Source organism: Orussus abietinus, unplaced genomic scaffold (genome assembly GCF_000612105.2).
Source record: "Orussus abietinus isolate OABI.00-Male unplaced genomic scaffold, Oabi_2.0 scaffold481, whole genome shotgun sequence".
Classification (NCBI taxonomy): domain Eukaryota; kingdom Metazoa; phylum Arthropoda; class Insecta; order Hymenoptera; family Orussidae; genus Orussus; species Orussus abietinus.
In genome coordinates this window covers 1-62,070 of record NW_019394635.1, presented here as the reverse complement: position 1 = coordinate 62,070, position 62,070 = coordinate 1, and the positions used below count along the sequence as shown (strand labels likewise).

At 38.3% G+C, this 62,070-nt stretch overlaps 2 protein-coding genes and 1 pseudogene across 2 annotated transcripts; all 3 read left to right on the top strand.

The window, feature by feature from the left end:
• The first annotated feature begins 26,406 nt into the window (after positions 1 to 26,406).
• On the top strand, positions 26,407 to 32,338 carry LOC111674039 (annotated as a pseudogene).
• Positions 32,339 to 34,997: 2,659 nt separating this feature from the next.
• Positions 34,998 to 38,235, top strand: LOC105702743. Its single transcript, XM_023432905.1, has 3 exons — positions 34,998 to 35,182; positions 35,270 to 35,386; positions 37,301 to 38,235. Exons 1-3 carry the CDS (start codon positions 35,033 to 35,035, stop codon positions 37,382 to 37,384), a joined length of 351 nt encoding a protein of 116 aa, XP_023288673.1. The 5' UTR covers positions 34,998 to 35,032; the 3' UTR covers positions 37,385 to 38,235.
• A 4,457-nt stretch (positions 38,236 to 42,692) lies between these two features.
• Positions 42,693 to 59,231, top strand: LOC105702742 (ubiquitin conjugation factor E4 B). The gene is made up of 9 exons (XM_012430556.2): positions 42,693 to 43,579; positions 44,841 to 45,140; positions 47,340 to 47,759; positions 48,399 to 49,277; positions 50,197 to 50,693; positions 51,056 to 51,203; positions 52,561 to 53,247; positions 54,089 to 54,410; positions 56,687 to 59,231. Exons 1-9 carry the CDS (start codon positions 43,556 to 43,558, stop codon positions 56,749 to 56,751), a joined length of 3,342 nt encoding a protein of 1,113 aa, XP_012285979.1. The 5' UTR covers positions 42,693 to 43,555; the 3' UTR covers positions 56,752 to 59,231.
• Positions 59,232 to 62,070: the final 2,839 nt, after the last annotated feature.

The window sequence follows — 62,070 nt, the reverse complement described above, 5'->3', positions numbered from 1 at the left end:
TACAAACTTGATGTGACTATTTAAATCAGGATACAATGTTTGCCAGCGTATTAACGAGTTTACATTTTATCGGGGATTGTTTAATCTGACTAGTAGAAATTATGTTATGCTATGATACTGTGCGTAAAGAATAGTATCGTCCAACTGTTTCATGAAGTGATTGATTAATCTTTCAGTTATTTTCAAATTTGTTTATATGTATTTTAAAAATAGTTTATAAAAAAGTTAAATTTCGCGAGTTTCAGGACCTACCTTAGGGTCTCCATATTCACGTTTTAAGGTATGAAACGATTTGAGAGACCCAGTTCGTAGAAAAGTTTTATGAACGATTGAGCTTTCGGATGTCGCTTTCACATCCCCTTAAAGTGATACGAAAGGCACTGAGAAATTTAATCAACGTCGTTTAAATAAACTTCGTCTATACCTTTCTTCTTCTTGGCTCTTTTTGGTGGCAATGCCATTTTGGATACTCAGGTGGTAACATTAGCTGGCGCGCCACGTTATTATTTATGTTACGTTCAAGTCTGTTACACTCTACGTTGTTAATTATACGATATGATGCGTTCCGTATGTCATTTCGGTAGAATAATTATAAAGAGATCGATGTAAAACTGTCCAAGTCCCGTGGATTCATGATTTTTGTTGAAAATCTCAATGACATATTTAGTTTCAATAATTTATAAACATATGGTATCGGACTGTTTCAAAATTCGTCCAGTTCATTTTAGGACAATGAAATGTGGTGCAGCCACTCTTAGAATTAGACCCTGCAGAAGAAAACGAACGGTACCGCGGAGGTTTCGGGCTGTCTCGAATTTCGTCACGGGAGGAATAAATTGGGGAAGACGTCGAGGGGAAACGAGAGGTCGAATCGCTCGTTCGGGAGTTCCGGTGGTTGGCCGATGTCCATAAATGTCCGAGCAGAAGTCCGGAGCCATACGTGGCGTCCCACTTCGATAGGCTAAGCCGCGATCCGCTATCCGCTTATCCGCTCTTCGCTTCTACATATGTACACGCGTCCATGGCGTAAGGCCCGATTTACATTGACTCTACGGGCAACGGGTCTTCGAATGTTTGTCGCTGCTCTTCCTTTCCGAAGATCGTGCGACCCATGTAAGGTGCACGTCTTAAGGTGACGTGAAAGTGGCGTCGACGAGGTTTTATTTATAAAACATTTCTCCCAATTCAATTTACCAAATAGTTTGAAACTTTACAACGTGAATAGGTAGACTATATAGAAGGTCCTGAAACTCATGAAATTTCAGTTATTTTCAAATTTGTTTACAGTTATTTCAAAAATAGTTTATAAAAAATGAAATTTCNGTCGACAATACCTGCAATATGTCAATGGTAAATGTGCAACGAGGAAATTCAGTTTGTGATCGTTGTTTTGGAAGTTATGAAATTATTTTCTAATTAAATTTATTGGGTTAGTGACTAAATGATTGCCGCTTACTTTAACCCGACCTTAAATGGTCTTTCAGGTTGTAACATATTAGCGTAAACCCGTAATGAACAAACTTAAGTTGTCGACAATACCTGCAATATGTCAATGGTAAATGTGCAACGAGGAAATTCAGTTTGTGATCGTTGTTTTGGAAGTTATGAAATTATTTTCTAATTAAATTTATTGGGTTTGTTACTAAATGATTGCCGATTTTGTCGATAGATGGTATCAAAACATCCGCAAACATTTTGTTGATAACCCAATAGTAGCGATACTATGAAATTAAAAAAAAAAACTGGTTCAGTGTCGTTATTTTGGACATTAAGGAGTTATTTTGTAATTAAATTTAGTAGTGACGCTATGAAATTTTTGTTAAAAATGTTTCAGTGTCGTTATTTTGGACTTTAAGGGGTTATTTTGTAATTGAGTCTAGTAGCGATGCTATGAAATTTTCTTACAAATGTTTCAGTGTCGTTATTTTGGACCTTAAGGAATTATTTTGTAATTAAGTTTAGTAGCGAAGCTATGAAATTTTCTTACAAATGTTTCAGTGTCGTTATTTTGGACCTTAAGGAATTATTTTGTAATTAAGTTTAGTAGCGAAGCTATGAAATTTTCTTACAAATGTTTCAGTGTCGTTATTTTGGACCTTAAGGAGTTATTTTGTAATTAAATTTAGTAGCGAAGCTATGAAATTTTCTTACAAATATTTCAGTGTCGTTATTTTGTAATTAAGTTTAGTAGCGACGCTATGAAATTTTCTTACAAATGTTTCGGTGTCGTTACTTTTTACCTTGAGGTTTATTTTCATTTTTGAATGAAATTTCCTTTTTCATCAACAAATTATCTTGTAATTAAATTTATCTGCGAAAGTATGGCACTTTTAAAACAACGTTTCAGTAACATAACCTTACACAATCTTTTTTGTTAGAATATATTACTGTCAATGTATAATAAACAAACTTAAGTCGTCATCAATAATGTCTCTAACGAGTTAATTGTAGATATAAACTGAGAAAATTCAACTCTAAGTCGACGATGATACTTATTTCGAGCTTTGAGGCGGCATTTTGTAATAATATTTATTAGCAATAACACGGCATTTGGGAAACAACATTTCATAATCTGATCAATTTGTAAGTTGATGACCAAGAACGCAACTTGTATGAGATCTCTTTAATTGGAACATTTTTGTTATTCTATGAAATTATGTTATGCTATGATACTGTGCGTAAAGAATAGTATCGTCCAACTGTTTCATGAAGTGATTGATTAATCATTTATTCATACGTGGGCGTAGACGATCGATAACACGGCCTTAAATGGTCTTTCGAGTTCCGGCATATCGGTGATAAAAATGTAACGAACAGACACGAATTTTCATTGATAATAAACTGGTCGTTGTTCTAGATTATAAGGAAGAATAATTTTGTTTAACGACGCATCGGGATTTCTGTCCCGTAAACTTCTTCTCTGTGTAAAAGGATCTCTTTCATTACACTCAATTGTTTCCTCTAATTGCATAAGTCACTTCAAGTACCCAAATATAAATATATAAACAGTTATTTAGATACTATTTATAGTATATTCCATTTATTCGAAAATACGTGAGTGATAACGTGTCAAAATGTAATATTTAATACCTGACGTTTCTAGATATCGTAATACATATAGTCCTTGCATAAAAAACCCATCACTAATATATTAGATAATATTTAGTAATAAATGAAAGGCGTTGGCAAACCCTGGTGCAAGGTATCTCTTTCTTTGCCCTATCTTATCTCCCTGGGATTCCGGGTCAATTTTTACCGTGCACTTTTCCCACTTTCGGTAAATATTTCCATGCAAATTTGCCCGAAACGGCCCTGAGCTCGAGTGACCACATCGATGGAAAAGCTCGCTTGTTCGAACCGCCAATGCCACATCGGAATTAAATAGCTTCGCCGAGTTTATAATTGAAGCACTTGGATACATTGCCCTGGGTTCACCTCGACCTCTTTTTAAATTAACAATTCCCACGAAGAAACTTGTTAGAGCGACGCTTAACCCAATGACTGCTACAGGCGTATATATGCGTCCAACATTTGGTCCATTATCGCCTGTACGTGATCATGAATTTCGACCATATGTCGAATTAATACTATACGAAAAATAAATAGCCTCATCAGGTCGATTATTGAAGTACTTGTACACGACATCGTACAGATTGTTATACGTTCACCTCGACGTCTTTTTAAATTAACAATTCCCACGAAGAAATTTATTAAAGCGAAGCTTAATCCAGTGACTGCGAAAGGCGTATATATGCGTCCAACATTTGGTCCATTATCGCCTATACGTGATCATGAATTTCGACCATATGTGAAATGAATACTATACGAAAAATAAATATCCTAGTCAAGTCGATTATTGAAGTACTAGTACACGACATCGTACATATTGTTGTACGTTCACCTCGACCTCTTTTTAAATTAACAATTCCCACGAAGAAATTTGTTAGAGCAAAATTTAACCCATTGACTGCGAAAGATTTATATATGAGTCCAACATTTGGTCCATTATCGCCTGTACGTGACCATGAATTTCGACCATATGTCGGAATAGTTTAGAAGTCAAGGATTAGTATGCAGTGTTTTTATATAACGCTGTTATGTGAACCATTAATACTACACGGAAAATAAGTAGCCTCATCAAGTTCATTATTAAAGTACTTGCCTCTGTGGCCTCGAGTATATCGTCATACGTTCACCTAGACCTCTTTATGAATTTCCCATGAAGACAGTTGTTAGATTATGTTAGAACGTAGTTTAAAACAAAATTGCCATGTGCTGTCTAAAAAACACTATAATAAATTCACTAAACATGTATTGGAGGTTTTATTAAGATAAGGTATGCTATAACATTCTCGTAATTATATATAATATTCAGGTTATGTAATTTTACGAACTTCCTTAAACAATTTCCAATAATGTGTCATCATATTCAAAACTCGCGTTCATATATTTATAAACAATCTATTTCGGATAATTCCTAAGAGCAATAAAACAAAGGTCAAGTGAATTTGGAAAATTTGTTGCTGCTTTGAACGATTATGAAATTTACGGTAGGGATAAGAATTTTCAATGTGGCTATTTTAACTTAACTAAATATTTAGGGTGGAAGGACATTACATTAAGATTTATTTATAAAGCTAATAGAAAAATAGTTAGGAAGGATAATTCGCTACTTGAGAAATTTGCGAAAATCATTTTCAATGTTGGTTATACAGAGATTGTTAATGCAATCTGTTGACTCGAAGGGAATAATGCATGCAAGGATCATAAAATATGATCTAAAAAAGGATAATGCCGTTTGCTGCAAGAAATTCCATGCCTTGATAATGCACTTTCGCCATATCGATCGTATCGCTGCTCCCGTTTGACTTTATTTGTTAGTTTTTGTTGTCCGGGCTACCAAAGCAGATCTTTTTCTTCTGCAAATATAAGGAGAGCAGAGTACGTTAGGAAATTCGTCACGTTTGCGGTGCACTTCCTGCAATTGCTATGCAAGTGTACCGTGACTTGTACCACAACCGAGTGTAACTTTCCTTAACCCTTCCGGTGTGGAACGAAACAAATGACGGCGAACAATGTTTGAAAGAGACTTTTAAATGTTAATAACTACAATTTATTAGATGCAAACAAATAAGAAAATATCAGTCATACGCATTGCCATTAAAAAGGCGTTTAATCTGCAAAGATTTGTATTACAAAGTGTAATTTCATACATTTTTGGTATACAAAATGGTACTGAGATTACAAACTTGATGTGACTATTTAAATCAGGATACAATGTTTGCCAGCGTATTAACGAGTTTACATTTTATCGGGGATTGTTTAATCTGACTAGTAAAATTCATAGGACGTTTATTAAATTCAATTATAAGGGTGGTATAAATTTAATATACCATATCTGAATAAAACTTCCAACACGTGCTTGTGAATTAATTACATTCTTTTGGTTAACAGGATGTGAACTTATTACATTCTTTCGGTTAACAGTAAAATTCATAGGACGTTTATTAAATTCAATTATAAGGGTGGTATAAATTTAATATACCATATCTGAATAAAACTTCCAACACGTGCTTGTGAATTAATTACATTCTTTTGGTTAACAGGATAGGAAAGAGAAAATCGATCGATTTAAATGAAAAAATTGGGAAACCGTTGAGTAACTTTTGTTTTGGATTATTCCTTAATCTTTATTAATGGGGACACTAACTAATGTGGGTATAAAAAATGTAAATTTCAATAGTGGGTGCGTCAGGTTAATGGAGGTCCCGAAAACGGTTCGCCTGTTTCCGGCAAAACCGGAACTCCGGATCACTGAGACATCGAATCTTCCTTTTTTCTTTTATTTATTAATTTGCATATCTGTAACCGATGCTTTGCATATCCGCTACATCATTAGCTGGCATATTGGGTCTTACTAAAAATTCGTACTTGTATTAAATATTCATCACATTTGCAGCGTTCAAAATATTAAATTTCCATTAATAGGAAACTCCCAAGAATCTAAAAAACTGAACATTTAGTTAAACATTAAAAAGTGACAAATAACGCGCTTTTATTGTACCTGTTCAACAAAATTACCCAAAAAATTACCCCATGTCTCGATATTGTGGTAGATCGAAACTACAAATGTCTCCGAGAAATTAAATATTTTTTAGACCGATACAGAGGATTTTTTAAATTAAATTATTTATATCACAATAATGTAAAGTCACGTAACAAAATGAAAAGTAAAACGCTTATTAAAGGCAGCTTATTTTATTTTTACACTTAACTACTATTTACATTCATCTTTGTACATTAATTTCGAGGCAGTGGGCGTAAACGTTTTCATTAACATCAGTCTCTTATTAGTTCATGTCATTTTATTATTACCCTTACTTACTATTAATGTTCATCTTTACGTGATAGTATTGAGGCTATGAGATCTATTATTTTATTTTATTTTATTTTCACCCTTAATCATTGCTTATATTAACCTTTTTGCGTTAGTATCGATACGGTTTAACTTAAACGCTTTCATTAGTTTAGTGCGCGGCATTATTTCATATTATTTCTGAACTGAATTATTCTTTATATTCACTTTTTGTGTGTTCAGTATTCTATTTGCCCAAACGTCTCCGTTAGCGTTACCTTAATCAATAATTAACATTAAACGTTATGGTGCCGGACAACGACATATCGCCAGTTTGCAAGTACTAACGACTTCGGTCAGCACTAAAAGGGTTAAAAGTGAAGTAAGAACACCAAGAATAAAAATTATCGCGCCGAATAGAACGACCACCGGTACTAATTGCTTAGGGGCATTTCGTATGTACATATCCTCAAGAAGTGCATCCTTAGTGCAATAATTAACATTAACCGTTTTAGTGTCGAACAAGGATATATCACCGGCACTAAAAGGGTTAAAAGTGAAGTAAGAATACCAAGAATAAAAATTATCGCGCCGAATAGAACGACCACCGCTACTAATTGCTTCGGGGCATTTCCTATTTACATATCCTCAAGAAATGCATCCATTAGTGCAATAATTAACATTACACTTTTAGTGTCGAGCAACGATATATCGCCGTTTTGCAAGTGCTAGCGACTTCGGTCGGCACTAAAAGGATTAAAAATGAAGTAAAAATACCAAGAATAAAAATTATCGCGCAGAATAGAGCGACCACCGGCACTAATTGCTTAGGGGCATTCCGTATTTACATATCCACAAGAAATGCATCCATTAGTACAATAATTAACATTAACCCTTTTAGTGTCGAACAACGATATATCGCCGGCACTAAAAGGGTTAAAAGTGAAGTAAGAACACCAAGAATAAAAATGATCGCGCCGAATAGAGCGACCACCGGCACTAATTGCTTAGGAGCATTTCATATTTACATATCCGCAAGAAGTGCATCCATTAGTACAATAATTAGCATTAACCCTTTTAGTGTCGAACAAAGATATATCGCCGTTTTGCAAGTGCTAGCGACTTCGGTCGGCACTGAAAGGGTTAAAAGTGAAGTAACACCAAGAATAAAAATGATCGCGCCGAATAGAGCGATCACCGGCACTAATTGCTTAGGGGCATTCCGTATTTACATATCCGCAAGAAATGCATCATTAGCCGAGTCTATTAACAGATATGAAGTCTTGCTTCTTTCCTGGGCTTGGTCTCCTCCGCTCATTTCGCTCCCTGTCTCTTCCTCCGCGTTCCATATGGGCTTGGTTTCCTCCGCTCATTTCGCTCCCGGTTTCTTCCTCCGCGTTCCATCGTGGCGGGAAAACGAGGACTCGTCGATTGAATAGAAGAAGGGGCGAAGTGCCGCTTTTCACAGGGCTATTTCGGTCATGGCGACTGTCGGCGCGATCCCCGGGCTTCGACGTAATCGTTGCGATTAGACGTGGGAAAAGCGGTCGGTGTGAGCGGAGCTTTAAGCACCTTCATGAGCCACGTAATACAAGCGGCATACCGACCGAGCTTATTCCCGGTCTAAATATACACGGTGCCCATTAAATCCTCGATTCATAAAGCAAAGTAACGACTTTGCTTTATTATGGTCCGCTTTGTTGACAAACCCGAGGTCGATTGCGAAATTTTACCTTGGAACTGTACATTGAGTAAGATGAAAAAATGTCCTCGAACCAAAGAAATATTTCATTGAATAGTGTCGACGAAATATTATGATAAGGCGATATGAAAGGGTCATTACATATATATATTATAAAACTTTTCTCCTATCAGGGTGCATCGAATCATTTGAAACTCCAGCACGTGATCGTGGGGACCCTAAGGGAGAGCGCGATACTTGTGAAATTTCTTTTTTAACAATAAAGATGTGACTTTGGTTCTAATGTAGGAGAAATAAAAGATTTTGTTTAATAAATGATCATTTCAATATTCGATAATTGCTCTATGATGAACTGCTTTGTTGACAAAACCGAGGTCGATTGCGAAATTTTACCTCGGAACTATACACTGACAAGGAAGGTATCCCAGATCGATCTCTCTGATTTGATTTCTTTTATAATATGTTACAGTAGACTAAAAACTAAGCGACACGTATTTTTTTTTTATCTGCCATTAAACACTTTAAGCGGATGAAACCACCATCCAAAGTAAGGCATGTCAAGGGGCGATTTGGCAGTTTCACCCACAAGAACGTAATATTTTTTTAACCAATCCCCCTGGAAAAGCTTTCTCATAACGAGAAATCAAAAATATAATATTCTCAATTAAAAAAAAATTAAGGGGTGAGCCACCCCTCACAGGCCTTGCTTTGGATGGTGGTTTCACCCCCTTAAAGTGTTTAATTGCAAAAAAAAAATACGTGTCGCTTAGTTTTTAGTCTACTATAACATATAAATAAAATCAATATACTAATATAATACCTTATAATAATAATACCTTCTATAATATAATACCTTAATAATAATAATACCTTCCTTGTGAGAGAGAGAAAAAAAATATGTCATCGAACCAAAGAAATATCTCCTTGAATAGTGTCAACGAAATATTTTCTTAATTCGAAGAATAATTACTTGAAACGTGTAAATATACGCGGTGCCCGTGAAATCCTCAATACTTGTACCCGTACTGTACTTACACCCGTACCTCAATTTACGTGGTGTTTCCGTACCACGTGGATTCTATTTATGCGAATGAAAACGCGCCGTTGCGTAAACTCGGTACGAAAGTGAAAAATATTGGAAATAACCGGGAAATTTGTGTTATAATTTACCGCGTTGGAGGAAAAAGCACCGCTACAATGCCGTGTTATAATTTACCAAGTAAAAAAGAGACTCGCGGAAAGAGAAAAAAAATCCGCGTAAATTGAGGGTGGGGGGTACTTTGCCTTTATAATTGACCGCTTTCTTGACAAATCCATTTCCCCCTTTTGATTCGCCACCGACCTCGATATTGACAAACATTTTTAACGGTATCACTTAAATCACCACGTCAAATTGTATTATTTCAACATTGCGTGCCAAAGATTTATGATATTCCTAGCATGTTTAAACAGTGAAAGCGCAATAAAATCGACGTCTTTACATTATCGTCCTTAATTCGCCTCCGACCTCGATGTTGACAAGCATTTTTAACGGTATCACTTAAATCACCACATCAAATTGTATTATTTCAACATAACATTGTGTACCAAAGATTTATGATATTCCTAGCTTGTTTAAACAGTGAAAGCGTAATAAAATCAACGTCTTTACATTATCCTCCTTAATTCGCCTCCGACCTCGATATTGACAAGCATTTTTAACGGTATCACTTAAATCACCATTTAAAATTATATTATTTCAACATTGCGTTCCAAAGATTTATGATATTCCTAGCATGTTTAAACAGTGAAAGCGCAATAAAATCGACGTCTTTACATTATCCTCCTTAATTCGCCTCCGACCTCGATATTGACAAGCATATTTAACGGTATCACTTAATTCACCACGTCAAATTGTATTATTTCAACATTGCGTTCCAAAGATTTACGATATTCCTAGCATGTTTAAACAGTGAAAGCGCAATAAAATCGACGTCTTTACATTATCCTCCTTAATTCGCCTCCGACCTGGAAAGCTGGACAATGGAGGGCCCCGGCAATATCCTGGTGCCGGTTAAAAGACATTCCTTCGGTTGACAAAAATGCCTGCGGATCGGACTCGCTTGCCTCGCCTTCGAAGAACGCGTCGTGTCAGGGCCGATCGATCGCTCGGCCGCGATCGATCGGGCTCGCTTCCAAGACGGGAAATCGCTCGGACCGAATCGACGGCGGTCTTCCGGGCGTCCATTAAATATGACCAATTCTTGTCGCCCACGATGGATTAAGCTTGCCAACTTGTGCAATTCCCGTCTCGTGTTGGCCGTCGAGTGGGCAGCTGCTTCCTCGACGCAACAAGTAGCTTTGAAGTAGATATGTATTAAATAAAGCCGATCGTATGAGAAACATTATACAGGGTTAAAACATTCAATGATTGTGAAAAATAATATTTATGTAGTTAAATCAATTTATTTGTATAGGGATTTAATACAGAAATTATTTTTTGGGTGTATTCAGCTTATTTATCGTCTTAATCAATGTCTGTATATCAAGTTAAATTCGTAATGGTCTTCTGATGAACAAGAGGCTCATCGATGCAACAAGTAGCTTTGAAGTAGATATGTATTAAATAAAGCCGATCGTATGAAAAACATTCTATATGGTTAAAAAATTCAATGATTGAGAAAAATAAAATTTAAGTAGCTAAATCAATTTATTTGTATAGGGATTTAGTACAGAAATTATTTTATGGATGTATTCAGCCTATTTATCGTTCTTGCTCAATGTCTGTATATCAAGTTAAATTCGTAATAGTCTTCTGATGAACAAGAGGCTCCTCGATGCAACAAGTAGCTTTGAAGTAGATATGCGATAAATAAAGCCGATTATATGAAAAGATTCTATATGGTTAAAAAATTCAATGATTCAGAAACATAAAATTTAAGTAGTTAAATCAATTTATTTGTATAGGGATTTAGTACAGAAATTATTTTTTGGATGTATGAACAAGAGGCTTCTCGATGCAACAAGTAGCTTTGAAGTAGATATGCGATAAATAAAGCCGATCATATGAAAAACATTCTATATGGTTAAAAAATTCAATGATCGAGAAAAATAAAATGTATGTAGTTAAATCAATTTATTTGTATAGGGATTTAGTAAAGAAATTGTTTTATGAATGTATTCAGCTTATTTATCGTCTTACTCAATGTCTGTATATCAAAACCCAGCAAAACTCATTGTTTAAAAAAAAAAATATGAGACATCCGATACGTATCGATGAAACCCAACGTTTCAATTGAATATTTAAGAAAAGGCGAAGTTAAAAATACACGATTTGTCGACGTCGTGCCACATAACTTGGCTTAGTGTGTCATCCTGAGTCATTCGTTGTTTCTTGCAGAGCTACAATTACGAGGTCTTGAAGAAGCACCTTGTACGATACGAAGACTCGTCTATTCACGACGCTTACGTCTTTTTACTCTGTCGTGAATATATGCAGGTGGTCATTAACATAACGACTTTTTTTTTTATTAGCGTCTAATCTAAGTCGTTCACTTGATTCGCTTTAAATTTGAGTTCGCTCCGAATTCAAGAGATATCAAAACATCGAACTTATTAATACAAAAACAATTGTACTATACGAAAATTTACCTATTCACGACGCTTACGTCTTTTTACTCTGGCGGGAATATACGCAGGTCGTCATTAACATAACGACTTTTTTTTCATTAGCGTCTAATCTAAGTCGTTCACTTGATTCGCTTTAAATTTGAGTTCGCTCCGAATTCAAGAGATACCAAAACATTGAAGTTATCAATAGAAAGACAATTGTATGATACGAGCACTCGTATATTCGCAACCCTTACGTCTTTTTACCCTGTCGGGAATATACGTAGATCGTTGTTAACATAAGAATTTTTTTATTAACATCCAATCTAGGTCGTGCACTTGATTCGCTCTAATCCTTTGAACACGGAGCTATTTCAACTTATGGGCGAAATTCGTCTGACCGTGCAGGCAATATTGGACCAAACGTCGGGCACCTTTAGGCGCTCTTAGTAGTCAATGGATTAAATTTGAATCCGCTCCGAATTCTAGATATATCAAAATGTCGAACTTATTAATAAAAAAGAAATTAATCTTCAGTATATCGAGTCAAAGATAAAAGATTAACTGTTTTTCCTGTTTAATGTAATTATTATTCCTTTTTTTATTAGTTTCAATGTTTATCGTCGAAACTGGGTATGCGTAATTAATTCAGGTTAATGTCTTTTTTTAAGTTCTGTAGTTTGTTTTCTTCTGACATTTTGTATGTAACGCGAAGACAATTACGTTTTAAACCATTATTTTGTTCAAGAAATAAATTAGGTTCGCGAGGACAGTATTATTATTTTATTATCTCCAGTATCGATCGTTGAAACTAGATGTAAATAATTTATTAAACTCGATGAATAACTTTAGCTACATGGTTTCCTTTTTGTCTTTTGACACTTTGTACCTGTATACGAAGACACATTTACGTCTTAATCGATTTTCTTCCATGTAAGAGGCAATTTAGAAATGCAAGAGAATTACTATATTTCTTTATTTTCCAATATTAATATTTTTAAATAGATGATTAGTTGAATCCAAATACTTTTTTTTTCCATTCGTTGTGTTAGTTTTCTGATAACATCTTTACATGTAACAACGATATGTTTACATTTCAAATGATTTTTTTTTCATTCGTAGGAAAATTCAGGAATGCATGAAAAATGTCTTTCTTCCTTTGTTTCTAATTATTTTGTTCTTTTCCAATATTTAACTTTAAAACTAAGGGTGGATCATTGGTTGGATTCAATGTTTCTTTTTCTTCTTCTTTCGTTCCTTCCTCGACACACCTTGTATATAAATCAAAGACGTATTTACGGTTTAAGCGTCATGAAGAAATTGCGACATTACGCAAAGTCAAGAGAATTCACGCACGAAGTGCGTCGCCCAGATTTCATCTACGAGGCAGAAAATTATGATTTATTGCAGTCATAACCTATATCAGATATCCAAATTATCGCAATTACTCAGCGAAAGATTTGACTCGAAAATTAAGAACTTTTGTCCCCTCCGAAAATCGTAATTCTCGACATTTAGCTGAAGGCCAACTTAATTTATAATAATAGTTGACATTATGATTTTAATCGAAGGATTTAAAAACAATCGTTCGTATTTTTTAGATTTATCCGCCCAGTTGGAAGATACAAAATATGAACTGAGGTGCAATTTCCATATGTCATTATTGATAACGAAATTAAATTCATGATTTAATGATCATCGTACTTTCCCCAAGAATTATTACATTTAGTGAAATGGCAAGTATATAAATGCGCCTAAGTAAAATCCTTTTTCAATCACTCGTATTTTTATCTTTAACATTAATTTACACAGTGGCCGAAGTTGGATAGCAAAACTATATACACGATTTAAACGATCATTGCAACGATTATGAGGAATTTGACAAATTGTAACGAGTTTATTGTAACCACTTTGTAACAATGATTGCGCAAATTGGTGATATCATTAGCCTTGTACAGTGTACAATTGCATAATTAAATGCATTTAAAATTGTTTATGGTTCTAGTCTATCTAATTTTAATGTAAGCGCCAATCTATGTGGGGAATAGAAATATAATGACACAAAATATAAACTTTGGTACGATCTTAACATGCTTCTTAGAAAGACATTAGCCTGTGATATCAGTGCCAAGCAATTGAATAAAATCCAGACAATTGCATAATTAAATGCATTTAAAATTGTTTATGGTTCTAGCCTATATAATTTTAATGTAAGCGCCAATCTATGTGGGGAATAGAAATAATGACACAAAATATAAACTTTGGTACGATCTTAACATGCTTCTTAGAAAGACATTAGCCTGTGATATCAGTGCCACGCAATTGAATAAAATCCCGACATTCTCAAGAGGTTCGTGCCAGAACTCATTCGAGTTGCCGAAGTCACGCTAACGTACATGTAAAAACTGTTAGTTTATATCTTTCTAAAAAAGAACCGCCTCGATAGTATCCACGATTACGCCCTGGTAGCATAGAATAATTTATAAATATTTCTTTGTGCCACATAACTTGGCTTAGTGTGTCATCCTGAGTCATTCGTTGTTTCTTGCAGAGCTACAATTACAAGGTCTTGAAGAAGCACCTTGTACGATACGAAGACTCGTCTATTCACGACGCTTACGTCTTTTTACTCTGTCGTGAATATATGCAGGTGGTCATTNATAATATTCTTAAGTAAATATTTTGCAAATATTTCAAATGTCTGGTAAATATTTACAAAATGTACGATATTCGTTAAATACGTAGGAAATATAATAGAAATATATCATACTACTAGGGGTATTTATCTTCAACTTTTTATTCCTCCTCTTATTTTAATTCTTCACCTTTTCGTTCTTTTCCTTCTTCCTTTTCGTCCTCGGCCTTTTATTCTTGTTTTTGTTTCTCCTTTTTTTCAATTCTTGGGTCAATTTCGTTCTACGATTTAACACTAACTTCGCCAATAAATCTTTGAATTTGGCCTGGGTCCAACAAGAGTTAGTATCTTCTTCCTCGTCATTTCTCGTCTCGTTGGCCACTCTCGTTCTCGAGCCAATTCCAACGTACGCAAGATCTAAATAAATGGGACAAGCTCGTGTTTTAATTTAATATTCGTTGGCAAAGTGGCTCCTTGACGCAGCCTTTTCCCATGCAGAGATTTTCTCATCTCAGTCTCTTATAAATTATACTCGTGTCTCTGAAAAATAAATACATATGTGTATGCAAACACTATCTAATAATTTTCGGTCGTGACGTATTTACTGTCTCATGCATAAATAATTATCTCCTATTTATGAGCACGTACCTAAATAGTGATTTGTTTATATGCGTACGGTTACATTAAAAATATCTTACATATTTATATAAAAATTCCCGTGTATATGCATAATGTATTTTTTCTTATCTGTCGGAAAAATTTTTAAAGGATGTCAAATGTACCATAATTATATAGTATAGAAATGTACATTATCGGAATACGTGGCATGACCTGGCAGTCGTATATACGGAATTTCCTGACAAAATTTTAAAAATGCAAGAGCGAATCTCACAAAAAGAGGAAAACCTTGAAGAGTGCCCTGCATTTTGCATTTTGCATTTTTAAATTAAACGAACTCGGTGGATCTCGCATTTTTACATTTATTCGCATAAGCTTTGTATCTTACGAAAACATCAGTAAATAACAATTTAAATTAACTTAATTTAAATTAGAAGCCACATGTTTAACCTATATTTACGGGCATAAATTTTGCATTTTTTACCGAATTTTGCCACGCGGACCACATTTTAAAGACAGATGTATGCCGAAATTTTTAATTTCTCAATATGCAATATCTGTCAATAAATATATTTTATAATGATTAATTCGCGTATCAATTTATAAACGGTGGTTACACATCACGGATACCTATTACGATGCATTACAGGAATGCATCTGCACCTTGCAGTCGCATATAAGAAAGTTGCAGATAAAATATATGACGCATCCCGCGAAAGAAGAAAACCTGAGGAGGAAAGCCTTGAAGAGTACCCTGCATTTTGCATTGTTAAACTAAATAAACAAATAAATCTGGAATATTCACATTGAATTCACGTAAATTTTTCCATCTTAAATAAACGCCAACAAAATCGCAATTTCAAATAAACCTTATTCGAAATAAAGTCCACGTTATTAACCTATATTCGCGCACATAAATTTTACATTTTTTTACTAAATTTTTCAACGCAGACGTTTTTAAACAAAGTACCCGCCTAAATTGTAAATTTCTCAATACACAATATCTGTCAATAAATACATTTTATATTTATTAAGGAGTTATACTACCCAGGCGCACTAAAAAACGAAGCTTTTTCAGGAATTCTTTTCTCTATTACTAAGCAATGAATCAAAATAAACTTTTGAGACTTTATTCTATGTGTATTAAGGTTTACAAAAATATTTTTTATTTACATTAAGGGTACAAAATGGCGTCGTGGTACTATGTAACTTGAAAAAATATTTTTCCGATGAAGGAAAAACGGTGTACACGGTTAGCAGTCTACAGGCGCCAGCTAAAGGAAAAGAAAAATTTTTTTTCTTAATCTACATTAGTTTTTCTTTGGAAGTACCCGAGATTTTTAATTTTTTGTTGAAAACCCACAAATTGGCATCAATTTAGATTTTTTCCTTTTCCTCTCAGTAAAAAATCAACCTCAAATTGTTTATTGCAATTGTAATTATTTATCAATCGTAAAAATCGCGTGTACTTCGATAGATAATCTATCTCAGAAGCTGCAGTTAAAATGTCAAGTCCGTCGGATAAAAAATGAGTAAGCTGCGCTGTACACAAATTCGAAAGACATAGTTACGAGAAAAACGCGTTCCAAGTGCTGCGCGCAGCTGAAAATAAGCTATAAAAATTGTAAAATTACTCAAAAATAGTTTTTGAATATCATTTTTTAATAGTTTATGAATCATTTAAGCGAATAAAAAAAAGTTTCCTGGGCAGTGTAACCCCTTAATACGCGTTTCAATTTATGAACGGTGGTTACGCACTACGGATATACCTACAACAATGCACTATAGGAATGCATCTACCTTGCACTCGCATATGAGGAATTTGCGGAGGAAATATATGGGCGGATCCCGCGAAAGAGGAAAACCTGAGGAGGAAAGGCTGATCGGAGCATTACGGAAAGACTTTGGTCGGCTCCAGGAGCGATCGTCGTAGCTGATGTCACCGCCCATAGCGGTCCAGCAAGCCACCTCCGCAGGCAAACGTTGACGCAGTTCTGCGATAAAAAGTCGAAGAACACACGGGGGAAGGCATTTCCGCTGGCCGCGCGCACATAACCTCTCCTAGAATTTTCTTCACTCCGTACATACCGCAGGAAGTCCCGAATAAGTTGCGGTTGTTATCAAACTGGGACTAATGGGCCGGGTTGCAGGATGCGAAAAGATCTGTATCACCGTGGGACAGTTTCTCTAGAGTTTATAGAAATACCTTAAAATAGAGGTACAAGAGAATTGGATACTCTGAGACTTAAGGGGATGTGAAAGTGGCATCCAAAAGCTCAATCGTTCATCAAACTTTACAGCGTGAACATAAAGGCTATAAGGAAGGTCTTGACACTCATGAAGATTCAATTTTTATAAGATATTTTGAAAATACCTATAAACAAATATTTAAACAATTGACATTTTTTGGATGCCAAGACCTTCCTTATAGCCTCCATATTCATATTGTCCAGTTTGAAGCGATTCGATACACTGAGGTCAGAGAAAAATTTCATAATCGAGATCTTTCTGACGACACTTTGATATCACCTTAAGGGGATGTGAAAGTGGCATCCGAAAGCTCAATCGTTCATAAAACATTTCTACGAGCTGGAGGTCTCAAATCGTTTCATATTTTAAACGTGAATATGGAGACCCTAAGGTAGGTCCTGAAACTCGGGAAATTTCATTTTTTATAAACTACTTTTAAAATACCTATAAATAAATTTTAAAGGAATTGAAATTTCGTGAGTTTCAGGACCTTCCTTATAGTCTCCCTATTCACGTTGTAACGTTTCAAACTATTCGGTAAACCGAGTTGGGAGAAAAGTTTTATAAACAAAACCTCTTCGACGCCAGTTTCACATCACCTTAAGGGGATGTGAAAGTGCCATCAGAGGGTTCGATCGTTCACGAATCGAGTATACCAAATCTTTTCAAACTTCGCAAGGATGAATATAAAGGCTAGAAACAAGGTCCTGAAACTCGCGAAATTTCATTTTTTGTATAAAAAAATTTTTTTGAAAATATCTATACATCTAAAACTAAAACATCCTGCCAAAAACAGTTCTATTGGCAGTTTTGTAAACCCGGGACAATTTACCCCACTTTACCCTATGTATTTGGCACAAAACTCAGCCGCGTTTTAAAGTGACGTCGAGCCGATGGAGAGGGAACTAAAAAACGAGGCGACGAGTAAACCAATGAATACCGTACGCGAGTTTCATTGGGAATGTCGGACACGGGTTCGTCTTGAAACGCCGCGAACAGGTTTCGAGACGTCTTCTGGGTCATCGTGGTTCTTACAGGTGCGGTAATGAGGCCCCGTTCGTCGAACCCAAAGTGTCCCGAATAAGTAATAAGCGGCTCTTTCCTCGTACAGAAACCATCCCGTAGCTGCTCGTATGTGGACGCGATCGGCAGATATTTTTTAAATGAAAGTTATATTCGAAAAGTTATGAAGTTGTCAACGTGGCTTTTACAGGTGCAATAATAAGAACTCGTTCGACGAACCCAAAGTGTCCCGAATAAGGAATAAGCGGCTCTTTCCTCGTACAGAGACCATCCCGTAGCTGCTCGTACGTGGACGCGACCGACAGATATTTTTCAAATGAAAGTTATATTCAAAAAGTTATGAAGTTGTCAACGTGGTTTTTACAGTTGCAATAATAAGACTTCGTTCGACGAACCCAGTGTCCCGAATAAGTAATAAGCGGCTCTTTCCTCGTACAGAAACCATGCCGTAGCTGCTCGTATGTGGACGTGATCGACAGATAATTTTTAAATAAAAGGTATATTCAAAAATTTATGAAATTATCAACGTGGTTTTTACAGGAGCAATAATAAGAACTCGTTCGACGAACCCAAAATGTCTCCAATAAGTAATATGTGGACGTATGTGGACGCGATCGACAGATATTTTTTTGAATAAAAGTTATATTCAAAACGGCATAAAGTTGTCATCGTCGTTCTTACAGGAAGATTAATGAGACCCCGTTTGACGTAACCAAAGTGTCCTGAATGAAATAAGTAACTTTCCTCGTACCAAAACCATCCCATAACTACTCGTATGTGGACACGACAGGCAGATATTTTTTAAATAAAAGTTATATTCAAAACGTCATGAAGTTATCAACGTGGTTTTTACAGGAGCAATAATAAGACTTCGTTCGACGAACCCAAAGTGTCCCAAATAAGTAATAAGCGGCTCTTTCCTCGTACAAAAACCATCCCGTAGCTACTCGTACGTGGACGCGACCGAAAGATATTTTTTAAATAAAAGTTATATTTGAAACGTCATGAAGTTATCATCGGCGTTCTTATAGGAGGAATAATGAGGCCCCGTTTGACGAACCCAAAGTGTCCCAAATAAGTAGTAAGCGGCTCTTTCCTGATACTAAAACCATCCTGTAGCTACTCGTACATGGACGCGATTGACAAACATATTTTAAAAATAAAAGTGATATTCGAAACATGAGATTGTTATCGTACTTCGTACAGGTCCAATAATGAGGCCCCATTTGACGAAACCAAAGTGTTCCGAATGAATAATAAATAAATAAAACTGAGTGAGTAATAAAAAAATTAAACTTTTTTCTCGTATAAAGACCATCTCGTAGCTACTCATGCAGGTCACTAAATGTAGCATCCCGGTCTAAAAAAAAATCATTTTCTCGTAAAGGGTAAGAGGTCAAAATTTCTTTCTCTTTGCTCTTGAGAGCTCATAAGTAGTTCATAAATATGGACCGGAAGTCCATAATTCTGGCCATGGTGGGGGTGTTACTTTCAATAACTTTACTCATACGTGGACTGAGAAAAAAGAAATTCATTGTACCAAGGAAACATTTCTTTGAATGGTACCAAAGACTATATTTTGTATAATTCAAAGAATGATTATTTGACTAAAATTAGAATAAATTGGATGCAACATTTCTTCAAAATGATGAGAATTTATTCAGTCAAATAACTATTCTTTGATTTATCAAAATATTTCATTGGTACCGTTTAAACATATATTTCTTTGGTTCATTGAATATTTTTTTCTCAGGGTGGACGCGTTCGACAAATATATTTTTTTTAAATACAATTCATATTCGAAATATCATAAAGTTGTCATTGTGATTCTTACAGGCGCAGTAATGAAATCCCGTTGTCACGGAAAAGTTCATCTCACTGTCGCCGAGGTTTCAGAAATGAAAATGAATTCAACTCTTGGAACATAAAAACATTACGAAACTCGGCGAAAGATCTAAACCAAGTTAATGGAATTCAGATTTCTCTTCCGGACGTTAAATGTCTATCAGAGAAGATTACCTTTTTAATATCTTCCGTTCTGTAAATGCAATTACTTCGATCGTGATGAGGCATTATCGGTATCCTAATTTAATTCACAAATTGTCTATTTCTTTACAGTTACGGTTGCTTACAATTACTGCCCCTGTTAATGATGTTTACAAATCTTGCAGTTACATTAGACGTTATCAGTCTGATAGAATGATTTAAATTAGTACGCAATGTATATACAATTTATAAACAAGTTTTCAATTTCATGACATTTATCGGAAATCATTCAAACCTGCTTGTAAAATTGTAAGTCATAATTAAAGACATCTACAAGTATATTTTATTTTTAGCAAACCGCAGCTGAATAAAACATATTCAATACATATTTCATTAATCCGTGAGTTATGTACAGCGATGTATGTTTAACACGTGCATGTACTATACATTTTAATTCTCGAAGTATAAAAATTCATTCCTTCCTGTAAATACGGTTTATATCAGCATTCAAATTACACATTGACATTTAAAATCATCACATACATTGATTACATCTTTCCCATTACACCTGCTTATTGTCCGTTATATTAAACATGTAACCTGCGAGTTATAATTTCCAATTTGTAAAAATCGAATAAAATCCAAATCCTTTGTTTTTCCGACGAGTTTTAAGTCTCTCTCCGATATTGTTCAACTGACTCGAATCTCGGATTCTTTAACCCTTTGGCTACTAAGAGCGTCTAAAGGCGCCCGACGTTTGGTCTAATATTGCCTGCACGGTCAGACGAATTTCGCCCATATGTCGAAATGACTCCATTCAAAGGGTTAAAGAGGACCCCGAGGAGACGCGACACCTCGATTGCGGGATATTTTTGGTGAACTTTTCGCTAATAATTGAAAGACATTTACTTGATAAAACCTGGAAAGAGATCACCTTAACCCTTTTGCTACTAAAAGCGCCTAAAAGGCGCCCGACGTTTGGTCCAATATTGCCTGCACGGTCAGACGAATTTCGCCCATATGTCGAAATGGCTCCGTGTTCAGAGGGTTAAACAACATTAATGTCGGCTTATGTTTTTCATATCTTGAGATGCAATCCATGTCCCGGTATCTGCAAAGACGCAAGTCGCATTCGTAATCTTGTTTTCTTGAGAATCTCTGCCCGACTTTGACCCATAAGAGGGGAAATAATGAATGAACATACGATTTACTACCAGACCTTAACAAATAATTACGATGTACCAGAAAGACAGTCGACATTTAAAAATCTAAAATGAAGTGGAATCTTTAATAATTTCCTTTTTACAAAAATCTCTTCACCTTCGATAAGCTATTTTGAACCTTCTGCAAGGAACTCGGTTAATAAATATATCGTTATAAGGGTTGTGAATAATTTTTTCCTGAATTTAATATCTTGAGGCCCTCTGCACGACTTTGAACGACAAGAAGAAAGGAAAAAAAATTAATATGATAGGAAAGGGCCATTATGGGTCATCAAGGGTCATCATATACTATATACATAAAACGAAAAAATATTTATATAATTTTTCTCCAAACTGGGTGTACCGAATCATTTGAAACTTCAGCACGTGATTATGAAGATCCTAAGGAAGAACGTGGGGCTCGAGTTTTATAATTTCATAAATTCCTTAGGACCTTCATAACCATATGCTGAAGTTTCCACTGATTCGGTGCATCCAGTTTCGAGAAAAGTTATATAAATATTTCGACGTTATATATAATAATAAACGATGTTACATATAATAATAATAATAAACTATTAAACTTTGAATGACGACAATGTTTAAATTTCGAAAACGAGGAGTAATTTATAAGAATATTTTTTTATATTTATGAAATTCTCCTCGCCTTCAAATCTTTGCTATATATCTTGGAGAAATGTTTTATAAATATTTCGACGATTTATACATGTATATAGAATGATCCTTTCATATCATCTTAATGATCAGATAATTTTCTATCGCACGGCCTTAACAAACTATTAAACTATGAATAACGACAATGTTTAAATTTCGAAAACGAGGAGAAGTAATTTTTAAGAATATTTTTTCTGTATTTATGGAACTCTCCTCGCCTTCAAATCTTTGCTGTATATCTTGGAGAAATGTTTTATAAATATTTCGACGTTTTATATATGTGTACACAATGATCCTTTCATATCATCTTAATGAGCAGGTAATTTTCTATCACACAACATTAATAAACGATTAAAGTATGAATAACGACAATGTTTAAATTTCGAAAACGAGGACGAGTAATTTATAAGAATATTTTTTTATATTTATGAAACTCCCCTCGCCTTCAAAACTTAGCTGTATATCTTGGACGGGGAAATCCGATTGAAAAATTTCTATTTTTATAATGATCATGAATATTTATCCGGATTTCGAGCGTGGTTAAGCACTGAGATGGCCTTATGCGTGCTTTTCCTGTAATACCACGTAAGAAAGGCGCGTAAAAGAGTACCGCGAGTTGTAAGCCGTCTTCGCACTTGCCGAGCGCACGCTTATATTTAACGCCGTGACATTCGCGTGATGTTATAGCCACGAAAGGCACGCAGACCTCGAAAGGTCAGCATCGATCTCCCTCCATGAACAGTCTTTTATGATTTATGCTGCGAGCTACGGAACACTGACAGATTTCTACCTGTTAAATACTTTGCGGATAAGTTATCATGCACCCGGCATTGAATTTCTTTACCGAACGCGTATACATTTTGAACAACACTTTGGGCTCAACATAGTTTGAAAGTTCTTTATTGTATGCCTCCCTTAAATCGTATTTCATGATTTACGCTGCAAACTGAAGGACACTGACAGATTTTTTATCTGTTAAGTCCTTGCGGATATGTTATCAATGAAGCGTTGAATTTGTTTATTAAAGGCTTATTAATTTTCGACAGCCATTTTGGTATCAATGGATTTTTAAATTCTCCGTTAGGTCTCCCTCTCTAAATCGTATTTCATGATTTATGCTGCAAACTGATGAACGCTGACAGATTTTTTTATCTGTTAAGTCTTTGCGGATATGTTATCAATGAAACATTGGATTTATTTATTAAGGGCTTATTCAATTTCTACGGCCATTTTGGTATCAATGGATTTTAAAAATTCTCCGTTAGGTCTCCCTCTTTAAATCGTATTTCATGATTTATCCTGCAAACTGATGAACGCTGACAGATTTTTTTATCTGTTAAGTCTTTGCGGATATGTTATCAATGAAGCGTTGGATTTATTTATTAAGGGCTTATTAATTTTCGACAGCCATTTTAGTATCAATGGATTTAAAAAATTCTCCGTTAGTTCTCCCTCTTTACATCTTATTTCATGATTTATGCTGCAAACTGATGAACGCTGACAAATTTTTTATCTGTTAAATCCTTGCGGATATGTTATCAATGAAGCCAGCGTTGGATTTGTTTATTAAAGGCTTATTAATTTTCGACAGCCATTTTGGTATCAATGGATTTTAAAAATTCTCTGTTAGTTCTCCCTCTTTAAATCGTATTTCATGATTTACACTCCAAGCAATAGATTTCTAGCTGTTAAACATTTCTCGGATCTGGTTCTGAAACCGTTTATGGAGAGCTTACGTCACATTTTTATAGCATTTTTAGTACCTCCGATGTATAAAAAGCCAAACGTAAATATCTGCGCACTCATACCACTCATATATTTTGAGACAGTACCTCTTGACTGTACAAGTTAGCGATAACACATTTTACCTTTTTTTTTTTTTATTATTTAACTAGATATTTCCTTACCAGATTTCATACTAATTTATTCAATCTTCATAACTGATACAAGAATAATTTCTATCGCCAAAGCATTTCTCACGAAATTTCTCCAAGTGTCCCAAAACATACGAACAGTACTGTAAATGATTATTAGAAATCCCATTAAAAAAGTATTGATGTCAATGTTCCAGTTGCATCGAAATAACTTGGAAATGTCAATACATTAACCTACATTCAACATCATTCACTCACAACACACATCTCATTAGCAATAAATTCTGGTATATAATACAACGATGATCGTTTATTTAATTATTGTTTTTATAATGTGGCAATGCAACCTTTATATGTTGATACCGCCACCGTTTCTTGCAAAAAAAATATAAGATCAAACAATTTCTTTCTCTCGCGCGAAAAAAAAATAGTAATAAATTAGTAATAAATTGTGCAATAAATTCTACTGAATTGTGCTAAAGTGAAAGCTTTATGTACACTTCTTTATAGCAATTTCGATACCTCTGGCATGAACATTCGCGTGGGAATGTCCTTTACGTGAATTCCTAAATTAATCTTAGGTTTTAAGGTGAAGTGAAACACGTCGAGGAACTTGACCGACGTCGATAAAGAAGATTTTTGTAAATACCTACGTCGCCGACGTTCGTTTTTATATCGACAGCTGTGTCGAATAATATTGGGTATTGTACCAAATGGCATACTCCACCTGTCGTTTTCGTACAATAATTATAAATAAATCGAAGTAAAACTCCAGAAATCCTCTGGATTCATGTTTTCTGAGGCCCTAATTGACTGCAGAGAGACACCCTGCGCCATCTGTGATTTCCAGGTCAATTAAATTTTCACTCCCAGACCTCGTATTCCCATCGTTTTAGCATAGAAGCGCATACAACACTTTTTTTGCCTTTATCCCGTTCAAATGCGAGTTTATCGATTACCAGAGTGTTCTAAATGGTCGTAAAATTGTCCTGACCCTTTCGTCTCTCATATCAGAGCCTTCAATAATTGTATATTGATCGAAATATGAGAGCGCGACGCCACTTTGGTTCTGGTATGGGCTAAGTTAAAGAAATTTTTTGAAAAAAATCCAAATTTTCAATGTGTCAGGACAATTCTTAGATGATCACGAGTCATGTGTCAAAGTTTCGGACAGTTTGGTCCAATACCCTTAAAAAAAAAGTGTTGTATTCGAATCGACTTATTTGAGGGGGACTTCACTTCACCTTAAGCGTTCAATAATTCTCGAGGACGGTTCAACGAACTTCGACTACGTACACATAACGTTGCAACTTTATTTTGTTTATCGGGACTTTCGAATGACCCCTTGCAGAATTCCCCGGAATGAATCGAGGCATATGTGGAGCGTGTATCGCGGGACTTGTGATCAATGTCGTTTTCACAGCGACTGGTGAAAGTACGCTTTTTAACCACTCTCTGTACTTCGTACGTTCAATAGCGAACATGCGACCGGCCTATGTTTGCGTAATTTCGCACCTATGCACTCGCTGACTTACGTTCTCCATAAAGGTAATCCATTCTATGCATTCCTACATGCGTTAAAGTGATACGAGTCCTTCGGAGTTCTTTAAAAAACCACGCAATGTCCGCCATTTTGTTCTTTCGAAGGAGACGAGAAAGGCCTAAAACTTGAAAAATTGTTTATTTTCGCCCCGGTAAACACTCCTTCGGATGGCATTAAAGCCCTAAATAATAATACAAGTAATTTCGCATTCATTAACTCGCTGACTTACGTTCTCCATAGAGGTACTCCACTCTATGCATTCCTACATGCGTTTAAGTGATACGAGTCCTTCGGAGTTCTTTAAAAAACCACGACAATGTCCGCTATTTTGTTCTTTCGAAGGAGACGAGAAAGGCCTAAAACTTGAAAGTATCATTTTAAGAAGTAATCGTTACCACGTCCTTCGGAGTTCTTTAAAAAACCAGGCAATGTCCGCCATTTTGTTCTTTCGAAGGAGACGAGAAAGGCCTAAAACTTGAAAGTATCATTTTAAGAAGTAATCGTTACCACGAGATTAATTCTTCGACGCCACTTTCATCTCACGTTAAATGTTATCCTTTGTGCCGAAATATTTATATAAAACGTTAATTGTTTATTCTCGCCTCGATAAATACGCCCTCGGATGGCATTAAAGCCCTAAATAATACAAGTAAAGCAAGAGAAACCATGGAAACAACCACAATCACCACGGTCACGAGGTTTGATCGATTTTCTTATGTACGTCAATCGCCATCCGAACATCTCTTCGTCCTCCTCTTCAGAAACATCCAAATGCCTTCATACGGCTAAAATAATATTCCTTGAAATGGCATTAAACTTCTAAATAATTCAAGTGAAGCAAGAGAAACCATGGAAACAACCACAATCACCACGGTCACGAGGTTTGATCGATTCTCTTACGAACTTCAATCACCATCCGAACATCTCTTCGTCGTCCTCTTCAGAGGCATCTAAAATGCCGGGAAAGAAGGTCACTCGGCCAGCCAGTTGGCTGCTGGACGAAAATATCGAGGGAGTGTTGCGGCTCTCCCTGAAACAAGAAACCCAAGAAAAGCTGTGTTGCGAGGTCGGAAGGCACGTTTTCCTAGAGTACCCCTGGACGTACGTCCCATGGGAGAACATAAGGAACCTGGCAAGCCAAGAAACCTCCGAATTCGCGGATCATCGAGCTCGGATCGAGCTATATCCAGGAGAAACGTTCCTCCTGGGGTACGCATCGGAAGAGCTCTTCTCCAACACTTTTGCGATCTGTTTAACCCTCGAAGCGAGGGATGCAGTTCGGTCCAGGAACCGGAAGATCAGCCAGGGCCTCCTCCGCAGGGTGAGGAAAATGGTGGAAAAGGTCCCCAGGTCCTGGACCTCGAAGGGAAGCGAATTAGAGCTGGAAGACGAGTTCTTGAAGTCCAACAGACCTCTCATCGAGGTCCAGATCAGTCTCCCCGTTGGTGTCCTAGGTCAGCCTCGAAAGCTCTCCGACAGGACCTCCGGGGACGCTCGAGACGGGTGCACCGGCATCCTCCCGAAATCTGGGGAATTCAGAAACATCCTCGTTAGGACCACCTCGAAGATGGTGCAGACCAAGACCCCAGGGATGGAGATAAAGGCGCAGACTAATCTGCAGCTTCCCAAGAACGCCTGGACCGATTATAAATATGAATTCGAGGTCCCGGAAGTCGAACAAGCGGTTTCGAGGGGTTAGTAGCTTGTGAAATGCATTCTAATCGGAACGAGTTTAAGGTGATGTGAAAGTAGTCTCGAAGAGTTCTCATTCATAAAACTTTTCTCCAAATTGAGGGTACTGAATCGATTCAAACTTTACAATATAAACATGGGGAGTACAAGGGAAGGTCCTGAAACTCATGAAATTTCAATTTTTTTTTAGTTGATAGATATTTTTAAGGGATTAGTAGGTTGTGAAATGCATCCTAATCGGAACGAGTTTAAGGTGATGTGAAAGTAGCCTCAAAGAGTTCTCGTTCATAACACTTTCCTCCAAACTGAAGGTACTGAATCGATTCCCACTTTACACTATAAATATGGAGAGTACAAGGGAAGGTCCTAAAACTCATGAAATTAAAATTTTTTTTTTTAGTTGTTACATATTTTTAAAATTAATTGTAAAAAATGAAATTTCATGAGGGTCAGGACCTTTCTTATAGCCTCCACAATCATGTTGTAAAGCTTGAAACGATTCGGCACATCCAATTCGGATAAAAGTTTCATGAACGATTCATCAGATGTCACTTTGACATCCCCTTAAGGTGATACGAAAATCGCATCCGAAGGGTCACAATCTTTTATGACACTTTTCTGCAAACTGGGTGTATCGAATCGTTTTACAGTTTTATGACGTGAATAGGAAGGTTCTAAGAAAGATCGTGACGCCTAAGACATTTAATTTTGTATACACAATTTAAACAATGTACGCAAATTAAACAATAGTACTTTCCTTAAGGTGTTGATATTCACGTGGTATAATTTCAAGCGATTCGGTACACCCAGTTCAATGAAGAGTAAATATGGAGGCCCTGAAGAAGGTCCTGACACCCATACAATTTCCTTTTTTCTACGAGTTTACAAACATTTAGTACATTTTTCGTAAAAATTTAAATTTTCTTCTCGGGATCTCAATATTTACATGGTAAAATTTCCGACGATTCGGTGCATCCAGTCCAATGAAAAGTTTCATAAATTATCGTCACCTCGGATGCCACTTTCATATCACCTTAAATTATCCGTAAAACGTTTAACAAGACTGCTGTGTAAGCAAAATGTCCCAGACCTTTTGAATTTATTGTAAACTCCCTATTAAATCGCATTTCACAACCAACTCCCTCCAGGTAGCAAGGATACCGCTGAAGAAGCGGAGATTAGGGAAAGGACCAACCTGGAGGTCTTCCTAGAGACGAGATCGCAGAGAATCCTGGACTCCGTTGCATATAATTCGGTGATCGACCTCCATTCGCAAGACGTGGATCGATTGGTGTTGGATAAGGTCAAGGATACAAGGCCAAAAGAGGCCCTGATGTACCAGGAGTGCACATCCTTCATAGATCTCGAATCCACGGAAGGGAAAAGAATTTCCAGCGTCTCTTGACATCCACTTTTCCAGGACATCCTGGCCGTGTCCTACGTTAAGCATCCACCGTCAATTCTTTTAAAATCCTCGGACCGTGAATTAAAATCCGTGCCTGAGTCGGAGTACCCTGGAGTGGTGCTCATCTGGTCCTTCGAGGACCCTCTTCGGCCTTTGCTGATCCTGGAGGACTTTAGAGAAGTCCATTGCGTGTCCTTCTGCCCATTCCGCCCTGAGATCGTCGTTGGTGGAACCTCGACGGGCCAGCTCGTTTTCTGGAACCTGAAGAATTATTTCAAGGATCGGGAAGATCTCGAAGAGGTACTCGAAAGGATCTCCCCCGTTGCTGCAAGCAGCAGGAACAAGTCCCATGGTCTACCTGTTCGGGACATCCACTGGATTTCACCTGGCTGTAAAATAGAATCCGATGGGAGAATATCCCAGGAAGATGGAAATCGAACTCAGCAATTCTTCACGGCATCCGAAGATGGATCCATCATGGTCTGGGACTTCCACTTCAAACCAAATGCATCTCCCAGGAGTCCAAGGTCCCCGTACTCCCCCAGGTCTCCGGTCTTCTCTCAGACAATTCTTCAGGATGACATCGAAAGCCTGGACGAGAACCTGCAACCAGTTTACAGGATGTACCTTCAGGTACGCCCAGAAAAATACTTGGTTGAATCGATACAATTTTTTTTTTTTTCATCCATTCATAGAATATCATCATATGGACAACCAAATAATTGCTCGACGTGACAAAATTCATGAAACCTTTCTCTGAACTGAATATACACCAAATCCTTTCAATCTTCACAGTGGATATAGAGACTTTAAGGAAGGTCCTAACATTCGTAAAATTTCATTTCTTTATAAAAGATGTTAACACGGATGAACAAATTTTAAAAAAATTGAAATTTCATTGGTGATATTAAGTCTCTATGATGAATTTTGTCACGTCAACCAAGTATTCGGTTGTCCATATAAAAATCTTATTCTATGGTTGGACCAAAGAAAATTGTATTGATTCAACCATTTTTTTTTTTGCGGGTCGTTAAAAAATTTCTATCAAGTGGAAATAATTTTCCGGAGAAGAGTTACTCGAGCTGAAGAAAAAGGATCTTAAAAAGGGCGCCCTATACTTGGTATCGATTTGAAAGTATTGAATGAATTATTTATTTATATCGATTTATCCATACCTCCAGGTGTCCAAGAACATAAACTTGACCTTACTCACCATTCACCCTACCTCCTCCAAATTCGACCTATAGTTGAAGAAAAGGGATCTTAAAAATGGCGCCCTGTACTTGGTATCGATTTGAAAGTATCGAATGAATTGTTTATTTATATCGATTTATCCATACCTCCAGGTGTCCAAGAACATAAATTTGACCTTACTCACTATTCACCCTACGTCCTCCAAACTCGACCTATAGTTGAAGAAAAGGGATCTTAAAAAAGGCGCCCTATACTTGGTATCGATTTAAAAGTATCGAATGAATTGTTTATTTATATCGATTTATCCATACCTCCAGGTGTCCAAGAACATAAACTTGACCTTACTCACCATTCACCCTACGTCCTCCAAACTCGACCTAGAAGAGGTCCATGAAGAGGCCAAGGAAACTGGACCTTCGGTGGAGTTAGGGAAAAAAACTGAAAACTTCTCCAGAGCATTTTGGGTGGGATTGGCAGACTCGGATATTTCATTGTGCACCTGGAAGGGCCACGAATTCGACTCGGACGTCACCGACTGGGAACATATGAAGATTTCTTCAGGGCGGATTGTTCATGACGGACCCGTAACAAAAATCCTTCGGTCGCCTCACGTCTCTGGGCTGTTTTTGAGTCTAGGTCAGAGTTGATAAAAGTCGTTTCTTTGAAAAAATCAACAGCCGTAAAGATTACGAATTTGCTAAATTAACATTAACCATTCGAGTAAACCCTTAATTGATTTTCTTTTTATTTTTAATATTCAATGAACATTGAGTATTTCATTTTTGGAAATAAATGTTTTTTAAAGTGTAGGCTCTTCCTCATGCCTCACTTTTATAGGCGCCTTTAGGGATCTTAGGTCTAGGGTGGTTAAGGTGAAGTGAAACACGTCGAGGAACTTGACCGACGTCGATAAAGAAGAATTTTCTAAATACCTACGTCGCCGACGTTCGTTTCTATATCGACAGCTGTGTCGAATAATATTGAGTATTGTACCAAATGGCATACTCCACCTGTCGTTTCCGTACAATAATTATAAAGAAATCGAAGTAAATCTCCAGAAATCCTCTGGATTCATGCTTTCTGGGGCCCTAATTGACTGTAGAGGGACCCCCTGCGCCATCTGTGATTTCCAGGTCAATTAAATTTTCACTCCGAGACCTCGTATTCCTATCATTTTAGCATAGAAGCGCATAAGACACTTTTTTGCCTTTATCCCGTTCAAATACGAGTTTATCGATTATTAGAGTGTTCTAAATTATCGTAAAATTGTCCTGACCCTTTCGTTTCCCGTATCAGAGCCTTCAATAATTGTATATTGATCGAAATATGAGAGCTGGACGCCATTTAAATTCTGGTCTGGTCTAAGTTAAACATATTTTTCCAAAATCCAAATTTTGAATGTGTCAGGACAATTCTTAGATGATCATGTGTCAAAGTTTCGGGCAGTTTGATCCAATACTCTAAAAAAAAAGTGTTGTATTCGAGGAGGGTTTCACTTCACCTTGAAACCGAGTAGGTTTTATGTATTATATTTTATTAACTGGAAAAAGAAAACCCGGAAAAAACCGCTGGTTTTAACCGGAATGGATCGAACTTTGCCAATCCTGATTTCAACCCTGGTTCAGGTGGAAGGGTCTTCGCCCTTTGGAGCGACGAGTATCCGCAGTCTCCCTTGCTGAAGAGGAAGTCGAGGATCCACTACACCGCCGGATGCTGGACCAGCAGACCATCCACCTTCGTGCTCGCTAAATTGGACGGAGAATTGGAAACCTGGGATTTAAACGAGACAACCAACGATCCCATTTTCGTACAAGCTGTATCCGGGAAAGTAGTCACTCACCTGTTCTTCCACGAGACGAAACGCCTAATCGGAGTCTGCGACTATAACGGAGCAGTGAGGACCTTCAAGGAACCCGAAGAGTTTCTGCAAGACACCCCGAAGAGGACTGCTTGGCTCCGGAACTTCGTCTCGAGGGAAATAGGAAGAAAAACGGAGTTTGTCAGCTGGCAGGAGAATTATCTCAAGAATGATAAGAGAGCACTCGAGAGGAAGTCCGCGCGAGTTGCCGAAGAGGCCAAGAGGAAACACGAAGAGGCTAGGCAGAAGTTTCAGAAGGAGCAGGAAGAGTTGGCCAGAGTTGCCGAAGAAATGAGAATCAGGGAGATCAAGCTATCGAAGGATGCCATCTGGAGGAAGAACGATCACGAGAGGATGCAGAAGATCCTCCTGAGGAAGAAAGGATTCTCTCCTAAGGAACTGCTCGAAGTCAAGAGACCCTTGGACCAGTTAAACGAGGACAGAGTCGTCAAGATGGAAAGGGCTGGACAGATTTCCAAGTTCAAAGAGACCTTCTTCAGGGTGGCCGTGGCCTCGAAATTGCCGGAACTTCAGGAAGAGAAGATCGAGCCCAAAATCCAGGAACCGACCGACGATGTCAGTCCGGTCGAGGTCAGAAAACGAGATTTAGGGAATTTTAAAAAATGCCTCGAAGAGGCCAGGGTAGCTCTCAAAAACCCTAATCGGGTTCCCAAATTTCATTGGAAAAATGTTCTCCTGTATCAAAAGTCTTCCGCCCTCCAATTTCCCCGAAAATGATTCCTTTTTGTCTTTTGATAATAACCCAGATGGACAAATTGATGCAAATTTTGCATGAAATTTGACTCGTAAAAGATCATGAAACGAGTCATGAAGGTGTTGCTTGTGAGTCCTTATTTGGAACTCGTATCTGCATTACACAATGACAAGTAAAAAATACTTAAATATGATACAAAGTTAAGTACATGCATTGTCTCGACGTTTATTTGCATATGTGCAACTAAATTTATCTCAAGCTTTGCTGATAAGCAATTGCAACGTCTCCCAGATAGAAATTCATGATCATCATATGATAAGGAAAATCGATTTACGAACAATTTACTGCATGAAATGTCTGCAATATATGTACGCATATTACGCAATTAATTTGAAGGAAAATTTGCGATAAATTTGTCATAAATGGTTGTAGCAATATATTTACCGCATACTCGAGTTATATGCCAGTTATGCCATAATCGACATTTATGAACTGAAAATTTATGGAAAATTTAAGGTCATCCCATGACATTAATTTGCGGACATTGTATGAAGTTAGTTAGTGCCACAAATGTGAGCTAAATATGACGTTGCTCCATGTTCCCATGACTCAAATATGAGCTACAGATACTGCAATTGTTAATCAGCAATGCGTGAGATAAATTTAGCTATACATATGCGGACAAACATCCAGACATTGCATGTACTTAACTTTGTTTCATATTTAAGTATTTTTGGTTCGTCGTTGTGTCCTGCAGATATGAGTTCCAAATGAGGACTCATAAGCAACACCCTCATGACTCATTTCATGATCCTTTATGAGGCAAATTTCATGCAAATTTTGCGTCACTTTATCTATCTGGTCTTTAGCTCATATTTGAGCCATGGCGTAACAAATTTACCGAAAATTCTTTGTAAATCGATCGAAAGCAACACCCTCATGACTCATTTCATGATCCTTTATGAGGCAAATTTCATGCAAATTTTCCGTCACTTTGTCTACCTGGTCCGTAGCTCATATTTAAGCCATGGCGTAACAAATTTACCGGAATTTCTTTATAATTCGATTTTCCTCATCATACGACGATCGCGAATTTCTATCTTGGAATTTAAGAGAACAAGAAAGAAGAACGAAATAATTGGAATTAATAAATTCACAGATATTTGTGGAGGAAGATTCTTATATATTTTATTTCAGCTTGTTTATATAGTACTACTTATACTTTGTAACAATACCTTCCACTTTTTTATTTTTTATTTAGGAATTTATTTCTTGTACCAAGTATTGGTTTATTATGCCTTTGTAACTGGTATAACGATAATTTCCTTCACCGTATCGTTTTTCAGGGAATTTAGTTATTTTACCGAGTGACCTCGAGATATATGAGCGATATCGGACATTAAATCATCGATAGAAGAGGGAAAACATTTTTACAACAATCATCGTTCTAATTTTAGGGACTTCGGTCAGTCTTCGATCAACCGTGACTGTATATGTATAACATTGCAATAAAAAATTCGGCCTTGGACGCGATAAGATAAAAGACATGAGAGCAGCTCGCAAATATGTAGTTCATCACGTCTAATAAATAAATTAGTCATCGCATAATTTAGTTACTAAAGAAACTTTGTAAATTTAACGACATACATTATATGGTAACAATCTCGAAAAAAAATAAAATACCACTTAGACTTAACGCTTGTCTAATTTCCATATCCAATTTCTTCGGTAACATTGTTACAAACTTGTTAGCATTGCAGTTACATAATATTAACATAACATATAACACGTTACCGATGTGTAATGTATACGTTACATTATTCGTTGTATAACAGTGTTATATAGCTACACAGGAAATAGTATTACAAATCATACTTATATATTATATGTATGTTACATGTTACAAATGTTATGTAACGGTTATATTGTTACGTAACGTTTTTGGTGGGTGATCGCTAAGATCCTCTCTCGCTTGTAACACCCTTTTTATTTAATAATAAAAAATAAATGCCTGAACGTTTACTTGTACCCTGTTGGCCTAATTTCAAGGCTTAATTTAATCGTTACCCTAATAACAGAAAATATTTGTCCTATATTTTCTATATATTTAACGAATATCGTACATTTTGTAAATATTTACCAGACATTTGAAATATTTGCAAAACGTTTACTTTAGAATATTATCCCTATAATATTTATATAATATTACCTCCATGTGTTTTCATAATATTTTTCTACCAGATATACAATACATTGCGTTTCATTTTAATACGAGTATTTTTTAAATATTATCCCCCGAATATATTATAAACGTTTTAAAAATACTTAAAATAAAAATCACACGTTTTGCTCCCATAATGAAATAGCGGAATGAAAGTATTACAATAATTTCTCGTCTTTTTTGATACCAAATAAAGTGTGCGATAATAGTCGTGAAGTAAAAAATGTATTTTTATTGTGTTAATAAGTTAAAAAATATAATTTCTATATATGTTTATAAATTATTGAAACTAAATATGTCATTGAGATATTCAAGAAATATTTCAAATATCTTCGAATGAAATCTACAAGAAATCTTAAAAAATCTGTCGCTTTAGATATTTAGCAAAGATTACAAAGAAATATTTAGAAATTATTCTATGCTACTAGGGTACTTTACAATTGTAATATTAAATTAACATTTAAATCGATTTTTCCAGGGCATCGGGATAATTTGCATGGCCTGCGCATCCCCGGCTTACGTTGGGGCGACATATTGGTTTCTCTTCGTGGCAGTCACCGCCTTCATCGCTAGTCTCATCTGGACCTTCATCTATCTTCTTTCCATCCGCGAGGCCCTCAAGTTGCCCATCAACTGGCTCCTCACGGTGAGTCTCTTGGACACGGAGCCTCTCTTATAAATCCGCGGTCTTCGGAGATAAGAACGAATTTTTTATCAATCTTCATCATTTCAGGAGCTGCTAAACACCGCCTTGGAAGCTGCTCTGTATCTGACGGCTTTCGTCGCTCAGCTCTCCTTCTGGGTTGGCCATGGCAGTGCCTTCAGGAGTGCTGCGAACATAGCGGCTGGGGTCAGTATAAAAAACATAAATAAACTTAAGGTGAAGTGAAACACGTCGAGGAACTTGATCTACGTCGATAAAGATGATTTTTCTAATTGCCTACGTTGGCGACGTTCGTTTTTATATTGACAGCTGTGTCGAATTATATTGGATATTGTACCAAATGGCATACTCCACCTGTCGTTTTCGTACAATAATTATAAAGAAATCGAAGTAAATCTCCAGAAATACTCTGGATTCATGCTTTCTGGGGCCCTAATTGACTGCAGAGAGACCCCCTGCGCCATCTGTGATTTCCAGGTCAATTAAACTTTCACTCCGAGACCTCGTATTACCATCCTTTTAGCATAGAAGCGCATACAACACTTTTTTTGCCTTTATCCCGTTCAAATGCGAGTTTATCGATTACCAGAGTGTTCTAAATTGTCGTAAAATTGTTTTGACCCTTTCGTTTCTCATATCGGAGCCTTCGATAATTGTATATTGATCGAAATATGAGAGCTCGACGCCATTTTGGTTCTGGTCTAGGCCAAGTTAAAAAATTGTTTCCAAAAATCCAAATTTTGAATGTGTCAGGACAATTCTTAGATGATCAGGAGTGATGTGTCAAAGTTTCGGACAGTTTCGTCCAATACCCTTTAAAAAAAAAGGGTTGTATTCGAATTGACTGATTTGAATTTGAAGGGGGTTACACTTCACCTTAAGGTGATACGAAAGTGTAATTAAGAAACTCAGCCCTAGTCATTATCTGCGATGATCAGCTTGGTGCATCAAATTGGACAATTTCTGAACCTCTTGAATGTGTGAAGTCAACTTTAACAAGGCCATCGAGATTGGACGATTTTTCTGCGTTTTCTAAGCTATGATATATACATAACAAAAAGTCAAAATATTTATAAAACTTTTCTCCAAACCGTGTGCACCGACTTATCTGAAACTTTAACACGTGGATTATGGAGGCCCTAAGGAATAACGCGCTGCTCGTAAAATTTCTTTTTTCGAGAAAAATGTACTTATCTCGGACAAGAACTAAAAAAGATATTGTTTTTTCTTTTTTTTTTCGAAAAATGAAATTTCACGGGCAGCGCGTTCTTCCTTAGAGCCTTCATAATCATGCGTTAAAGTTTTAGATAATTTAGTGCACACGGTTTGGAGAAAAGTTTTATAAATACTTTAACTTTTTGGTATGTATATATCACACTTTCATATCACATCAAGGTGATATGAAAGGCGCTGAGAGATTTAATCGACGTCGATAAAACGAAATATCGTCTATACCCTTTTTGGTGGTAACGTCATTTCGAATACTCAAGTGGTAACATAAGATGGCGCGTCACGTCGCCGACATTTATATTTATGTTGAAGCCTTTTACAGTCTACGTTGAGAGTTATACGAAATGAAGCGCTCCATATGCCATTCCGGTAAAGCAGTGATAAAGAGATCGACGTCAAACTGTCGAAATCCCGTGAATTCATTATTCTAACGACTGTTTAGGACCAACGTCGCCATCTGTGACGTTTAGCTGCAACTAAATTTTTCCTCTACAAACACGCGTCAGCCCCAAGACGAGCCAGCATTCTCTTGCAATCTTTCGTGAAAGTATTTTCCATATTTTCCCACCTGACTCTGTAATATTAAATTTCTATAGTATTCTAAATAGTTCGAGGTAGGTCCTGAAGCTCTTAATTTACGATTCTACGCTATCAAGAAGCGTGAAACATGAAAAACGTACCCGGACCATGCCATGTTGGTCCATGATACATTTTGTACAAAAAAAACTTATTTGTTTATCATGGACCAATACATTAGTCCGCGAAAGTTGATCGTACGAACTCGAGAATCGGATCCCAGGATCTGTAAATCCCTACTAATATATCTGTTTTAACCCGTACATTAATTTCTATATTTGCATCCTACTCCAGATCTTCGGAATCTTCAACACCTTCGCCTACGCAGCCGGCGCGTACTTCATCTACCTCGTGTGGAAGAACAGCAGCAACCACTGAGAGGACCAGGTCCTGAAGAAGAGCATGTGTGTCGCGACAGCAGCATCAGGACCCAGGCCGAGTCCTGGAGGAAGTTCCCGATGTGGTCTCCCGATTTTCCCGCGGAATGGACACATCGCGCAAAGCTGGTCCCAAACTCGAAAGGACCACGGAGCACCAACTTCGCAGCATAACACTTCGAAATCGTCATATCCACACGCTTTAACGCATAATCCTCGTCGTCCCTGAGTCGAAATTCTGATCCTTATAGCGTCCAATCGTAGGCCTTAAATGGACTTGGGGATGATACAAAGAACGTTAACTCTTCTGTACAATTGAGGTCCTACTTTAAACCTTGAAAGTGGCAGACATTTCCATTTCTTCCACTTGTAGACCTAAAGTAACGCATTCATTTGTATCGAGCAGGACGTACATGGTTCAAAGTGGGATTTAAAGAGGGAAATAGGAGCAAAAAAGGACTTACTTAGGTTCAAGATAAGGTCAAAATTTCGACTTTGGTCGTCCCGTTGCGGATGGCGGTCTAAATAAGGTCCCTTCTTCATCCGATGACCATCCTTCCGGGTCGAATCCCCGTTTTTCCTGTTGAAACGAAGGCAGAATCAGCGCGACCGTTTCCGATAACACGCCGTTGTATTTAATTGTACCATAATGTTTGTTAAGGAATGGACCTCGGCCCGGTCACCTCCGAGGAGCTCTTTGCTGATCGGTCTCTCTCGGTACCGATTTAACGTGCACTCTCTAAGGGGATCTAAAAGTGGCATCCGAACGCTCAATCGTTCATTAAACTTTACAACGTGAACATAGAGGCTATAAGGAAGGTCTTGACACTCATGAAATTTCAATTTTTATAATAAATTATGAAAATACCTATAAACAAATTTTTAAAAAATTGAAATATTTTAGATTTCGATACCTTCCTTATAGGCTCCATATTCATATTGTCAAATTTAAAAAAATTCGATGCACTCAACTCGGAGAAAAGGTTCATAATCGCGACCTTTTTGACGACGCTTTTACATCACCTTAAGGGGATCTGAAAGCTCAATCGTTCATGAAACTTTTCTACGAGCCGGGGGTACCGAATCGTTTCAAACTCTACAACGTGAACACAGAGGCTATAAGGAAGGTCTTGAGACTCATGAAATTTCAATTTTTATGACAAATTAAAAAAAATTGAAATTTTTTGGATTTCGAGACCTTCCTTATAGGCTCCATATTCATATTGTCAACTATGAAACAATTCAATACAATCAGGTCAGAGAAAAATTTCATAATCGAGACCTTTTTGTCGGCACTTTTACATCACCTTAAGGGGATCTGAAAGCTCAATCGTTCATGAAACTTTTCTACGAGGTGGGGGTACCGAATCGTTTCAAACTCTACAACATGAACATAGAGGCTATAAGGAAGGTCTTAACACTCATGAAATTTCAATTTTTATAACAAATTTTTAAAAAATTGAAATATTTTGGATGTCAAGACCTTCCTTTAGCCTCTATATTCACATTGTCAAGTTTGAAACGATTTGATACACACAGTTAAGAGAAAAATTTCATAATCGAGACCTTTTTGACGGCACTTTTACATTACCTTAGGCTTAATCAGTAAATCTTACATTAATCGGTTAAGTGTAAGTGCTGTACGCACGTGTTCGCAGGTCTACCTGTTAAATGTCTAAATGTGGTTTAATTCCTCTGTACTTTCCTTCATATAAACGGCTATTACGTGATCCTGGTTTGCCGAGTTTGTGGGGCGGATCTTGTTCTTGCTTTCTCGTTGATTGAGTAATACGTGCGTACGACTCGAATGCGGATTCTGTATGTGATCGTTGATCGATATTTGTTCATTTTTTCCCTGATTTTCTGCGTAATTGTTCCCGTTAAACGCTCAATTAGAGATTTCTCGATAAAGCGATAACCCGACCTAGAATTTAATAAAGGGTCCCCAGATAGACAAAGTGATGCAAAATTTGCATCAAATTTGCCTCATAAAATATCATGAAACGAGTCATGAGGGTGTTGCTTATGAGTCCTCATTTGGAACTCATATAAAATACTTAAATATGAAACAAAGTTAAGTACATGCAATGTCTCAATGTTTGTCCGCATATGTACAGCTAAATTTATCTCAAGCTTTGCTGATAAACAATTGCAGCGTCTGTGGCTCATATTTTAGCCATGGCGTGACAAATTTGCCGAAAATTTGTCTTCAAATTTATCGTGTAATGTGCGTACATATATTGCGGATATTTCATGCAACAATGGTCTACAAATTGTTTGTAAATCGGTTTCCCTCATCGTATGATGGTCATGAATTTCTATCTGGGTCGTTAGGTGCCTTTCTTGTTCACGTCCTAAAAACGATACAATCTTCTCCGAATTTTTTTATAATTGTACGAAAGTGCCTGAAGGAGCTGGACAGTAAATGATGTCAATTGTTTAATATTCAAGAAATTATATAATAATAAAAGGGTATAAGTACCTTTTTTGAGCTCGCATACGATAATAGTACACTTATATAAATATTCTTATATCGACTGTACAGAAGCATTCGACCGTGAACAATGAATACTGAAAATTATTTAACGTTTTACTCATAAATATTAAGTGGTATTTAAGAAATAAAAAGATCGTAAGGGATCATAAGTATCGCTCCCTTAGTTCACGACCTAAAACGGCCACAACTATCTGCAAAAGTATTTATTTATCGATTATACAAAAGTGTCTGAATGAGTAAAACATAAAATAATGCAAATTACTCGATATCAGAAAAATGATAAAGCATCACAAATACCGTGCCTTAGATTATATCGTAAAACGGTACAGTCCTCTCTGAATTTTCTTATACTAACTGTACAAAAGTGCGGGAATGAACGGAATACTAAGTGCTGGAAATTATTTAACATCTGAAAAATGTAAAAACTGATAAAGGGCCATAAGTACCTTATCCGAGTTCACATCCTAACACACTGTACAATCCTCTCCGAATTTTCTCATGTCGACTGTACAAAAGTGCCTGGATACGCCGATTATTAAATAATGCGAATTTACCTTGCGCTTTAAAAAACATTACAATTTGTTACCTAAAGTTAAACATATGGAACTGTAAATTCCGTTTACATGGCGTGCTGTCCCATGGAATGTACAAAAGAGTGATATGTAAATTACATACGACAAAGTTGAAACACAGAAGTTCTGTATACTTAACGAATGCTAAGATTGTATACTTTTTATTCGCGCAAATTGTATCGGGTTTATTATATGTTTATCTGTACACACGGGCGGATTATTTGCATAATTGTCGATCGATGCCCAGTGAGAGATTTTTCCTTATCGAGCGATGCCACTGAAATTGATCGAGAGACATCGTAATTACAAGTTCAAATGCTAAGAGAGTACAATTATCTCCCCGAGAGTACAATTTTAACAGCTCTCCTCCGGCATGTCGACTGTACAAAAGTGCCTGAACGAACGGAACGAGAAACACAACTCGAATTATTTATATTGCGCTTAAAAAATCCACGACCCCATTATTAGGACACGGAATTATTTATCGCGTTTACATGACTTACATGTTTCATAGGGTATACAAAAATGTATCCAACATGGAACATACAAGAGCCGTATACAATCTAATAGGCTGTATGTAGATTACATATGCTTGTAGAATTTATACACGAGTTCCATGTGTCCAGTGAATGCGAGATTGTGCATTTTTTACGCGCCCAATTTCTATCAGCTTCTTTTCTACATACTTTTCTGTACACGCGAATACGTTACAATTATCATAAAATGGATTTTACCTTCGCAGATGCCTTCGACAGTCGTCGAGGAGTACTTCACGAGCGATCCTTTTAGAATAATACAACTTAATAGCGTTTTACACAGTACGATTAGATGTCCAACTGTTACAACTTGTACATTTTAACAATGGAGGGTGGAAAGTGAGACCGTGTAGAGACGAATGCCTTTCCTTATATATTTAATAACATATATTGATTCTTGTTAACTAGTATCAATCGGGTGATAACGTGCGGCTGGATTCCGGTTATTTATAGATACACCTTCCCCTCAATTTCCGCGGTTATATATAAATAGTACGTTAACCAACGGATGGCGGCGCTGTAATCATCTCTCCATCTCTCTTAATCTTATAGCGATATATAGCGAATTGCATTCTTTCTTTATCTTACCCACAATACTCGCCTTTCTATATGCGTCTCCCTTCCTCGTATGTGAAATATCGTTGGCTAACACACGCGATCTCTCTTTTACCCCCACTTCTGGTTTGTTAGCCAACTTTTAGAGCATCAAGCGCTAACATAGGATCTGGGCTTCTAAGGGACTTCTGAATTCTTTGGCATAATCTGGCCTGGTTAAGAAAATTATAGTGCGAGTTAAAAAGTTGGAATATTTTTATAAAACGTTTGCCCGTACTAAAAAAACAAAAGAGGGAAGGGAATGCAATTTAATACGTCAGCGCTGCAATAAATCACGTCCATGGACGTATATATGAACCATTCATTGAGTGCCGCTCGCAGAACGGTGAGAGAACAAGAACTATGGTAAATGAGTTGAGGTAATGAGTAAATGAGAATACGCTTCTCTGCGCTGGTCGCGTGCGCAGTAAGTTCTTGACAGTTGGTTGACAGCAATATACATATTGACATACGCAAATTACTCTTTATTGCGCACTCCTGTTGCACAGACAAGCGTACACCCGATTGCCAACGTTCTCATTGGGTGCATTCGGAGGAGACAAGCGGTTACCGATGAGTTGGGAACATGTTGCGATTTTCTGCCGAATGGACTGTTCAGTGATGATAATATGACAGCATCCAGTGTATGTAACCCAACCTCCTTATAGCACTGACTACTAATATAATTATTTAGGCTATAAGGAAGGTCTTAACACTCATGAAATTTCAATTTTTATAACAAATTTTTAAAAAATTGAAATATTTTGGATGTCAAGACCTTCCTTTANACTACTAATATAATTATATTAATTATATTAATTATATTAGCAGTCAGTGCTTACAGTACATGTACGTCGTGTATTATTTCAGCTATTTCATTACCTGAACGATTTTGCACCTTTTCGTTACATACATCAACAATTTCTATAGATGATATATTTTTAGAAAAATATTCGTAACAGAATGAAACGTCTGAAAAAAAACACTCACATGTTCAACTTGACTGACAACTTAACTTGTAACTTAATTATTTATTTATTATTAGTTTTTTGTTCTATATTAGGAAGATAGAATACATTAGATTAAGGTTAAGTATACATTTCGAAATAACGTACCATTTTGTAACATTTTATGCACTTCTGCACTCTCTACTACATCGTACTGAAGACCGTTTACTTCATACATTTCACTGTAATAATTGATTTTATTTGCCATCCTTGCTTCTTTAACTTGAATTTACACGGTTTGAATTTGAATTTGATCTACCCAACACGTTGAGCGCAGGTAGCGTAGAAAATTTATGATATATAAAATGGCGTCTGATCAGTAAACATGTTGAGTGAACGTACCCATTCAGCAGATGAGCGCTAACCGATCACTCAACAGTTGTCTCCTCTGAATGCACCCAATACCTCTCAACAATTTTTTATTTACAAGGTATGTACCTTTATTTGCAATATTACTAGACCGAAAGTGCTAGTAATCTCGTTCTTTCATATAACGAACACGTAATTCGACGAATAAACCCACATGAGAAGAAAGTGCGAGAAGTGAGCGTTCTCGTCAAAATGACGTAATAAACGCCCTGGTCTCTAGTCTCTATGGACAAAACGAACAAACCTTCTGTCGACTACTCTCGGCTATCTTCGGCCGCGCTCGTTACGCTACTGTGGCGCCCTCGCAAAGTTTTATCCTACAACACGTCCAACTGCGGAGACAGCGATTAATCCACTCCGTGAGCGGGCGCGACACAGCTGCTTCCACGTCCAAACCCATAAACCCCAAAACAGATGTGGAGTGACTGTCCAAATTTCTGACACATCCGAGCCAGCGAGTTCGACGACTGAGAGCTGCTTTCTCTCCAGGCGTCGGAGGTATCGGAACGCGCACTCGGCTGGCGAGAATCCACGACGCGGACCCACCTCCGAGCATCGCCAGAACGTCCCGGAGTTTTGCGCGCAACGAGTCTCGATATGAGCGAGTTAACGCAGGAAGAAGTGAGTGCGACATTCGGGGACACTTTTGTCCTTGCGTTTACTCCCTTTGCTTCGGTGCGGGTCTGTATACGGCGTGTTGTCTTTTTTTCTCTTTTGGAGCTCCTTTTTCTGCGCTTCTCGTCTCTCTCAAACTTCGTTCTCAGAGTATTCTCGTATAAATACGACAATTACAAGGGAAATAAAAAATGCTATCACAGAAAATTGGAGAAGAGCGAAAAGGAGAGATTGAATTTTTCATGGAAATTGCATGCTATGAGAGGCTTGTTTTCACTAACATTATATAACTGCGATCCAAGCCTTGGCTCTTCGCAGCAGCTTTGTTCAAACGATCGCTGCGAGTATCTGAAAACTGTCGAGAGAGGGAAATCGGAGCATCATCCCGTTGTGGTCGTTTGGTAAAATGTTAAAGACCGGTTCTCTGCATCTTTGTTTTATATGAAGAGAAACGTGGACAAAGGAAGTTCCTTAAAGGGAGCGGATGCGTCGTTGGAAATAGTTTCAAGAATTGGAACGGTCAAAGGAAACGCAATTGTACGCTCCTTTGTCTCGTCTCTTTATTAATAAGCATTACATAATGAGAGGATGATTTGGAAGTTTTAATATTTAATAACGTAGTGGGAGAAGAAGGTAAAAGAAGGGAGAGCGTAACAAAACATTTGCGGTTGTTTGTAAATATCGGGGTGGCATTCCCTTTGTGCCATTCTTTTAAAAAGCTGGGACCTCGTGGAGTTGGCACAGTTTCAAGAAGCAAACAACGCGGTCGTTGCTCGCATCCTGGCTGCCTAACGTTGGCGAACACAAAGAATCGGGTGTTTGTTTTTGAATATCATTATGGAAGGATATTTAACCTCAAAAGATACCCCTGTTCGTGAGAAATACAAAAAGAAGTTTTGTTTCCTTTTTCATAAAGCACTAAGGACTGTTTGTAAGCTATAAGCTTTATATATTAATGATAAATTGAAATTGAAACAAGTAATATTGGGCTGGCTGAAACATCCTGCGACACATTATAATTTCATTTCTAAAATTGTATAGAAAGCTTTCAGAGAAGCATCGAGAAGCTGTCCGATAGATGAGTACAAGTTATAGATTGAAATAGAAAATATGACTGAAGTTGTAAGTAAATAAGTAGAAATCAATTTCAAAATTGTGTCGTCAGTGTCATAGGAATTTATAGCCAATCCAGTACATTTATGATTTTGAGGTTAGTGCTCACGATACAACAATGCTGTAGATGTTTAAGTTATGTTTGTTCTTTCAGATTCGGAGAAGGCGGTTAGCCCGTTTGGCCGGTCTAGAAACAAATTGCCCTGCAAGTTCGAGTAGCGATGCTGGTGCCACGTCTCCGAGTATGCCTGGTCCTTCAAAAGTGTCTCCGGGACCCGTTAGTTCACCGATTGTCCGGCAAACGTCGCAGCAGCCACAGCAGCAAGAAGCCCCGATGGAAGTCGAGGACAACAACGAAAAACAATGCAATATGTCTGGGGTTGACGTGGATTCTGGTATAGAGAATATGGAGGTTGACGAGTCCGACAGAAAAGAGGTTGCACCTCGATCAAGGGTACTTGTCTTAATTATCTCCCTAAATTCATTTATTTCCATTAGATATCCAGACTCATATTATCCTTTAACTACAGACACGGCTAGACCCGATCATACACCCCATTCAGTTTTCTCTTCATACTTTTTATTAGTACAACCTCTCCATAACTTCTATTAATTCTATTTGGTTGCCACAATACTTGAGGTAATGTGAAAGAGGCGTCAAAGATGTTTCGTTTATGAAACTTTTCTCTGAGCTGGGTGTACCGAATTCTGTCAGACTTTACAATATAAATTTGTAAACTATAAGGAAGGTCCTAAAACTCTGGATCTAACAATGACTAATTGTATTCAGCGGGTCGTCCGAGGTCCTTAATCGCGTCGATCGGAAGAAGGGACATTTATGGCCCCTGCAGTGAGGGAATTTCCGTCCGCGGAACCTTCGAATTTAAAAGAATGAGTACAAAGTTTATTCTTCAATAGTTTCCCTTTTTCGTAATTCTCGTGACCGTGTCATAAACGCTAATCCGCTCCAAGCCCTCGCATCTAGTTGAAAAATGTGATGTACAATGGCGGACATGAATGCCTCCCCCGCAGATACGGCATCGCCTGTGTAGGTTGGGAGGGCATTGATGTCTCCCAGTGTACATACCTTTACCGATGTACCGTTAAATCTTAGTCTACGCCCTCTACCTCACGTTTGGGGAAATTTCGGGCCCCTGTTTCTTTCCACCCATGACAAGACAGCCGACATCTTAACTGCCTGCACTAATCGCGATGCATTTACTTAAACCTCTAGCTAACAAACATAATTCTCTAGCATCAGATCGAAACCAGTCTTCGAAGAGTCAAAAGAGAGTAATGAAAAATCGGAAGGATCGCGACCACCTCAGTCATAATATCAAAAAAAATTGGATCCTTGCGCGTCAAAAGCAACCAAGGATCGCTTAGGATAGCATATGCCAACAACACATTGCCACACAACGTTGCGTGCAATTTGCATAAACAAAATTAAACAAACCTGAAAATTCATGGGCGTAAAGATCTTCCTTAGGACCTCCATATTTACGTGGAGAAATTTCAAACGATTCGGTACATCCAGTTCGTAAAAAAAGGGCTTAACCCATTTACCCCTTGCATGCCACTTTGGTATCACCTTAACCTTCCCTAAAAGACTTAACAGTCATACGGTTTAGTTGTTACTTGCACTTTACAGTGAGAAAATTAAGGCAATCACCGAGACCCCGTGTACATGTTCACGTTACTAAAATAGCATGTCTGTTGTTAAGGGATATCATGCGACCCGTTACTCATTTCATTATTCATTTAATCTGGAAACAGGTATACAGTAGACTCCCGTATAACGCGAGTTCTTACAAAGCGAATCCCTATAACGCGCCAAAGATATTGCAACTACTGTTTTCATACAACGCGCTAATTAACAAAACACATTATATACGTGAAATATTACCGTACAGTACGATTTCCTACAACGGGAATTCATATAGCGCGTAACGTATTGAGGTAAAATGAAACGCCCCTCAAATCGATCGATTAGAATAAGACACTTTTTTTTTTTTAAAGGTATTGGATCGAACTGTCCAAAACTTTGACACTTGATTCGTAATCACCTAGGAATTATCCGGACCCTTTAAAAATTTCAATTTTCGAAACAAATTTTGTTTGACTTAGCCTAGACCAGAACCAACATGGCACCGAGCTCTCACATATTTCGATCGATATACAATTATCGAAGGCTCTGATATGAGAAACGAAAGTGTCATGAGAATTTTCCGACGATTTAGAACACTTTGGTAATCGATAAACTCGCATTTGAACGGGATAAAGGCAAAAAAAAGTGTTGTATGCGCTTCTTTGCTAAAACGATGGTAATACGAGGTCTCGGAGTGAAAATTTAATTGACCTGGAAATCACAGATGGCGCAGGGGGTCCCTCCGCAGTCAATTAGGGCCCCAGAAGGCATAAATCCAGAGGATTTCTGGAGTTTTACTTCGATTTCTTTATCATTATTGTACGAAAACGACAGGTGGAATATGCCATTTGGTACAATACACAATATAATTCGACCCAGCGGTCAATATAAAAACGAACGTCGGCAACGTAGGCATTTAGAAAAATCATCTTTATCTACGTTGATCAAGTTCCTCGACGTGTTTCACTTCACCTTAAGCTTATCGCTGTTATTTGACGCTTTCAGACGACGAGTTCGAGTATAGAAGTGACGGTGGATCAGATACACACAGTGATATCGCGCGTGCTCTGCGTTTCGTGGAAAGAGCCTGCGGAGGGAAGCATATACTTGCCGGAAACAGCAGCGGTAGTCGAGGTGCAGAAGGTGACAGAAGTGACGGAAATTGTCAGCCAAGCCCTCATGGAGGTCCTCTATATGTTCACGCGAGGCGCCGATCCATTGGAGGAGATATTCGTCGACCCTCCCTCGGACGGCGAAGATAGTCCCGTCAATCAGGCCAGTCCTTTGCTGGGCATCGTCGTTGCTCCTCGCTCGGTGCCGACACTTTCCATGCCCTCTGGCACCAAGTCTCTTCAGCCGAGAAGCCTGGTCTATTTACTCGATTGCTACTCAAGAATCGCCGTAGAAGAGAGAAATCACCCCAAGGTAACCACACTTTTTCCTCTACTTCCAGTTAACCCTTTGAACACGGAGCCATTTCGACATATGGGCGAAATTCGTCTAGCCGTGCAGGCAATATTGGACCAAACGTCGGACCCCTTTAGGCGCTTTTAGTAGCCAAAGGGTTAAAAGGATGTGAAAGCGGCATCCGAAAACTCAATCGTTCGTAAAACTTTTCTACAAACTGGTCGTACCGAATCGTTTCAAACTTCACAGCGTGAATATGAAGACCATAAGGAAGATCCTAACAGCCATGAAATTTCATTTTTAATAAGAGGTTTAAAAAATACCTATAAGTCAATTTTTAAACAAATTTCATGGGTGTCAGGACCTTTCTTACAGCCTTCACATTCACGTTGTAAAGTTTGAAACGATTTTAGTTCAGAGAAAAGTTGCATAAACCGCTTTCGCGTCACCTTAACACATTGTTTATCAGCGATGAATGGCTTCCGATGTTTATTCGGAGGTGAATGGCGATCATGGGTATCGAAAAACCTATTAATAGGCTTCCGGCATGTAATGGGTTATGATGACCTCATGTTCGATGACCTTAATCTACATGAACCTAAAAATGAATTCCATGCGAAATCTAGATTGGTATTAAATCATATTCTTTTTATATAGCGTTCCAGCGTGCCTCCGCTGTCCGATGCACTAGCTACTTTACGAGCACAATGCGTGCAGCACGCCAGTCTGGTGCTCCAGGAGGTGATCGGAGTGAACACGACGTCCTCTTCGAGTTCGAACTCGTCGACGCGGTGTTCTTCTCCCCTGCTGTATCCGGTTCTCTCCCAGAGCCTCCCTCGGGGCTTCCTGCACGAGCTGGTGGCCCGCACCCACTCCAATCCGCAGACCTTCAACAGGATCTTCACGCCCCTTCTCCAGGGTTTATACCTCTCGATGCAGCAGGCCAGCCTGGTGGGCAACACCCATCGGAGACCCATCGAGGCCCTGGAGGAGCTCATCGAGATTCGCTGCGGAGCCCAGGGTAACGCTCGACCGATATGTCGACTTATAACCCACCAGGTGCAGTTCCTGCCCGAAGCGATGACCACCGCCGTGGGCAGGGAACTCACCAGGACCTCCTTCTTGGGGCCCTTCCTCTCGGTGTCGGTCTTCGCCGAGGACCAGCCCAAGGTGGCGGAGAAGTTCTTCAGCGGGAATCCGTCGACCGACAAGTCGATGAACTTGACCCTGCAACAGGAACTCGAGAGCACCAGGACGTCCCTCCACAAGATGATGCACGCCATCCTGGCCAATGGGAACTGCCGGGAAACTACCCTGGCTTATCTCGCTGCGCTGCTGAAGTACAATAAAAAGCGAGCGCAGATCCAGGTCGAGGAGTTTGCCCTCGCCGGGGATGGGTTCATGCTGAACTTGCTCTCGGTCCTGCAACTTCTTTCCGTCAAAATCAAACTAGACACTGTCGACACGCTCTATCCGTTCCATCCATGCAGCTTAGTGGAGATCAAGTACGACACCAGGCTTAAACTCTCTTCTCAGGTATTTCTTTTGTTACTTTTTAATGTTTAAACGCGTTCAATGCCACTGTGGTCATCGATATGCAGTTTTGACACGTTGATGGTGGTCACCAGTGCAGAGCGATTGCCGTTCGCTGATGATCAACGTGGCGATCAACGTGTTAAAGTACATATAACACGGTGACCGATATGCTATGATTGTTTTAAAATATATATAATACGCAATTACTTACATTTACATGAATATTATTTTTTTTTTTAGAGTATCAAGAAGGCATGATAAATTGATAGGCAATGTAATGTATTTTTATTTATAAATTTCAAAGATGATTACGTGGGTGTATTACAATGAAATGTATAAAAACATGGGAAGCAGAGGTGAAGGTTGCTAAGGCAATTTCCGCAGAAAATAAATTTCTTTGTATAATTCTTGGTAAATTCTCGCCAAAATTTCTTCGCTATCTGTTCAAAGATTAACTGATCTTTATTGGAATTCCTAAATTGACGTACAATTGTTCCTTGTATTGTTATCATTATGCATTATATAATGGTGTAATACACACGTGCAATCCTGAGAGTTGCGTAGCTCAACAAGAAATGCTGAATAATTGCGACGAAATTCAACATTACGAGGCATAATTCCCCTGCTGGGGAACAAAAAAAATATATTCTATGCTTTATATTTTTGAGCAATTCGATACTATAGTTCTATATAGTATTCTCTATTATTCCTTTTAACATTAAATGGTCTAGGTCATATGAACGAAGAGTCTGTCAAAATACTTGGAGCATCAAATGTATTAATTAACTGCTTACTTTTGGCTGTTGGATTTATATTAATTCTCATATTTCAAGGTTTAAGAAAATTCTATCTCTCTTTATCACCTCAGACAGAAAAATCTAGAATTCTAACCTTTTTTCCCATTGTTTGGTCCCTTCAGGAAGTGAGAACATGGCTCGAGAAGATGGAACGTTCCCAGAAGTGGACCGAGGCCAAATTCCCTACGCAATGCTGGTTCCTGACGCTTCATTGTCATCACGTTGCCCTGTTGCCGGCACTACATAAGTACCAGAGAAAACTGCGAGCTCTTCGAGACCTCCAAAAGATGCTCGATGAGCTCCAAGCTACTGAATCCCAATGGAAGGACGCTCCTTTTGCGAGTCAAAACAAGGAGCTGCTTCGAAGGTGGAAACAGCAGCTCAAGAGACTCGGCAAGTCCAAATCCTGCGCCGATGCTGGCTTGGTCGACCCAGTTCTCCTAAGAAGATGTCTGCACTTCTACACTTCGGTAGCTGAAGTGCTTCTCGGACTGCTCTCTGGTTCACCAGGGAACCTCATCCCGGAGCTACCTCTGCCTCAGGAGGTGCCTTATGAGTTCGCTGCCCTTCCTGAGTGGTATGTCGAGGATATCGCCGAGTTCCTTCTATTTGTCCTCCAGTGAGTATTGTGTTTGAGATTCAATCGATTGGAATTAGTCAATTTATGAAATTTAAGTATTAAAAGAGTTAGTAAATAGTTAACCTCAAAGTTACTTTGTAAACATTGAGAGTCCGTTGCTATCTTTTGAGGTTATGTTCAACAGTTTTCCGTTTGACATTTTTACATCTTGGCACGTGAATATCGGAACTAGAAGAACGCTTATCTGATTAAGTAATTCTTTGACAAATGATATGGATTAATATCTGAGATGAAGGATGGTCTAATCTCAATAATCTTAAGAAAATCAAGTTGTAGCGTAACCCACCCCCGAATGAAAGTTGGAGCTTGAATTAAATTGAAGAACTTTATCATCGGAATAGATTCAGCCCTGGAGTGGTAGCGAACAACATGGACAACTCTCTCATCACCTGGCTGCTGGTCGTCGTCTGTGCACCACACTGTATCAAGAACCCATATCTCATTGCAAAGATCGTCGAGGTTCTCTTTGTGATTAATCCTGGCGTTCAGGTACTTAATTAAGTGTAGAAATATTTCTTCCTGAAGAAGACTCATCTTTTATTCATTTCTTGGATCAGTGAAGCAATCGTAAAGGCCTGTGTCCATGATCAAAAACTTTGTTAAATCTTTTACTTCGTCTTGGATGCCTTAAAATGGTGCTATTACTCTCATAGAACCGTATTACAATGCTGCCTTATCATTTAACCAAGCATTATGCTCGTTAAATAATGAGTTCAATTACTACATACACTTTATATCATTACGAGGATACGTAACTTTATATATATATTTAATTCTCCATTTATAATATTCTCTATTTATAATAGGTTACTTCATATCTATTTAACTTTCCATTCTTGAGCAGTTTTCTATCAAACGTCGTTGATCAAGGCGCTCGTGCCGACAAATGAACATTTGGCAACATATCTATTTGATATAGAACTTTGACAAAGTTCTTTGATCATCGACAGAAGCCATGTCAAAGTTTCGTATCAAAGTTTTTCATAGCGTCGACGATCAAACTTTAAGCAATACGCCTATTTGACATAGAACATTGACAAAATCCTTTGATCGTCGATACAGGCCATGTTAAAGTTTCGCGTCAAAGCTTTTCATCCAAGGCGCTCGTGTCGACGATCAAACTTCCAGTAACATGCCAATTTGATAAAGCACTTTGACAAATCTCTTTGATCGTGGACACAAGGCTGGCTGGTAGAAATAATCGACAAGTATATGCCAGAGGATATTAACTCCTTGACATAGAATGACGTCTGGGAGACGCTATTCATTTCATGTGCCATTGCAGACTTTAACGTCTCCAAGACGTCAATAACTGTCTCCGGCCAAATTAAATAGTATTTTTCAGACGCATCAAATTCCGTTTTATTTGTATGTCAAGGGGTTAACAGAGATAAGCGGGAAGTTGTTTCATGCCATTGTAAAAAGCGAGGCACGGCCCTAGCGCCGGGAAACTGCTTTCAAAGGGGCGAAATGTTCTCTATCGGTAAAGAAAAACACATCTGCAGATTCCAAATACAGCACTGTACCAATAGGATGAAGTTATCGCCTTTTCGTTTTCAGTATCAGGGTCAATGTAGATTGGGAAAGAAGACTACGACTACCAAATAAATTTGTTACGCGTGGGTGGTGGAGATTTCAGCGCGGTCCCCATGTATACCCTGTTGTACCGATCACGAAGATTTCGCCCCTTTGAAAGTAGTTCCAATTTTTACAGGGGTGAAAGGGGCGTAGAGGGCGCCAGTGGGCCATCCCTCGCTTTCAAGCAGTGGCGTGAAACATCTCCCTGCTCATATATGATATTAATTTATATTCAGCTTCATGGAACAACCCGACAAACTCGTTTCAGGGGAAGACCGAGTCGCTGCACGAGCAGGTGATGTCCCACCCGATCTCGAGGTCGCACCTGGCCTCGTACCTGATGAAGTTCTACACGGACGTGGAGACGACGGGCTCGAGCTCGGAGTTCTATGACAAATTCTCGATCCGCTACCACATAAGCGTGATCCTTAAGTCGATGTGGGACAGCCCAGTGCACAGGGCGTCGATTGTCAACGAGAGCAACAACGGGAAGCAGTTCGTCAAGTTCATCAACATGCTGATGAACGACACGACCTTCCTCCTGGACGAGAGCCTGGAGTCCCTGAAGAGGATTCACGAGGTGCAGGAGCTGATGTCGGACCTCGAGTCCTGGTCGGCTCTCTCCCAGGAGCAACAGCAATCCAGGACGAGGCAGCTCACCGCCGACGAGAGGCAGGCCAGGTCCTACCTGACCCTGGCCAAGGAGACTGTGGCGATGTTCCACTACCTAACGGTGGACATCACCGAGCCCTTCCTCAGGCCCGAACTCGTCGGCCGTCTCGGCGCGATGCTCAACTTCAACCTGCAGCAGTTGTGTGGCTCCAAGTGCAAGAACCTCAAGGTCAGGAAACCCCAGAAGTACGGCTGGGAGCCCAGGACCCTCCTCAGTCAACTCGTGGATATTTATCTGCACCTCGACTGCGATAACTTTGCAGCCGCTCTGGCTAGTGACGAGGTGAGCTGGGATTTTTCGTCTATCTTTTAAGGTGAAGTGAAACACGTCGAGAAATTTTATCGACGCCGGTAAAGGTGATTCTTCTAAATACCTACATTACCGACGTTTGGATTTATATTGACAGCTTTGTCGAATTGTATTGGGTATTATACTAAATGGCATACTCCATATGTCGTTTTCGTACGATAATTAAAGAGGTATCGAAGTAAAACTCCAGAAACCCTGCACTATCTGTGATTTCATTGTCAACTAAATTTTCTCTCCGAGACCTTGTGTTACCATAGTTTTAGCACAGAAGCGCATAAACACTTTTTTTTTTGTCATTATCCCGTTCAAATGTGAGTTTCTCGAATACTACAGTGTTCTAAATTGTTGTACAATTCTCCTGACACCTTCGTTTCTCATATTACAACCTTGAATAGTTGGATATCAATCGAAATATGAGAACTCGCCGGCATTTTGTTTCTGTTCTAGGCTAATTAAAAAATGTTTCTTTCGAAAATCCAAATTTTGAAAGTATCAGGAGAATTTTTAGCTGATCACGAGTCATGTGTCAAAGTTGCGAACAGTTCGGTCTAATACCCTTAAAAAAGTGTCTATTCTAGTCGACTGATTTCACTTCACCTTAAGCGTTGATCGAGATGCTTAGAATCGAATCTACGCAATTATTAATGCGATGGAGACACGCAATTTACTTAAATTTGCGGATTTATTAGTGCGATGGAGACACGCAATTAGTGGATCCGAATTCGATAAATCCCGGATTGGGGAGTACGGTGGAGGTATAGGGAATATTTTCGTTTTATATTTATACGAATGGGAACATATATATGTATTACAGCGGTCGTTCTGCAAGGAGCTCTTCACCGACGCAGCCAACCGGCTTGAGAGATCGGCAATCAAAACGAGGACGGAGATCGAGCGATTCGTGGCTTTGGCCGAGCGAGCAGCCGTCATCGCCAGAGACAACCGGGCCCGAGACGAGGACTATGGCGATGCTCCAGAGGAGTTCCGAGATCCTCTTATGGACACCCTTATGGAGGATCCGGTGAGACTGCCCTCCGGCATCGTCATGGACAAAGCCGTCATCGTCAGGCATTTACTAAACAGTGCGACGGACCCGTTCAGCAGGCAGCCCCTCAGCGAGGACATGCTTAAGCCCGGTAAGCTTTACTCCGATAATATCAAAATTATGGGTAAGAAAAAAAAAAGAAAACTTCAGACGAAGTGAAACATTGAAACGATTTGTCAAGGGGTTATACACCACTTTGACCCACCCAAAAATTACGGTTTTTCAAGAATTTTTTTTAAGAATTAAAACGTTTTTATCCAAATTAAAGCACAGTATGGTATTATACTACTATTAAACAACAAAATATATTTCTTTGTATGTTTTTTATTTACAAAAATGGCGGCTTGAAACGTGCGGTGGGCACGATAACTTAGTCCAGGCTTAAGCTAGATCAATGAACGAGAAAGAATTAGTTTCCGTAGCCAAAAAGCTAGTGAAATACGTAGCCGTTTTCAAAAATATGCATTTTTCACAAAATGGCATCGATTTGAAAGGAAAAACGTACGTACTTTGCCCTAAATTTCGTTAATTAATGTTGCATAAAAAAACGCGAATATCAATACATTGAAAAAACCATACGTATTTCGCTAGATAAACATATCACGAATAAAATAAAAAAGAATCAAGACGATTGATTGAAAATTAGCGGAGCTAGAGTGCCCACCGACTTTTAAAATGCAGTTTTAAGAAAAACGCGTTTAAAGTATAAACGCGTAAAATAAACGCATACAAATTTTTTTGATTTTTTGAAGATTTCAAAGTGGTATAACCCCTTAACACGTTGAATGCCACGGGGGTCACCAGTGAGCGGCGCGCCCAGATTCATAGAAATATATATATATAACTTAAGCAAATGTCAATACTTATACATTTTTATTATTGCTATTGTTAATGCAATAGTGTGAAGAAATGGATACAGTATAAAACATCTAAAAAAAGTTTTATTTACACTCAAAATATATATTTATTATCCGCGCATATTACGAACGAAAGTAACGCGAAGTTGCACTCCAACGCCACGGGGGTCACCGGTGGCCCCCGGCGCAATTACTACGTCAAAGATCGTTATCGATTGTAACTTACCCGTTGCAGATGATACTTCAATATTATATGTATCGTATAATAGAAAATTCATCGTGGCATTCAACGTGTTAATAAGTGTCTTGAAGCGATCTTCTAGCGACCTGACAGGAATCCTTTACGGGAACGTTAAGACGATGCGAAAGAGTCAGCCTGTACATATTTGAGAAGTCAAATCGTTGGGAAAAGTATTCCTCGAATTGGGTGTACCGATTCGTTTCAAATATTACCACGTTAATATGGAGGCCTTAAAGTAGGTCCTAAAACTCATAGTTTCATTTTTCATCAACAATTTATTTATTATGGACTAGAGCTAACGTGGTGTGGTCCATGCACGTTTTCGATGTTTTACGCTTCTTGGAGGGTTAGAATCAAGAATGAAAAGTATCAGGACCTAGTTTGAACAATTTAGAATACCATAGAAATGGAATATTGCAGAGTCAAATGGGAAAATATGGAAAATACTTTCACCGACGATTGCAAGAGAATGCTGGCTTGTCCAGGGGCTGACACGTGTGTTAGAGGAAAAATTTAGTTGCAACTAAACGCCACAGATGGCGACGTTGGTCCGTCAAAATATGAACAGTCGTGAATTCACGGGATTTCAACAGTTTTACATCGAGCTTTTTATCATTACTTTACCGAAGTGACATATGGAATGCTTCCGTTCGTATAAGTCTCAACGTAGACTGTAAAAGACTTCAATATAAATATAAATGTCGGTAACGAGACGCGCCAGCTTATGTTACCATTTGAGTATTCCAAATGGCATTACCACCAAAAAGGGTATAGATGAATTATAATTTATCAACGTCGATTAAATTTCTTAGCGCCTTTGATATTTTAAGGTAATATGACGCCTGAAGACGTCAATGGATTATGAAACTTTTCTCCGTATTAGGTGGACCTAACCTTTTGGAATTTTGCCACGTGAATGTAAAGTTTTAAGAAAGGTCCTGATACTCGTGAAATATTTTTTAATATTTTTTATAAACAATATTTAATCTATTATAGAAATGTAATTTTATGGAACTTTATCAAGCTGTTTTGATACCATGATAGGATTAACAATTACCAAAAGTATGTTTGTCAGATGAATAATAATTATATGGCATTTATTTCCTACAGAGCATTACCATTATCAATGCAATTCAGGAAATTGCTACGTAGCATAATTCGACAGAGTTTCTCACTAAATATATACTTCACTCGACTCTTTAATCATCATGATGGGTGTAGGGTCTTTTCGCTGTCAATCTGATCTAACCCTGGGATGCACTTTTTCAGCGTTGGACCTGAAGGAGAAGATCTCCATGTGGAAGCAGCAAAAGAAGAAGTCTGCAAACGTCTAAGACAGCGCGAATCAAGGGACCGAACATTGACAAAGGTCCTGCTGCGCTTGACAGGTCCGAGAGAGTGCATTTCACTGGTCCGGTAGGTGTATCGAATCACTTGTGACAGGTGACGAAAACGTATGTAGCTCGACACTGAGACCCAGAGAGTATCGGAGAGAGAGAGAGAGTAAGTGACACATAACGGAAACGCAGTAAAACACGGTGCAATGATCTCGCTATTGTGCAACGGTAGCGCTCAATAAATTTACAGTTTTTTATACGACGATAAAACGGACTACAGCTAGGGAACTGCCAACGCGAGCTCGCGAGGGAGGCGTGCCGAACGAAATCCGCTGTAAATAAGAGCTGCGTAGCTGAATCGGAGCCCAACGATGGGACTCCCTGCATCGCTGCCTATGAATGACACCGTCGACCTGGCCTCCCCGTTCCATATAATGCTCTCGCACCGTTGCATGATTGTCAACCTGATGATCTTGTAAAGGGACGTGAACGATACTGGCCAGAGTCGGACGCTTGTTTCTTTAGATAATGAAATAACTAAATAATTAATCGATCGCATGGTCATATTCCTGCTTCAACACTATTAGTTGAACGATGGACGGCTGTTAGGCTGTTTAAAAGGCCTCCGATAGGATCAGATTCTGTTGGAAAGTGAATTCCTATGTGGGAAAGGGCTATTTCAGGGGCTTGTATGAAATTAAGCGAAGGCTCCGAGTGTCTTCAATTTGCTTTGTATGACGTTTTTATTCGCAGAGCTCACCGAGAGGAAGCTTGTACGTAATTTACACGGTCGCCTGGAACGAAAGAATCGCATTAGTGGAAGCGAATCGACTAATGTCAAACGTATATCGAAGGAATAGTTCAATTAAAATGTAAACGAGAGTTTTAGGTTAGGAAAGCTGCGTTCGACTCTGACTCAGATGGTGTCGCGGTGCCTGCCCGTTTATTCCCGCCTAGTGCGCTTGCAGAATATTTCTTTGGTGTCCAGGGACTCGTGAAAACCCCTTCGATGCAAGACGACACCAACATTCCATCCGCAATTATGCTCCGAAGGAGATATGTGAGGTTATGTGGAATCGTGAATTGCACGTAATCGAGTTTGCAGCGTTTTAGAATCAAATAGGACGAGAACTCCTCTTGCTGGAGGTGTGGAGTTGATTGAAGTTATCTTAAGATGTCATCGAATGGTGTACAAAAGTAAGGTTAGAGTTTACATTGACCACGGGTCGAAGCAGACCATAGAACGAAGATTGTTTTCGAGTGATTAGAAAGGAATCGTAGACGTGAGAACCGCGGTTTAATGGAGCCGTACTCCAGAGAGCTCCTAGAAATCTGTGAAGGGATATTTAGCTTATCCAGGGGAGTCGAATTATGTCACTTGAGACGACTCCTTTTATCGACAACTCTTGAGAAATTGTCCACGAAGTCAGGAATCGGACGTCGTTGTTAAAATCGTTGATAGGTCGAGATCGTGTGAAACAGTGACCTCCCACAGCGTTTCTGGAACGTTTCGCAGTACTTTTGAACCATTTATAGTGGCGTGATTGCGAAACATGGTGCGCTCTGTCCAATGTGCCGTCTGGCTGTGCTTCGATGCTGCCCGAAGAGAGAAACTAGGAACAACGCGTAGACACGGTGTAATTATAATGCGATTAAGGGAGCAGGGGCTCCACGAAACCTTTGACAGAAATCCTAACCCAGCCAAGGGACTCTGTACGATTACTTTCTGATACCATGCTCCTTTATGTTGTGATTCCAAGGGACTCGTAGTTCCCAGTCCGAGTAACTGCAGCTCACCCCTTGACCGAAGCCACGTCAATTGTAATCCGAGAAAATTGTAAAATTGTAAAATTGTAAAACTCTTGTCAATGCGTGGTACCCATCCCTTCGTAGCTTCTCTTCGTAATGGAACAAGCCTCGAGGAACTTGTGAGTCCATCAGGGAAGATCTTCCACCTTTCGAAGAACGTTCTGAGCCCATCTGTCACTCCATTGCGTACCAATGTCTGCGAACCTGTTCATCGATGTGATAGTAGTGAAAGATCCTCCTCGAAGCTACGTTCCAGGGCTACGATGCCATGGAAGAGAGGGAATCGATCGAAGAAGTTAGAATGAAACGCCGGCCGGCGAAGGATACGGGCGAAAATCATGTACATAACCTCTAAGCTGCCGAGCTGTCGGGGCGATTTACACGTGTCTCAATACGCGAAGCCAATTCCGAAAGGACGTCTCTTGTAATATAATCGGTTTGCGCCTTTCTCTAGGGCGAGGAGGCTGCCTCGAAACTCGACTGTATATACATTTAAGAATTATACTCTAAGTCGTAAGAGTAAGCGTAGCCGTAAGCGAGGGTTTACACACGATCGGGAAATGCTCCGTAGCGAGGACGAGAGTCTAACAATTAAGTTGAACCTATTATGCGACTAAATCGACCGTAATATTATTTATAGATTGAAAATATAATTGTAGTAAAAGGAACTTGACTGCCTGTCGGGTCTCTGTGTTTTACTTTCTGGTGCGAAGGGTTCTGGTGGTGTCGATATTTCAGGAACATCTTGTATGATGCTTTGTACTGCCTTTAAGAAGTAAGATTGCTTCGAAGTAGTAACAAGGCGTGTGGTTTTAAGCAATTTCTACTTATTCTCTTAATGAGATAGTTGAAGTGGGTGAGTAGATAATTTAAAAATAGCTAGGTTTGTGTTTTACTTTGTGGTGCGAAGGGTGTCAAAGTTGTGTCGATGTTACAGGAACATCTTATATGGTGCTTCGTACTGCCTTAAAGAAGTAAGACTACGTTAAAGTAATAATAAAGTGCATGGCTTTAAGCAATTTGAATCCATTCTCAAAATCAAAACGGGTAAGTCAATAATTTCAAGATAACGAGAATTACTCTTACACTTTGATTCTTTTGATAAGCCTCAAAATAAATTGTAGATATGCGACGTGACGTTCTCTTTTTATTTCCATCGTCCTTTACCGAACTTGGCCGTTGCTGGTCTCATTTAAGATTATAATTACATCGTAAAATAATGTAATTTTCTGCATTATTTTTGCGTAATGTTACTTCGCCGTATTATATTTTAAGAAGTTGACCAACTATTATATCAGCGAAGTGTGTCGATGGATTGTTAATCGATTGTTAAAAAAACATTATATTACCGTTAGTTAATAAAATATTGTAGAAACAAATCGACCGTTAATAAAATACCATTTGATGATAACCAATTTATATTGATTTTATCAACCCTTGGTATAGCAGTTTACTATCCTTAATCGATTGTGTTGCCATCTAACGTAAGAATTATAACCATCTTCAACATCTTTCCCTGTCGTGCATATCGACCGTTAATAAAATATCATCGGATGATAACCTTTTTGTATTGATTTTATTTACCCTTGGTACAGCAGTTTACTAGTCTTAATCGATTGTGTTGCCTTCTAGTGTAACTATTATAACTTTATCTTCAACATCTTTCCCTGTTGTATACCCAGTCGATCAACAGCGGTAACGGTTCAGACCTTAGACCATGTATATCTAGACCTCGCATTGGACCTCCCCCTCCCAGATTTTCAGTAAGCAGAATGGCTTTAAGGTGAAGTGAAACACATCGAGGAACTTGATCGACGTCAATAAAGATTTTTCTAAATACCTCCGTTCTCGACGTTTGTTTTTGTATTGACAGCTGTGTCGAAGTATATTGGGTATTGTACTAAATGATATACTCCACCTGTCGTTATCACACAATAATTATAAAGAAATCGAAGTAAAACTCCAGAAATCCTCTGGATTCATGTTTTCTGCGGCTCTAATTGACTACAAAGAAACCCCCTGCGCCATCTGTGATTTCCAGGTCAATTAAATTTTCACTCCGAGACCTCGTATTCCCATCGTTTTAGCATAGAAGCGCATACAACACTTTTTTTGCCTTTATCCCGTTCAAATGCGAGTTTCTCGATTACCAGAGTGTTCTAAATTGTCATAAAATTGTCCTGACCCTTTCGTTTCTCATATCAGAGCCTTCGATAATTGTATATTGATAGAAATATGAAAGATCGACGCCATTTTTATTCTAGTCTGGGCTGTTAAAAAATTTTTTCAAAATCCAAATTTTCAATGTGTCAGGACAATTCTTAGATGATCACGAGTCATGTGTCAAAGTTTCGGACAGTTTGGTCCAATACCCTTAAGAAAAGTATTTTATTCGAATCAACTGATTTGAGAGGTTTTCCCTCACCTTAACTGTATGGGTGAGTCGCAGGACACGTGGTATATAAATACATTCGTTTACCACATCCACTGCAAGGCGGTCTACATATATATATGGTGTAAAATCTGATTGGGTCTGAGTGCCGTCGACACACGTGGTGCATGTGGTATTCTGTGTTTACCCCTTCTACTGCAAGGCGGTCTACATAAATATATGGTGTAAAATCTGATTGGGTCCGAGTGCCGTCGGCACATGTGGTATTCGAGTTTACCCCTTCTATTGCATCGTGCTGCAACCGTTCGCGAAATATTTGTCATCGGTTTGCATGTGGTGCATGTGGTATTCGAGTTTACCCCTTCCACTGCTATGCGAGATTTAGATATTTATGGTTTAAGGCTATAACCGACATCTACAAAACAATGCCCGAAGATGAGTAATATTTTCTAATTCTATTTATTACTCTTTAGCTTGAACTCTGAAGTGCATTGAAAAGAAATATTATTTAAATGAAGAAACATAAAGTATAAAAAGTGTGCGTGTAGCGGGACACATGACCGAAGTAATACTTCAGCAATCAGCAATTCATTTGCATTATGTAAATACGGAGCTACTGTTCCCAAATTGAAAGGCCCAGCTTCGCAACTTTTCGGGTTTGTTTCTTTTTCTCTTTCACTTATATTATTTCCCATTGCATATGTATACACAGACTGATGTATTCACCAAATTCTTTCTTTCATATCACCTTAACCCTTTCGCCCCCAACGCCGGCTACAGTTCCGGCGTCAGTTGTGTAGTATGTACTCCCTAATGTACACATTCACCCGGCTAGAGAAGAAGCTAAATACAGGCTCGCTCAAGTTAGCATGGATAGCCCTACGTCACCACATTGCTATGACGACTCCCGTCGACCCGCTACACACTATAAATACACACATACGGATAGATGACGTCCGGTGGAGGATGCAGACGGCTAATGCACTTGCCACCTGTTACTAATTTGGGCAGCCGGAGAACCGGCTGAAAAAGTGAAGAACTCCTCACAAAAACTCCAAAACCCTGTACCTCCTCCGAAAAAAATCGCAGCCACTAGCTCGAGAGATCAATTTAAG

Excerpts from the sequence above, each read along its gene's own strand:
- LOC105702743 (XM_023432905.1), top strand. The coding sequence starts at position 35,033 with ATGGCCTGCGCATCCCCGGCTTACGTTGGGGCGACATATTGGTTTCTC. Across the intron at positions 35,183-35,269 it reads CCATCAACTGGCTCCTCACG|GAGCTGCTAAACACCGCCTT; the intron begins GTGAGTCTCTTG and ends TCATCATTTCAG. Across the intron at positions 35,387-37,300 it reads CTGCGAACATAGCGGCTGGG|ATCTTCGGAATCTTCAACAC; the intron begins GTCAGTATAAAA and ends ATCCTACTCCAG.
- LOC105702742 (XM_012430556.2), top strand. The coding sequence starts at position 43,556 with ATGAGCGAGTTAACGCAGGAAGAA. Across the intron at positions 47,760-48,398 it reads AAGAGAGAAATCACCCCAAG|CGTTCCAGCGTGCCTCCGCT; the intron begins GTAACCACACTT and ends CTTTTTATATAG. Across the intron at positions 50,694-51,055 it reads TTCCTTCTATTTGTCCTCCA|ATTCAGCCCTGGAGTGGTAG; the intron begins GTGAGTATTGTG and ends TCATCGGAATAG.